The sequence below is a fragment of the Xenopus tropicalis genome, chromosome 3 (genome assembly GCF_000004195.4).
Source record: "Xenopus tropicalis strain Nigerian chromosome 3, UCB_Xtro_10.0, whole genome shotgun sequence".
NCBI lineage: Eukaryota > Metazoa > Chordata > Amphibia > Anura > Pipidae > Xenopus > Xenopus tropicalis.
This window is the reverse complement of record NC_030679.2, coordinates 92106812-92178900: the sequence shown is the minus strand read 5'-3', so window position 1 is coordinate 92178900 and position 72089 is coordinate 92106812. Positions and strand designations below refer to the sequence as shown.

General features: G+C 39.2%; 2 protein-coding genes across 7 annotated transcripts in view; both read right to left on the bottom strand.

Annotated features, from left to right (window-relative positions):
• The window catches only part of arih1 (ariadne RBR E3 ubiquitin protein ligase 1), a 37253-nt gene extending 16158 nt beyond the window's left edge, over positions 1–21095 (bottom strand). The window contains exons 1-6 of one of the 3 annotated variants that reach the window (XM_012966037.2): positions 20854–21095; positions 19454–20141; positions 6208–6275; positions 4558–4702; positions 3289–3381; positions 304–359 (exon numbers count right to left, since the gene is read on the bottom strand). In XM_012966037.2, coding sequence (XP_012821491.1) covers positions 304–359; positions 3289–3381; positions 4558–4702; positions 6208–6275; positions 19454–19744 — 653 coding nt within the window. In that variant the 5' untranslated portion in view covers positions 19745–20141; positions 20854–21095. The remainder of the gene's footprint in view (positions 1–303; positions 360–3288; positions 3382–4557; positions 4703–6207; positions 6276–19453; positions 20142–20853) is intronic. The other 2 variants (XM_012966038.2, NM_001123480.1) reach the window with 2 other exon arrangements.
• A 13885-nt stretch (positions 21096–34980) lies between these two features.
• parp6 (poly(ADP-ribose) polymerase family member 6) lies at positions 34981–71571 on the bottom strand. Of its 4 annotated transcripts, none has more exons than XM_012965846.3 (23): positions 71400–71570; positions 63684–63817; positions 62996–63073; positions 62102–62196; positions 58498–58558; positions 57489–57579; positions 53830–53896; positions 53265–53414; positions 50714–50894; positions 49550–49603; positions 48662–48757; positions 47088–47180; positions 46854–46979; positions 45726–45791; positions 45584–45651; positions 44450–44498; positions 43338–43447; positions 42553–42625; positions 41097–41166; positions 37962–38041; positions 36183–36246; positions 35831–35915; positions 34981–35511 (listed from the first exon to the last, which is right to left on the bottom strand). In XM_012965846.3, exons 2-23 carry the CDS (start codon positions 63684–63686, stop codon positions 35409–35411), a joined length of 1863 nt encoding a protein of 620 aa, XP_012821300.1. In that variant the 5' UTR covers positions 63687–63817; positions 71400–71570; the 3' UTR covers positions 34981–35408.
• Between the last annotated feature and the right edge of the window lie 518 nt (positions 71572–72089).

Genomic DNA, 72089 nt, shown 5'->3' with positions numbered 1-72089 from the left:
TACTGTAAACTTTTACTGTTTTTTCTTAAGAAAAGGGAATTGCCTATTACTTTGCTTATAGGCAGTGTAAAAACATATCTTCACAAATAACACCACCTATTCAAAACCATTAAAAAATGTTTGAGCTTATATTTTTGTGGAAGAGAGTATTAAATTAAAGTGGGTTGGTTTCAGTGGCTATTTGTTGTCATTTTGAGTGAGGTGTGCCACAAGTTATTGGTATAAATTGGTATAAAGGCATTTACACAGACAAAAAGCTTCCTTTCTATCTTGCTTAAAAACAACAGTTACAACAGCACTTACATTACTGTGTTGTCATCAACTAAGATGTCACAACCATGAGCAGGGCATGAGATTGTCTGGAAAAAAGTATAGTAAAAAGAAAAATTGAATGGAAATGTAGAAATAAAAATTGACAACTATAACATGAGAGAGTGGAGACAATAGTATGTATGTATGTATTAATTTATTGATAAAGAACTTATAGGTTACAGGGTTACTAGGTACAATTTTACAATATAGACAAGTAGACAGGGGGAAGACAACATAATAAATAAACTAGTATACAATACAGCAGTTAAAGAAGAACTAAACCCTAAAACTGAATATGGCTAAAAATGGCATATTTTATATATTGAACTTACTGCACCAGCCTAAATGTTCAGCATCTCTATAGCCACAATGATTCAGGCCTTCAAAGTTGTCCCAGGATCTCCCCATCTTGGATTTTGTAAGAAGTGTCAGTAACACTCACATACTCAAGAGTGTTCTGAGCAGCTGTTGGGAAGCTAAGCTTTGGGGTTGTTGCAAATCATGAAGCAGAATACAAGGTTTGCCTGTAATATAAGCTGATGCTACAGGGCTGATTATTAAATTCTGATGCTAGTTGCACTGGTTTCAGAGCTGCCATGTAGTAATTATCTATACTAGTTACTAACCAGCCATATATTATGACATTTATATTCTATATATGCAATACATTGTGAGACAGTCCCTATGATCAGTAACTGAAAGCAGCACAGAGCATGCGCAGTGAATCAGCAAGACAGAAGACCCCCTCTTCTATTTTCTACTGGGGGCATATTTAGAACCACTTGATCTTCACTCCTAAAGGGCAGTGGTTGCCTTGGGCTGGTACAAAAGCCCAAAACATAATGTACAGCATTTGTACCTAACTTTTTTTTTTTTTTTAAAGGTAAATTTTTTATTGGTTTTACAACATCACAAACAAAAATACAAAACGGTGTATAATATATTGACATTAAGATTGAAATGGTGTCGAGTCAGGTTTAGGCCAATACAGTCAAGGGTGCTATTACTAGGCGTTGTAGTTATCACAGTGTAGGTGAGTGTGTTCAGTTCTGTCGGATCAGTCACATTTAGTGTGAAGGGGTAGGTTATGTGTCCAGATTGTCTTGATTATACCAATTTTCCCAGATCTTGTCAAACTTGTCATAAGCACCCCTTGTTTCATAGGTTAATTTGATAAGGGGGAGAGCTCCATCCACCAGCCTTCTCCAGAATGTTTGGGAGGGGAGGGTGTCTCCCATCCAGTGCATAATTATTGTTTTTTTGGCGTAGAACATGAGCGTACGCAGTCTGACCACGTTAGTGCATATTATTCCATCTATGACTCCTAATAGGCAAGTTATTGGGTCTACTATCTGCGGTGTACCCAGTTCACTTGCTAGTGTTTCCATTATTTTGGACCAGAATTCGTGTATGGGGGGACAGGACCAAATCATGTGGAAGAAATTGGCCCCGGGGGATTTACATCTTGGGCAGAGGTCATCCTGTCTTCTCCCAAATCTCATCAGTTTGAGGGGTGTTATGTAAGTTTGGTGCAGAAATTTGTACTGTATGAGCCTATCCTTTATTGGGATTAGGAAATCATAGGCATTTTCTGTGGCTTCCTCCCATTGGTCTTGTGCTAGTTCTGGGATGTCTTGCGTCCAAAGACGGTAGGCTCGATCAAAGGGTGGCTTAATTGTTGTCATAATCTCTTTGTATAGCCTAGATAGTAGTTTGGCTGGAGATGGAGAGAGCAGGATGTCCTCTAGGGTTACTGTGGTTATTGTGGGAGGAAGGGTGTAGAATTGTGCGTGAAAGGCGTGCCTAAGTTGGAGGTATCTATAAAATTGTATCTGCTTTCCCAGAGCTCTGTCTTGTAGGTCTTGGTATGTGGGAAACTGAGGACCAAGTGTTAGGTCTCCAAGTTTCTTAAAACCCAGTCGTGGCCAATAGGTGTAGTCCTGTAGTTCCTGTAGGTCGGGTAGGAGCGAGTTGGCCCAGAGTGGAGGTTGGGGTGAGAGGAGTGGCCAAGGATGGTGCATAGTTTTCAAGGCTGTGGTCCATGCTTTATGTGGAGTCAGTAGCGTATGTGGTAGGTTGGTCATATCTGTGTGGTGTCTATAAGGATAGGTGCTTAGGCCTTCTATTGAGTGGAGGATGGACGCTTGAAGTTGTGTATTGGGATTATATGGATTGGGAGCAAGGCACCAGTGTATGTAGTAGATTTGGGAGGCTAAGTAGTAGAAGTAGAAGTGTGGCAAGGCTAAGCCTCCATTTTCGACAGTTGCTGTTAGCCTCTCCCAGGAAATACGGGGGGTACCCTTGGCCCAAATAAATGAAGTTATAGTTCTGTTTAGTTTTTTGAAAAAGGATCGAGGGATTGTAAATGGGGTGTTGTGGAATATATACAGGAATTTAGGCAAATATATCATCTTGATGATATTCACTCTTCCCCAAAGTGTAAGTGGTAGTTTGGCCCAGGTCTTAAGAACTTGTGACAGGGAGTCCATTATAGGGTCTAGCTTGAGTTGTAGAAAGAGTTGGGGGTCTGGGTTTATCCATATCCCCAGGTATTTAAAGGATGTGACCCATTTCAATTGTGTCTGCTGGGGAGGAGGGATATGGGGGGTAGGGTCGTACCTAACGTTTTTAGTAATGCTTTAGTTCTCCTTTAAACGTCACGTCATAAAGGCCACATTCTCTGTACCCCAGAACTTTCACTTTAAGTAGCGTATTTATTTACACTGGAGAAAAACATCACTGGTGATGTTGCCCATAGCAACCAATTACATTTGGACAGTCACATATGAGTTAGAAAACAAAAGCAAAGATCTGATTGATTGGTTGCTATGGGCAGTGTTAATAAATACACCCATAAGTGTAAGAAAGATAGCATAAACCAAAACATTTATGGAAACCTTAAAAGTGAGAGAGCAAACCCAGTTAGCCATAATAAACTATGTAATCATTAAGTAAACCGATCTGAACAGTGCTTACCTGCCCCATTCCTTCCTCTATGATTTTAGTGGTCAAATACTCGCTCCAGCACTGCATGCAGAACTTGTGACCACATTCAAGGCCTGTGAAATACTGTAAAAATAATGTAAACAAATTAGACATCCAAATATATAAACAGCATGGTCTAATAGAAGCCAAGACTCAACTTAAGTATGGTGGTATATTTAAAACTAATTTGTGAAGAATTATAAGAGAAAAGGACAAACAAATGCTACTTTTCAAAATAACTTTAAAACCACTAAACATTTTTAACTATTCAATATTGCAAATGAGTGAATCTTCCCATGTATGGTCAAGAATTATGTATGTATGGCTACTATCAGCAGCTACTTTTTCACAGCTACTAAACTCCAGAAAATACCCTGCCATAGACAATACTGAGAATTGCCTTTGATAAAACACACGTAGAAACAGTTAGTGTGTCTTCGCCTGGTGACAGATGGGGAGATTAGTCACTCTGCAACAAATCTTCGTTGCCGCGGGCACCTAATCTCCCAGCAACGCCATCCCACCGGCAAGAATGTAAATCACTGGTGGGATGGCATATGTGTCGCTGCGATTTCCAGAAGTCGCCCCAATTTTCCTCTCAAGTCAACTTCAGGCGACTTCCCACCAGCGATTTACATCCTTGCCGGATGGCATAGCGGGGAGACTAGTCGCCCGCAGCAACAAAGATTTATTGCGGGGTGACTAATCTCCCCATCTGCCACTGCCCTAAGGGAGGTGACAGACAGGGAGATTAGTCGCACCGCGACAAATCTTTGTTGCCACGGGCGACTAATCTCCCCGCAATGCCATACCACCGGCAAGAATGTAAATCCCGGTGGGATGGACTACGATTTGCCGAAGTTGCCCAAAATTGACTTGAGAGGCAACGAAGATTTATCGCAGGGCAACTAATCTTCCCATCTGCCTCTGCCCTTAGATGCAGTATAGGCATGGGAGTAGCCACTCAAAAGAGGTTTACACAGCAGATAACAGATAAGTTCTGTAAAATACAATGGATATAGTTCCCTGAATAAAAAGGGGTCAAATCAGGGCTGTATCTTCATCTGCTCTATGCCCCGGAAGTCTCCCCCCTCACTGGAAGTTGTTCAGTAAAGTTTCTGCCTGAAGACGAGACACTCCTTCTAGTTCTGCCAATCTGTCCTAATCCTAAGACTGCAAAATGGTGGGGATTCAGGCAAAATACTAAATTTAGTACATCACTAGGAAATATATCCAAATTTTAGAGCCATGGTTACTTACTGAATTAGGATAATTCAAATAGCAGATCTGGCAGGGCATGTCCTGTGCAGATGACCGTGTGTTCATCTGGCGTGTCCGCGACTTCTTACTGGGGTTAATGACATGACATTCTGAGAAGAGCTTTTCAAGGTTCCCATCAAAATACCTATGAAAGAAGGTACAGCAATAGCAATATCAATATCCATGTATCACCATTAATTAAAAAACTTGCATTCACAAAGATGAGGAAAATAAAGCATTTTTGTTGCGGAAATGCATTGCTTTTTATGCCTTACCTTAAATTCAAGAGAGAAACATGCAACTGAAAAAAGCACATTAGTACAACGAATGTTCTAATTTGCTAGTATCTGTAAATAGTAGATTTTGAATTATAACATTTTCCCTTTAAGAATAAATTTTAACAATACGCTTAAATGTCTAGAATGTGATAAGGGATGGGGAGAATAATTAGTGGATAAAGCCTTTGCATGCCAAAGGCTAGTGGCACTAAAAGGAGAATGAAAGCCTTGTGAAAACCACAGCACTGGGGGCCTCTCTCCTGTACCCCTTTTAAAGGCAGCAAGATTCCCTTTCTTCTTTGTGATCACTGGCCTGGACCATGCACAGTTGAAAGGATTCTGTCATGATTTTATGGTGTACATTTTATTTTTAAATTACACTGTATAAATAACTCACTCTACCATTTAAAATGTTATTCTTGAACCAGCAAATGTATTTTTTTTTTTTTTTTAGTTTTAATATTGGTATGTTGGCAGCCATCTTAGTGCATTGTGCCTGGCTCTGAGATTTCACAAGGAGCCAGCACTACACATTAGAAGTACTTTCAGGTAACCTATTGTTTCTCCTACTCGGTGTAACTGGAGGAGTCCCAAGCCAGACAGCAAATGTGTAGACCAGTGATCCCCAACCAGTGGCTCGTGAGTAACATGTTGCTCACCAACTCCTTGGATGTTGCTTCCAGTGGCCTCCAAGCAGGTGCTTATTTTTTTTATTCCTGGCTTGAAAGCACATGTTTGTTGCATAAAAACCAGTTACACAGACAAACCAAACTTCCTCTTGGCTGCCAGTTCACACAGAGGCAACCAAATAGCCAATCACAGTCCTTATATGGCACCCTTGGGAACTTTGTTCATGCTTGTGTTGCTCCCCAGCTCTTTTTACATTTGATAGTGGCTCATGGGTAAAAATGCTTGGTCAAGACAATAGTATTCATGATTATATCATCATGTTAATGCTCCATGAAGTTTCTTTACTGAGCAATCAGTCATTCTGTTCCATGTAGCATCATCCTTAGTCTGTTACATAATCAAATATGGGAATGGCAATTACAGATGAACTTTCTACAGTCCAAACATCTCAACAAAAAACAGTTGGATAAAGAAACAAATATAAACTGTACTGAACAAAAGTGTTTCGATCAGTACATTTCTAATACAGAACTGGCCAAACCCTGGTCTGTTACAACCACAGAGATCTGGAGATGAAAAGCACTGTTATAATAGTTATGCTTTACAGAAGGTGTGTTTTTGACTGTATGTACTATGAAATGTTTTACAGTATCAAGCAAAGATCACCCTTAAGGCCATTAAAACACTATACAAAGTTGCCATAATACACAGAAGGGAGTGGGCTGACATCTGCAGTACAAACCTCTCCATCAGCTTCTCTTTGTCCCAGTTGAAATGACTCAGAAGTATTCTAGTTATAGTAGCAGGATTCTGTGAATACAGGAATGACGCAGTATTAATACATTCTTAGCACTTTAATGGCAATTACATCAACATTTATAATTTTCAGGGTTTTTTGTTTTTTTTTTTTTAAATAAAAAAAAAAGCCAATTGTTTTAACCTGACGACTCAGTCAGAGAAGTTTATCTAACAGATTATAAAGATGTACTACAGGTTTGTTGGGATGTGCCACTTTTCTAGTTACATGTACAGCTGTCTGATTACTACTTAAATTCCTAATTGCAAAGGTTTTTTTGTCTAAAACTACCATTTCTATTACTGGTAATGATTTATGTGGACAAGCAGAGATTCAAGCAATATTATATTTAAAAAAAACTGGCAGATTCTTTAAAAACTTTTAGGGCAATGGCACATGGGAAGATTTGCTGTCTGCAGTAAAAATACTGCTACCACAAATCTCCCAAAAATGCCATCCTCTTTGGTAACATCTGAACTGTTGCAAGTAAATTATGATACTGGAGGCAATTTGGCTTAAAGGAGAAGGAAAGGCTAATAAAGAGTTAATCTCAAGCTGCAGGGGATACCTTCAGTTGTGTCAATACTGCCCTTAAGTCTACCCAAATTTCACCTGTTCAGATGATCAGAAGCCAAATAGGAAGAAAAAACGCTGAGCTGTGTAAAGAAAGTTCCCATAATGCCTCACTCCTGCATAGACACCCAGACCAAGTGAACATGCTCAGTTAGTAAGACTATGAGTCAGCTTCCTGCTGATTGGTTCAGATCCACATTCCTAAGGGGGGTGAGCTCTTAGCATTCTTGAGGGAGGGGGGAACAGGAGAGGGGAGAAAGAGAAAACTGCAGTGTCTCTGGCACATGAATTACATACACAAGAAATCTTTTCACAGAGAAGTCAGTGCAGCATTTCTGTGAGTGCTTATGGTTGTATTTACATAGACCTTTCTGATAAAGCTTACTTAGTTTTTACCTTTCCTTCTCTTTTAATGCCTTCTTGTACATTTTGCCACAATGAAGCTTTACCAAGGGTAGTGCTGGGCGGTATACCGGTTTAACCGGTATACCAGTTTTTAAAAAAAAACCGGTATGAGTTTTAAACATACCGCTATACCAGTATGCGCGCCTCCTGCTGTTTTTCTCCAATCACATCCGGGTTGTGCCCGTGCGTACGTGACGTCGGCGCGCATGTGACGTCAGCGCGCACGCGACGTCGCTAGGACGCATCGCTGGAGCTGGAGGAACCACAAGTTGGGTAAGTTCTGCTGGGGGGTTGTGGCTGGGGTTGTGGCTGGGGTTGGGGGGGTTGTGGTTGGGGGGGCTGGGGGGGTTGTGGTTGGGGGGGCTGGCTGTGCTGGCTGGGGGGTTGTGGGGGTTGTGGCTGGGGTTGGGGGGGCTGGGGTTGGTGTTGGGGTTGTTGGGGGGGGGGTGGGGGCCACCAATATTTATTATTTATTTTTTATTTATATACCGTCAAATACCGTGATACCGATATAATTTTGAAAAATACCGTGATATAAATTTTTGGTCATACCGCCCAGCTCTAACCAAGGGTGACAAATCTCCCCTTGTGCCATTGCTCTTTTACTTGCAGAGAAAAGTCTAATGCAATGGTTAAATCACTTTACTTTCTTTTATACAATATATGGATATATTTGACAAAATTAAACTAGTTAGTACTAATAAGAACTGCACAATTCTTTATAGAAATTAGATAGGACAGAATTACTTCAACCAAAAAAAGTTAACCCACACCCTATACGGTATGAGGAAATAAAAAAACAAAAGTAAAAACAGCTTGCAGACAAAAGATTGCAGCTGTTCTGCAAGTGCAGTGAAGAGAACAGACCATCTTTATTGTTTATTTGTAAGTGACAATGGACTTAGACCTGTTTGTAAGTTTATTTAGTCTCAGCCAAATATAACATGTAATGACATAAACAAATGATAAAAAATATAAGCGAGAAGTACAGGGCAGGATGTAGGGTGTATGTGTCGAGCTTCTGCAGATAAAGCCCACAGTGCATTTGCAGAAGTACACTATCCTACTCAAGCAGATATTAGGGTAAATCACAGGGGCCTAACCGAATATACTGGGCAGAATGCACATGTAAAACAGAGGCTACCTCTGAAAACTAGTAAACCAAAAACTGTGCATTGGTAATCTAATTATGGACCTCGCAAGAACCAAATATGGGGTGTCAATTCAATTTCCCTTTTTGTCCAATTTGCCTTAAGAAATGACAAAAACCATACATTCTTTCATTATTAAACCAGACAAACTAGCATTAAGTATGTCCAGAATAAATCCTAACCATTGAACTTATGCTGAAAAAAAGATATTCTGCCCCTTTAACTAGGGATACTAGGAAAACTGATGTCATAAAAATAAAAAGCCTCAATAAAAATGTCACCAGAACAAGAAGCTTGGACTATTTTGAAGAATTCATTTAAAAGAAAATCAAAAATAAAATAAGCTGGTCTAGCTGGCTTGCAGAGATGAAAGAACAATGCATCAGATGAAAAGCTGTTAGAATTCTTGAAATAAAAAAAAAGGATTTTCTGCAATTTCCCATAAAAAATTGGAAAACAAGAAAAAAAATTATTAAGTTTTGACTTTACTTTATGTACGATTGGAAAACACGTGAGAATAAAAATCTGTTAAAGGGGTGGTTCACCTTTAAGTAAACTTTTAGTATGCTATAGAATGGCCAATTCAAAGTCAAAATCACTTGGTCTTCATTATTTATTTTTTTATAGTGTTTGAATTATTTGTCTTCCTCTTCTAACTCTTGCATCTTTCAAATGGGGTCGCAGACCCCAGCAGCCAAAAAACTATTGCTCTGTGAGGCTACAGTTTTATTGTTATTGTTGCTTTTCATTACTTCTTTTTCTGTTCAGACCCTCTCCTATCCATATACCAGCCTCTCATTCAAACCACTCCTGGTTGCTAAGGTAATTTGGACCCTAACAACCAAATAGCTACTGAAATTCCAAACTAAAGAGCTGCTGAACAAAAAGTGGGATGAAAAAATACAAATAAAATATGAAGACAAATTGCAAATTGTATAAGACTATTAAGGTGGCCACACACGTGGCTTTTTTTGATCTTTCGTGTGACCATCGGTCGCAAAAAATATCGTTCCCACCCTCCACAGATGTTCAGGGCTGAATTGTCAGATATGGAGGTATAAACAATAGGATTTCTACCTCCTTCTGCTGATTCAGCCCTGAAGGTAGATTTTGCTCAGGCGCCTTCGATGGCGCCCTATAAGCTAGTCGACCGATATTCGCAGTATTCTGAGATATTGGTTGCCTCGCCGACTTGCCATACACGGACCGAATATTGTACGAAATGAGGTTTCATACGATATCCTTGGTGCGTGTATGGCCAGCTTTACAATCTCTACATCATCCAAACTTTCTTACTCGTGAGCCACAGTCAAATATAAAAAGACTTGTAGAGCAAAACAAGCATCATAAAAGTTCATGGAGGTGCCAAATAAGGGCTAAGATTGGCTATTAGGCAGCCTCTATGCACAATATCAGCTTACAGGAGGCTGTATTTGGTAGTAAATCTTGTTTTTATTAAACCAAAACTTGCCACTAAGTCAGGAATTAAAAAAATAACTACCTGGTTTGGGGGCAACATCCAAGGGGTTGGTGAGCAAAATGTTGCTCACGAGCCACTGGTTGGGGATCACTGTTCTACATCAAAGGTGAACAACCCCCTTTATAGTTTTGACTTCACGTCACTTTTTAAATTGAGTATACCAATAAACAATGTCTTAAAGGAGAAGAAAGTCATTTTGGCATTTTAAAGGAGAAGGAAAGGCAAAGTCACTTGGGGGTGCCAAAATGTTAGGTACCCCCAAGTGACTTTAATCGCTTACCTTTTACCCCGGGCTGGTGCCCCTGTAAGGAGAGAACAGCACCAGCCCGGGGTACCTGCAGCGCTTCCTCCTTCCTGCTTTGCGAGCGTGCGCATGCGCAGTAGAGTGAAAAGCCGAACTTTAACAGAGAAGTCGGCTTTTCACTGTACTGTGCATGCGCCTATGTGTTAGTCTTAGCGAAACGCAGGCGGAAGGAGGAAGCGCTGCTCTACAGGTACCCCGGGCTGGTGCTGTTTTCTCCTAACAGGGGCACCAGCCCGGGGTACGAGGTAAGCGATTAAAGTCACTTGGGGGTGCTTAACATTTTAGCACCCCAAAATGACTTAGCCTTTCCTTCTCCTTTTATGTCAATAGATTTGCCACATTAATGCCACCTAGAACACAGCAGAAAGTTTTACTTTACCTGAGTGAAGAGCCCTAGAAACCCCTTCTGATAGCAGCTACCATTTTAGCTTTGGTCTTGGTAGCTTCCTGCTGCAGCTATAGCAGTTGGAAGCTCAGATCGCACATTCCTAAGGGTGGGGGAAGTGAGTTCTTATGCATTCTTATGGGAGGGGGAGCAGGAGAAGGGTGGGGGTGAAGGAGAGAGGAAAGAACTGAGCAGACTGAAGCCCCAAACCTAAAGGAGCCCTAAAAGAGAGGAAGTCTGATACAGAAGAACATGAATACAAAAAAGGAGACAATAAATCCTGTGTTTCTTTTGATAGAGAACTCAGTGCAACGCTTCTGTGAGTGCTTATGGCTGTATTTACATAGACCTTTCTGATAAAGCTTACTTAGTTTTTACCTTTCCTTCTCCTTTAAACTGTTCTCTGTAATTAAGCAGTATAAGAAAGTTGTAGTTCAGGCAGCTCCTCAAACAGTAGTAGGGTTTCACACTCCCAATGTATTAGTACTATGTTGTAAACAGTCCACTGGAAAGCCTTTCAGTCAAACAAATCTGTTTATTGGTGCATAGCACATGTTTCGGACCAACCTGGTCCTTTCTCAGTTGTAACATACAGTGTGACAAAGTTACAGACCTTTTGAAAGAACAGTTCAGTGTAATAATGAAACTGGGTAAAATGGACAGGCTGTGCAAAATAAAAAATATTTGCAGTATAGTTAGACAAAAATTTAATCTATCAAAAGTTAGTTTGTGAGCACACAGGTGAGATTCACATGCAATTTTGTCCTTGTAGATTGTAAGCTCTTTCGGGCAGGGCTCTCTTCACCTCTTGTATCAGTTATTGATTGCTTTATATGCTACTCTGTATGTCCAATGTATGAAACCCACTTATTATACAGCGCTGTGGAATATGTTTGCATTTCATAAATAAATGTTAATAATAAAATGTTAATAAAAACTAACTGAACAGTTATGTCCCATATGCCCCCCCTCTCAAGTTATTGACTGCTAACAGCTTAGAGAGCTCTAAAGGAGGAAGTAGTGTTCTGGCTATTACGTTAACTATTTTATCCAGTTTCATTTTACACTGAACTGCACCTTTAAAGCCTCCACCCCCGTCACAATCATCATGTGATCAGGATACAAGCTAATTTACATAGGCCAGGTAACACAAAGTTAACTGTATCTAGAACAGCAATATTGGGATACTACTAATATAGTCTATACAATTTTAGGACCTTTAAGTAAACCAGCAATAAGATAGAGTGTTCATTAAATAAGTGGCTGACCAAATACAGAAATTCAACGGGAGCTTGAACAAAAAAGTTCAAAAGTTACTGCTCTAAGGCTAATGCCAGACGAGGCGTTTTTACACTGCGTATTTTCTAATTCTCTCGGCAGCTGAAAAAAGCACGATATCATCATCCGTAGAAATAACAAACAGTCTTGATTGAAAACACACTATGCGGAAATACGCTAGAAAACGCGTTACCACGGAGTTTTCATGCATTTGCCGAAATACGCCTTTATTTGCACAGCAACCAATTCCTATGTATACACAAGGCAGCTGCCAGACCTTGCGGAAATACACGGCATTTTTACTATTAGCACCATGGGAAAACGGGATTCGCTGCATCACCAGTACTAGGCAAAAGGCCTGGCTGAAAAACGCCATAGTCAGGGACTGTGTGGTTTGTGCGGCGTTTTTAGGCGGAGAAAATACGCAGCGTAAAAACACCACGTCTGGCATTAGCCTAATAGGGTCATTAAAATAAAATTGTGAGCTGATGGCCCTGTTCAGTACATAAATTGGATCATTACCAACAGCTGTTATCTTTTCACTACTTCAGTTATTCATATCACAGCTTGTTTGTCCACAAAGAGACCTGATTTGCCAATGCCTCCCTATTTATGTATGCATCAGCAAATCAGTGACAGACACCCTTGTTTTCACTAGCATTAAGCCACTTGTTGAATAAGCATTCATGTTAAAGGGGTTGTTCCTTTAGGCTAATGCCACACGTAGCGTAAAAAGCGTATTCTCTGCAAGCGTTTTTCAGCTTGCCGAGAATACGCCCGTTACGCTTGAAAATTCTCCTACCTGTGCCTGCACCCAAAAGCACTGAATACGCTTGTGTGCAGTCACATGTAGCTAATATCGCGGAAAATGCAAAGTCTCGCGTTTTTTTGGCGGATATCAGCTACATGTGCCTGCACACAAGCGTATTGAATGCTATCGGGTGCAGGCACAGATAGGAGGATTTTCAAGCGCAGGGGCGAATTCTTGGCAAGCATTTCTCAGCTTGCCAAGAATACGCTACGTGTGGCATTAGCCTTGCATTAACTTTTTAGTATGAGAGAGCGATTTGCAGATGAGCCAATTTGCAGCTGGTCTTTATTAGTTATTATATGTGTTATTATGTAGCTTTAAGTCAAGCAGTTCTGCAGTTTGAAATTTCAGCAGCTATCTGGACCAGGCAGTGGCTTGAATGAGATATTGGAATATGAATAGGAGAGGGTCTAAAGCTTTATGTCAAGCAGCTCTGCAGTTTGGAATTTTAGCAGCTGGTTTCTATGGTTCAAATGACCATAGTTTTCTGGTTTCTATGGTTCAAATGACCCTAGCAACCAGGCAGTGATATTAATGAGATACTGGAAAATGAATAGGAAAGGCCACACATGGCCTGAAACGCTGCTGTAATGCCCTACGATGTGTGCAATAAAGCCATTTTAAATAAGAATACAAGTGGTGCTGTTCTAGACTGTTCTTGTATAAATAGGAAAGGGTCTGAATAGAAAGAGAAGTAATAGAAGTAACAGTACCCAACAAAATTGTAGCCTCACAGAACAATACATTTTTGGCTGCGGGGGTCAGTGACAACTATTTGCAAGTTGAAATCAGGCAGAAAAGCAAGGCAATTAATTTGAAAACTGTAAAAAATAACATGTAAAGACCAATTGAAAACATACGGAGATATGGCTTTTCTAAATTTCTAATTACCCCTTTAATAACAATATCAGAAAATATTCACCCATTCTGGCCCGTAGGGCAAACATTCAGCTGAACACAAGATTAGGCATTGATGTGTTAACTGTCTCATAACCGACAAACATTTTGAAAAAGAAAAGCAAACTAAGTTCACTTGTGTATCTCAGTTGACATTTTTACTCAAAACCTTGACACTACCCAAAAAACTGACGTAGCTAAACTGTTTATCTTATAAAAGTATAACAAAAGTGCAACCAATTGCAACTGATGGCATTAGCAGTCACTACCACCATGTAAATATTCACCCAGTAATTTTACCATAAAGAATGATGGCTACAGTTTGCTGACCTTCTATCCCCAACAAAGTTATGTGCGTGTGCATATAAAACAAGTTAAGCAAGTTTACATAATATGATCTTTGAACAGAAAGAAAGAATGGGGTTATTGTTTTTGTTTTATAAAAATCTTTTTAAGTTACTTTAAGAAATGTAATTTATATATTTCTTGGACACTAAATTGTCCAAATAACTGTCTTGAAACATCTATTCAAAACAGAATTAAATATATCTTTTATAAATATCCACTGACTGTCTTGGAAGGACAACTAGGGGCGCATTTACTAACCCACGAACGGGCCGAATGCGTCCGATTGCGTTTTTTTCGTAATGATCGGTATTTTGCGATTTTTCTGAAAATTGTCGCGACTTTTTCGTTGCCATTCCGAATGTTGCGCAAAATCTGTCGATTTTTTCGTAGCGTTAAAACTTGCGCGAAAAGTCGCGCCTTTTTCGTAGCCATTCCGAAAGTTGCGCAAAATGTTGCGATTTTTTCGTAGCGTTCGCGCCGAGTACGAAACATTCGGATTCATTCAAGCTTGAGTATGGTGACTTTTCTTGGGCCAGGTTGGAGCTGCAGGGTGCCATTGAGTCCTATGGGAGGCTTCCGAAATCATGCTAAGTCTGAAAGTTTCGCCCGCCGCTTACGAGCGCTCAATACGAAAAAGTCACGAAAAGATACGAGCGCATCGTAATGGCTACGAAAAACTCGCGTTTTTTCGCGCAAATCGTATTGGTAACGAAAAAGTCGCGACAATTTCCGAAAAGTCGTAAAGGCGCCGAAAAAATCGCAAAAAATTAGAAAAAGTCGCAAAATGTTCGTTTTCCAATCGGAATTTTTCCAATTCGGTTGGGATTCGTGGGTTAGTAAATGTGCCCCCTTGAGTGAAAGTTTTTTTTGGGGGGGTCCATATTTTTATTTTCAGTTGGCGGGTGTGACTTTGTGACATTGTAACAATGCCAGAGCAATTAAATGATGCCAAAATATAATGAACTGCCGCTCAATTAAGAAAGCATATAAACAATGTGAGCCTAGTTCTTGCTCGCGGATATGGCTAACTATACCTTCTCAAACATAACTAACATATTACATGAACTACAAAAAAGTCTAAATGCAACATGAGTTAAATGACACCAGATTTTTATGCATTTTTTTCCAGTTAATTAACACATTTACACAATTCAATGTCCATTAATTTCTCACTTCAGCCACATCCTCTATGTTGAAGAAAAAAGATTGCTCTCACCGAGCCCAATAAGCAGTTTCACTGTTTAAGAGCAGGCTAGTCTGGAAATACAGCAACTTTTTTGTTAGACAGTGAAGCCAATAATCCGACCAGATGAGTTAAAACACATACCAATTAGGGAAAAGATCTGTTTGCTGCAGCCTATCCTGTTTCAAGGGCACATGTTAGACACTTGACACTGTCATAAGCAGGGAACACTTCCCCCTCATCAGGTACAATAAAATAGCCAGCTTGAATACATCATATCTTCTTTCAAATTTATTGTGACCATACTGAGACAATAATAAAGCTCACTTTGTTTCTGTGAAAATGCTTATGGCACACTGGGGCACTCAAAAGTTCTAAAAATTCCTTCTGTACTAGTAATGTGCGGGCTGGCCCGATACCCGACCTCGGCACATCACTTGAGGGACCTAACAATGCCGGCTGCCTCTTCTGGCTTCTGTATTTATAGGCATGACCCCGCCACTCCCTGGCCCTTTTGTGATGTCATTGTGGGGCGGGGTGGGCACAGGTCTATAAAAACAGGGAGAAGCCAGGTTGGGAAGGGTTCGGGTTGGGAGCAGGCGGGTTAGGGTCGGGTGCAGGTCGAGTACTATTATGTACTGCATTTTGTACTGCATTTACAACTGAGTGCAGCTGTAGCATTTAGCATGAATATATGCTATTTATTATAGGTGCTTGTGCATAGTTGTGGATGGCTGCCTAGTCAATCCTATCCCATCTTGTAAATCACTTGCAGTGCACTAACTGATGCAAGGGAACATACGGTGGTGGTCACTCCAGGATTCCCAAACATGGACCAACAGAATCAAGTGTAGATGTCATTTTAATACCATGTGCCAGAAATGACATTTGATCATCGACGATTTTTAGCACAATTGCTGCTAATTTGTGTCAAAGCACACATGTGAGTTGTAATGCATAGGCAACAAATGCATCAGGTACATTACCACCTTGTAGCCACAATTACGCTAAAATTATGGGGAAGACACTGCATTCTGGTTAAAAATCATGGCAACTTGCATCAAAATTTTTCTATGCACACTGGCTTTAAAAATCCTGCAACAGAACTATTGTGTTACTGAAACTGGTCATACATGTTCAGATTTTAGTTTTCTTCAGACAAACATTCAGATATCAACCATGTATATAAATGCAACATTATAAAATTAACATTTAGATTGAAAATGTAGGATAACGTACTTTAAATAACAAATCAGAGAATGTTCTGAACATAAAATAATAAACATACAAAAAAGATGTCCCAGAAAGGCATTGTAGGTCACACAAGGCTATTGTAATATACACAATACATGCACAGATTTTATCATTATCTGAAAGACACTTTCTTAACCTGTCCAATCGCCATTGCAATCACCACGGTATGAAAAATATCGGGACGATAATTGTGAGCCCACACATGGTCCGAAAAGATTATATCAGTGCATGGTATAGCCAGCTTGAGTCTTAATTCTAGATGACTGTAAGTACTGATTAAGTAACTCAGTGTCCAGCAACTAAAGTGCAATAAATAAGATTATTTTTTTAAAAAGTCCCTTTTTCCTACATTGCTAAAAACAGAGAGTTAACCAAAATTATTATTGTCACACTAAAAGGTAAAACTCTGTGCTATGCAATGTCTTTCTGCTTGGACAAATTGGCCAACAATACCTGCCCATGTGTGCCCATAGTGAAATCCAGACAGCAAAATATCGGCGAGGGGGAAAATAGACAGTTGCTTCCATCAGTAGCACATGCAATAATTGTATTAAACCAAGATACTGCATATGTTTTAGGCAAATGCTCATAAACCTTTGCCTCCAAGCATGAATTTTTACTTGTTAGAAAGATACAACCACTGCAAATTTCCTAAACTAGCACCAAGTTGGGTGTGATTCAAACAGGAGAATTCCACTCCTTCCATGAACCTGCCAGGGACACCAAACAGAGGGGAATGTCAGAAAGGCTCTAACTTGCACTTCTCAGACATTTGCATTATTACCATGATATGTCTAAGCAAACAGAGCTTGGAGTGTCACACCATGGTGACATAAAATCAATTACCCTGTTATTTCAAAATTATTATCATTGCCATTGCTACATCTTTCATTATTTCACCACTGCATGTTTTAACTAACAAACAATTTTTTAAACTCCATAATGTTACCATGCTCTTGTAAAACGCAAAAAGCATGATCCTGCACTCACTAAATATATCCCTCCTTCTGCAGAAGATATGTAGCAGTAGGAGAATCATTACTTTATAAACCTTCTGGGATCACTTTAAAATCTGTTACAAAGTGGACACTTGACCACAAGAGAAAAAACTAGGAAGGAGAGTGTGTAGACTTCTTTGCACAAAAATAAAAAAAACAATTCAGTGAGATCACATTAGATTAGTAATGCCTAAAAATTAGTCAGAAAGACTGCAACCCACACCTGGCCCAAACCCATCTGAGCCCAAATTAAACAGCCCTACCTGTGGCCTGTTCCAGCCCACATGCAACACTGACACACAGGGCCACTGAGTTTTGCTTCCACCAGCATCTCACTAAACTGGATGAATTAAAGACACCTGTCTAAACTCAGTACTGTAAAGAAAGAAAGAGGCAGATCACCTTCACAAGAGGTTTTCTTTTCAAAAGCTACACCACCTATATTTAATCTGAGCAGTTTGAGTAGGGGTTGAAGCTGCTGTTGAGAAATTTTTTCCCACCAGAGGTGTGGGCTATTAAAGCCCACACTCCAGTTGGAGGAAAGAATAGTATATTGGCCAAAAAAATTGCTTTTAGTGAGCAATATTCTGCCCACCACCCCGAAAGGCAGAAATTATAAGGCACAATTCTAAATGATATATCCTTAAATGGTGACTGGTTGTATCTTAAAAGAAGATTGTGTGTGAAAATGACACATCAATATTTGTATCTAGTTAAATGTATTTCAAATTAAAATACATTTCAACTTAATCTTTGTGCATAAGAGATACTGAAACCAAAAATCAAACTTTTTTACATGTATCATAACAATGTCTTTGCATGCTATTTATAATTTTGCCAAAACTATTTGTCCAATGCTTTTACATTACAAATCTGATCCCCCATGTTCCTCTATGAGGGGGCTGCCATATTTGTGCAGCGAGTCCGTTAGCATTAGAACCTATAACTGACAGGCTGAGAAGGGACAGTCAGGTTGGCAAAACAGTCAGGTTTAGGGACTTCAAGTAGGTGGTTTTTCACGGTGAGGGCAGTGAGGCTGTGGAATGCCCTTCCTAGTGATGTGGTAATGGCAGACTCTGTTAATGCCTTTAAGAGGGGCCTGGATGAGTTTTTGAACAAGCAGAATATCCAAGGCTATTGTGATACTAATATCTACAGTTAGTATTACTGGTTGTATATATATAGTTTATGTATGTGAGTGTATAGATTGGTTAGTATAGGTTGTGTGCTGGGTTTACTCGGATGGGTTGAACTTGATGGACAATGGTCTTTTTTCAACCCTATGTAACTATGTAACAATTACTTACAAAAGTAGCCCTATCAGCAAACAATTAAACATGAACTATAGGTAACTTTTTATGTAGATTCATATTTTAAAATGTAGTTTTTTCATGTCAGTATTACTTTAAGGCATGTTCCTAACATTCGAGTTCCTCTGTGACAGAAAGTAGGTTACATTACAGGCAAGGTACATGGTCAGGAATTCACGGCACTGTGTAAGTGCTTGGTGACACCTGAACAATTCAACATACAGCCAAGCAGTATAGGTCAACTCTGCAGCTTCCCTTCTGGAGAGCAACTGATTAACCCTATAAGTGCCTGTAAACAAAGAATTAATCTACAAGAATTGATTAATCTGCAGTTACAGGTTTAAGTCAGTTTTAAAGGGAGAAAGTTAGTAGTGATAGCTGACATACACACCAGTTACTTTTGAAACTTTTGGATACTCTCGGGTTTCATGGAGCATCCCATAAGTAATAAACATTGATTTTTCAAAAGTAAAACTCAAAACACACTAGGCAAATATTCATGCGGTCATTTTTTTCATACACAATAAGCACAATAGATTACCTTCAAATAAAACAACCCCCTTTATATCACAGACTAACACATGTTCAGAAAGACATTAGCACTATAAAATGATTACACTGGATTTTATTTTTTGTAATAAGTGTTAGTTCAAAGACACAATAACCCACATAAAGACATTCAAATATTAAGAAAAATACTGAACCCAAGGGCTCTTACATATTTCTAAATGAGGCATATTTTTTTCAATTCAACAATATGATTTTCAAATCTGATGTATTCTGGTATGCATTAATTTTAATAAATCCTTTATTACCTGTATGACTTCATTGACTTCACGAATACACTCCACCATGTGCTGGAGGATTTGCTCAGCAGTGAGAACTTCGTATCGATAGTCCTCCTCCTCCTCGCCACCTGGACCTGGTCCAAGGGCACTTCCACCACCTTCTCCACATATACCAGCTCTCTCTGATCCACTAAGCCCAGCTTCCACCAGCTCCACTTCTCCAAGCTCCAGATCATCTTCATGTTCATCAGCTCCACTGTCCTCACTGCACTCCTCTTCATCATCAAATTCATAGTTGTATCCTTCGTCTGAGTCCATGTTGAGCTGGCAAAGAAAGGCCACTAAGAGGTTCCTGATTTAGAAGGGGAAGGTTTCCCCAAATCACAGTTTAAGAAAAATTGTATAAATACAGGAAATGTTGAAGCAGAATTCTTAGAAGAAAACGATGTCATCCAAAACTCTGAAGAATGGAGATGACTTTCTCACTCAATAAGCTGCTGCTAGGATTTGCTGGTAGCAAAGGCTTGTCCTCTGTTCTCATGAGGGTTTCTTTACTCTCACACTTTGTAACTTGGACTGGAATTCAGTAATACTATATGAAATCACCTGCACAATGTATAAAGGTTTATAGACTTCTGGCAATGTAACACCTCCTTCCAAATTCTAAGACTTTAGCCAGTCGGTTTTGTATGACTGTGTTTGAGTCTGAGTTCATCTGTATAAGCAAAAGAAAAATGCCTTATGAAAGAATCTGATATGATAATTATACATGAGATTCCAACCACACTGTCAACCACTCTTTACATTAAATGGTACCCTTAAAGAATTTTTGTGTGCCTAGGCTTTTGCCTACTTCATGCACAAACCTATGTTTCCGAATAATCTTATGTGTTCACTTTTCTCCCTTTATCAATATTTATATAAGAAGATGATGCAAGAATGAGGGACTACCATCTCAACTGCTCACTACAATGACTGAATGAAAACTGTCTATCTATAACTATACTGGAAGGGGGAGGCTTATTTTTATCTTTTAAATAAAGACATAGAACCTTTCTAGATGAAAAAAGGTTAAAACCTCTGCCACTATAAATTGTAGAGTGCACAACAGAAGCACTTTCCCTGTATGCACACGCCTGTTTACTGAGACCTTTCCTATGATTGCTTATATAGGGATCTGCTTTTGAGGCAAGATTACAAATAAAACCCAGACCTTCAGGCCTCGTAAATAGTCTATCGTATGTACTCACTCGACATACCCTATGTAAGGGAAATATTATCGTTCTATACAAACAAGGGGGGCACTATATGCATGTAAATTGTGTCTAGGTCACTACTATTGTACCGTAAACCTTTATCTCCAGTAATGTGAGTGTGTGTGTGCCTCAGTTCTTCAAAACATAAGTACGGAAACCCACTACCAACACCTTTTCCAATAAATAGGACCCTCCGTTTCTAAGGGACAGACAGGCCTCTGGGTACTAAGTCACCGCCCCTCCCCTATGCGCGCTCACGCTCCGGTAAATGCGCGCCCCCGTGGGTCAAGTGACCGCTCCTCCTCCTCACGCACACGCTGCACTGTTCCAAGTGTTCTTGGTGTTCAGCTCCCGGACGACCCCCCCTCCCCCGGTTCCGGTACTGGGGAGAAACAGCGCAGCGCCCGTCACTGAGCCAACAAAGGGGCGGCAGCGTCACGCACTGGCACGTTACCGCATCACCACCTGAGCGACGGCGCCCGGCTTCCGGCGCGTTAGCTCCTCCATCTTGGCTGTGGAGTTTGAGGAAGGCGTCACTAGAATCTTGTGGGAGAAGCCGAGAATACCATCTTGGGAGTGGCAGACTTTGTAGCTGAAATGAAGTGCAATTCAACATGCAATCCGTAAAAAGAATTGCAAGATGAAATAGTCTTTTATTTTGGCAATATGTAGTTGAGACTCGGACTGGCGTAGTAACCATATTGAATGTGGCACAGTACTTCCTTATCGATATAAAGTTCAAAGTGCCTTGGCTCCTGCATGTGACTCTCAGGTACGAATGCTACAAATGACCGTGTTTCTTTATAGAAAGGTGACGTAATCTGAAAGGTGTCTAAATCCGTGGGGAAGTTAACCTTTATTCGCTACGAATACTAACCTTTTAAGACAAATACTCGAGAGGAATGGTTTCATAGCATATCATTTCTTTATACAGTCAAAGAGTGTGTTTTATTTCCCCTGTGATGGAGAATTCAAATGTTTTTGATAATGGAGCAGGAATATGAAACGTATAGGGCATCACACCAATTTTATGGCACCTTCCATACACAAGGTTAGAAAGCATGCTGGACTGCTTTTTCCTGTCTCTAGGTGCCTGAATGAATTATCTACAAATATCTGGTGATATTTGTAGATAACAAGTTGTCTAATTCCAGGCAGTGTCATTCTGTGGCTACTAAAGCAAATAAAGTTATGTATTGTATGAAAAAAAGGGCATTGACTCAAGGGACGAAATTTTTTTTTTCTCTTTATAGGTCCCTGGTAAGGCCTCACCCTGAGTATGCGGTGCAGTTTTGGGCGCCAGTCCTTAAGAAGGATATTAATGAGCTGGAGAGAGTGCAGAGACGTGCAACTAAACTGGTAAAGGGGATGGAAGATTTAAACTATGAGGTTAGACTGTCGAGGTTGGGGTTATTTTCTCTGGAAAAGAGGCGCTTGCGAGGGGACATAATTACTCTGTACAAGTACATTAGAGGGGATTATAAGCAGCAGGGCTTTTTGCTCCCATAGAAAAGATCCGTGAACCAGAGACCACCCCTCTTCATTAGAGGAACATTTAAAGCAGTGTAGGTGGTTCTTAACAATGAAGGCACAGAGTGTGTTGAATGCCCTACTGGGTGATGTTGTGATGGCAGATTTTATTAATGCCTTTATGAGTGGATGATTGCTTCTGTAGGGACCCATAGGGTTAAATGGTCCCTATGGCTTTAAATCCCTACAGGTTTAGTTGCTGGGCAGAAGGGAATGTATCTAAGTGAGTTCATTAACATGTGTGCTATTGGTTAGAAGGTATAGTGACCACATCCTGCCTGATTTTGGTATAGTGTGGGGAGAGGAGTGGCACCTTCCTGTTGTTTGCTTCCACCTTAGGGACAAGGTGGATGTGTGCTGAGAGCCCAGGGCGTGGGCCCCAGGCCCAGTGAAGTCGGGGAACAGGGCCCCGTGAATGAGGCATTAGCTAGTGGCAGGTGTAGCTCCCGTTATAGTACACTCTAGGAGTGTAAGGCAGTTAGGGTTGAGCTAGAATGAGCAGCATTGAGCTCCTGCATAGGATTTGCAGTTTTTCTGGAGATATTTCTCCCAGGCCACATTGCCTGTAGTGTAGGGATCCAAGTGAATAGGGAATCAGGATAGAGAATTCCCTGAGGGATCCACTACAGGGTGTGTCACAGAGGTGAAGGGAGATTCCTGCCAGTCTGCCCGCAGGGGAGTGTTAGTCTGAATATACACTCGGTATGTGTTGCATGTACCAATGGCCTCTGAAGCTGTATTGTGAGTAAACCCTGTGGATGTTCAAAAAACACTTATTACTTTGTTATTTGCAAGAACCTCTGGCGCCCTCTGTTTTCATTTTTCTGCATAGCAGCAAGAGAGGTGTAGTTGCAAAACACCCTCGCCTTCCTCTTCCACTTAGCGAAGGCCCATTCTGGGTAAGAGAGTACAGTGTAACCCATGTTCTACTGGTACTAGTCAGGGAAGGCAGCTATTGAGCTGAAATAGAGGTTACACTTCATTAAGCATAATATCCATTAAATAGTATAGGTATTGTAGGTATATATTGTTTTTATATGTAAGTGTATAGCTAGGTCATTATGAGTGTGTGTATATGTGCACTGGCTAGGTTAAGCACCTTTATAAGAAATGCAAGAAAGTAAGTTTTGATTTGATTCTATCTATACACATACATACAGTGAATGGTGGGTAAGTTATAACTGGAAAGGAAATGTGTGAGGAGGTGTTATTAGCTTGATGCACCTGTGTCAAGCTAAAAACAGATATTCACTTAGGATGCCCAATCATTGATTTGGAATCTGTTCATACATGAATAGTGGTCCTCAGGCCTTGCTCCTAACAAGGAGATTTATATATGTGCATATACAGGAAGGTAGGCACTCTACGTGTAAGGAGAATACTTTGCCTGGGTGCAGTCAGGAAATGTTCATTATCACTGAGGAAGAGTTTCTCTCAATAAAAATTGTTTGGATATTAAAAGTCCTGTGAATGACAAAGTTAGAGGAGGGGGGGGAAGTCCTCAAGAACGATTTAAAAAAAACTAGGTGATAAGTTGAGGGCGAGAACTTCCAAGGTAATTTTCCCAGAGATACTACCTGTGCCACGAGGAACGTTAAGAAGGCAGCAGGATCTTAGAGAGATTAATGCGTGGCTGAGAGATTGGTGCAGAGAGGAGGGCTTTGGGTTTCTGGAGAACTGGGTTGATTTTTTAATCAGCTACAGGTTCTTTGCCAGGGATGGGCTGCACCTCAATGATGATGAGGCAGCTGCTTTGGTAGAGAAGATAGCTAAAAGGGTTGGAGGAGATTTTAAGCTAGAAGTGGGGGTAGGTGCAGCGAGTAATTCTGTGGTAGACAGAATAGATTGAGGTAGTGGGCATAGTAAGGGAAAATGGGGAAGGAGACTTGCTTCGGGATACTGATAATGGCAGGGAGGACCGAAAGTTGTTTATGCGACATTCTCATGCTGGTACTAGTGTTAAATGTATGTTTACTAATGCAAGGAGTCTAACTGGTAAAATGGGGGAGCTGGAGGTACTGGCGTTGGAGTGGAAATAGGATGTGATTGGCATTGGTGAAACTTGGTTGAATGAGTCGCATGACTGGGCAGTTAATATTAGAGGTTATACATTGTTTCGGAGGGCAATAGAAAAGGAGGAGGAGTGTCTGTTCGTTAAGCAGGAATTAAAAGTAAATATTAAGGAGGAAGTAATGATGGTAACAAAGGGAGCTGAAGCCTTATGGATTGAGCTTCTCACAGATAGTAAAGAATCCACCAAATTAATGGCAGGAGTATGTATGTATATATATATAACTTAATTTATAAAGCGCCACAAGGGTATGCAGCACTGTACAATCTTACAAAATTACACAAAGGGAGGACAAGTGATATAATAAATATATATAAATGCAAAGTGAGCAAGTGCCATGTGGTATGAGACACAGTAGGAAGGAGGTCCCTGCCGCCGAAGAGCTTACAATCTAAGTGGTTGGGTAACATACAGGCACAAATTGGAAGGTAAGAGTGCACCAGGTATGGGCAATTACCCTTAAGTGCAGGACTAGGCAAAATAATGTTTTAGTGCTCCAGAAGGTAACAGCTGAGCTTTTTCTTAGAGAGTTAGTGAGTGTTCCCTACAGAGGGATTGTGTTCCAGAGGTAAGGAGCAGCAAGATAGAAAGGTTTAAGACAAGAAAGCGCAGTGGGTGTGGATGGTGTAAAAAGACGGAGGCTCTGAGAGGAGCGGAGGAGACGACCAGGAACGTGCAGGGAGACCAATGAAGAAATGTAGTAAGGAGCAGAGGAGTGAAGGGCTTTGAATGTTAGCAGAAGGATTTTGTAAGCTATCCTTTGCTTTACAGGTAGCCATGCTAGAGAGCTTAAGTGAGGCTGAACAGGTTCCCTCTTAGGAGAGAGCAGGAGGATCCTGGCAGCAGAGTTTAAGATTGATTGCAGAGGAGAGAGGTGGTAGTCTGGGAGGCCGGTTAGTAGGAGATTGCAGTAATATAAGCAGGAAAGTATAAGGGTATGGATTAGTGTTTTACCTTTTACTTGTGAAAGAAATGGCGTATAGTATGCTATAGACCCCCTAATGTAAGTGAAGAGGAAGGAGGCTTAGTTCCTGTTGCAAATATAAAAGGCTGCTAGTTTGGGGCAAGTGATAATGGGGGATTTTAATTATCTTGATATTGACTGGCTCAATAGTACTGCCAGGACAGTAAATGGGAACACGCTTATAAACTTGTTGCATGACAACTTTGTCACAGGTTGTTGAGGAGCCAACCAGAAACTATGCTATATTGGATCTAGTGATCTTTAATGACCCGAAAGGTATAGCAAATGTGCAAGTGGTTGAACCCCTGGGTAATAGTAACCATAATGTTATTTCATTTGATGTTTGGTGCAGGAAACAAATATATACGCTGGGGCAACAAAGACCCTGAATTTTAGAAAAGTACATTTTATCTCCTAAAGGCCAGTGCTTCAGAGCATAAATTAGGGCATTATGCTTTCTGCTAAAAACACGGAGCAGAAATGGTTGTCATTTAAAATGATATTAAATGTAGAAGTGGATTAATTCTGAGGTAAAGAAGTTAATAGGGAAAAAAGGAAAGCTTTTAAGAAATAAGTCAGAGGGGACAGAAGGTGCATTTAATGAATATAAACACTATATCAAGTGTTGTAAAACAGCAATTCTGAAGGCAAAGATAGAAAATGAGGAGCGCATTGCCACAGAGGCCAAAACTATCCCCCCAATTTTTTTTCAAGTATATTAATAGTAAAAATATGCAGGGTGAGAGATTGGCCCCATTGATTTATAGTAACAATATGGTTACAGCGGATACAGAAAAGGCAGTTCTTTTCTTCTGTGTATATAGTAGAGGAGCAAGAGTGCCAAGTCCCACCCAATAGTTGCACTGTTGCCTCAGCTCAAACTAGTCAGTGGTTGACACAGGATATGGTACATAAAGGTTTACACAAGATTAATGTGAACAAGGCACCTGGGCCAGATGGAATACACCCTCGGGTACTGAGAGAGAGCTAGGGTCAGTTTTACAGTGGCCTCGGTTTCAGATATTCTCAGACTCGCTTTCATCAGGTATGGTACCTAGGGATTAGAAGAAGGCGAATATCATTCCTATATTTAAAAAGGGAGTAAGATTTCAGCCTGGCAATTATAGGCCTGTAAGTTTGACATCCGTGGTGGGCAATTTATTTGAAGGCTTGTTAAGGGATCACATACAAAATTATGTACTGGAGAATGGCGTTATGAGCAGTAATCAGCATGGCTTTATGAAGGACAGGTCTTGTCAAACCAATTTAATTGCTTTTTATGATGAGGTAAGTAAGAAGCTGGACAGTGGGGATGCAGTAGATGTAATCAATCTATTTGGATTTTTCCAAAGCATTTGATACCATTCTCCACAAAGGACTGATTTTTTAACTAAGGTCTAATGTCTTAGTGAAGTTGTTTGCACATGGATAGAAAACTGGCTACAGGATCAGGTACAGAGGGTGGTTGTTAAAGTGATACTGACACGAAAAAACTACTTTTTAAATTATGAATCTAAATAAAAAGTTACCTATAGGTCATGTTGATTGTTTTTCACTGATAGGGCTGCTTTTGTAAGTAATTGTTACTTGAGGTTCTTAAACCTGACTGTTTTGCCAACCTGACTGTCTCTTCTCAGCCTGGCAGTTACAGCTTCTAATGCTAACAGCCTACTGCTGCAAAAATATGGCAGCCCCCTCATAGAGGAACATGGGGGATCAGATAAGGAATGTAAAAGTATTGGACAAATAGTTTTGGCAAAATTAGAAATAGCATGCAAAGACATTGTTATGATACATGTCAGGAAGTACTTTTATGGCAAAATTATAAAGCTCATGCAAAGACAATGTTATGATAGATGTTAAAATGGTTTCATTTCTGGTGTCAGTATCTCTTTAATGTACATTCTCTACTTGGAGTAAGGTTCTCAGTGGGGTCCCTCAGGGTTCTGTACTGGGTCCACTTTTGATTAACTTGTTCATAAATGGCTTAGGGGAGGGTATTATAAGTAATTTATCAGTGATTGAAGATGACACAAAACTCTGCAGACCAGTCAATTTTATGCAGGATGTGGCATCCTTGCAGCAGGATCTTGACCAACTGGCAATCTGGGCGGCTAAGTGGCAGATGAGATATAATTTACACTGGAGAAGAGGAGCTTAAGAGGTGACAAGATAACTATGTATAAATACATAACGGGATCATATAATAATCTCATTAAAGCTTTATTTACCAGTAGGTCCTTCCAACTGACACAAGGGCATCCATTCCGATTAGAAGAAGGGAGGTTTCGTTTAAATATTCGGAAAGGATTTTAAGAACTGTGAAGTTGTGGAATTCCCTCCCTGAACCAGTCGTGCTGGCTGATACATAATACAGCTTTAAGAAGGGGCTGGATGGCTTTTTAGCAAGTGAGGGAATACAGGGTTATAGGAGATAGCTCTTAGTACAAGTTGATCCAGGGACTGGTCCGATTGCCATCTTGGAGTCAGGAAGGATTTTTTTCCCCTCTGCGGCAAATTAGAGAGGCTTCAGATGGGGTTTTTTGCCTTCCTCTGGATCAACTAGCAGTTAGGAAAGATAGGTCTTGACAAAGGCCCAAGATGGGGGCCGAAACGTTGACCTATTTCTCCTGTGTCTTTTTTTCAGCCTAACTTACTATGTTACTATATGAAGTGCGGAATTCTTACATCGGTGTATATATATCCCTGAGGAAGAGCACTGGTCATCTCGAAACGTTGGAATTTTTTCAATAAAAACATTTTTTCTTTTGCATCAAGCCCCTGTGTGTGCAGCACTCTTTCTATTATATTTTTGTTTTTGACCTGCACCAAGGGCATTTGGACTTTTATATGGTGTGCTCCTCTCTCTGTAATATAAATATATATATATATATAACTGGTTTTTACAAAGTTCTAAAAATATAGTTGGACCCATAGTAATATTTAGGGACAGTAAATTTAATTTACAATTAAATTGATACACATTAATATGAAAATCGCTAGGAACGTCAGTATTACTAAAAAGAATATTTTTTCCCTGCAGAAAAGTCCCCCCACCCCCATGTCAATGTAATAATGGGCATAGCATTGGTACAGGTACAGTAATCCATAGCAACCAGTGCATGGCTTTCTTTTAAACAGGTGATCAGTAAATATTACCTGCTGATAGGTTGCTTATGGGTAACTAGAGCTGTAGTATGCTTTCCACAGTACATTGGTGTGGGTTTTTTGGGGGGTTTTTTTTGTATCTTGGTAGAAATCTATTCCAGAGATTTGTAGCATTAGATAGTGTGACAACCAAAGATTGCTATTAGCTAAGGGGGTTTTAACTGGATATAAACTTATCGATGGGGAAGAGGTTTTGACAAATAGGCTGTGATGTCTAGAATTACCTTTGCAAATTTAATAAAGTTTTTACTGGCATCTTCGCAGTGTGTCTGTTTGCAATTCTTCTGGTATGGTTCTTTGTTTTAAGGACACTGTCAGATGGGGACTATTTCTATTCCCTCATAAGGTGAGTACAGAGATCCAACTAAACACAGGTATATATTCCTTTTCCTCTGTAATAGTAAAACAGTACCTTGCACTTGAGGTGACTAAGCTGCATGAACCCACATTGGTGGCAAAACTTTCTTACTGGGTTTATTTAATGTGTAACTGATTTGTAGCAGACAAATCACAAAAAGTTCCCTTATCTGGAAAACCAGGGCTGTGGAGTCAGAAGCAATTTTGGGTAAGACTAAGGGCTCTGGCACACGGGGGAGATTAGTCGCCCGCGACAAAACTCCCTGTTCACGGGCGACTAATCTCCCTGAGTTGCCTACTCCTGCCATCCCACCGGCGAACATGTAAGTCGCCGGCGGGATGGCAGACGCGGCGGCGCGATTTCGCGCAAATCGCCGAAAAAGACTTGCGAGTCTTTTTCGACGATTTCCTGAAATCACCCCGCCGCGTGTGCCATCCCGCCGGCGAATTACATGTTCGCTGGCGGGTCATGGCAACTCGGGGAGATTAGTCGCACGTGAACAGGGAGTTTAGTCTGACAAAACTCCCTGTTCACGGGCGACTAATCTCCCTGAGTTGCCTACCCCTGCCATCCCACCGGCGAACATGTAAGTCGCCGGCGGGATGGCAGACGCGGCGGCGCGATTTCGCGCAAATCGCCGAAAAAGACTTGCGAGTCTTTTTCGACGATTTCCTGAAATCGCCCCGCCGCGTGTGCCATCCCGCCGGCGAATTACATGTTCGCTGGCGGGTCATGGCAACTCGGGGAGATTAGTCGCACGTGAACAGGGAGTTTAGTCTGACAAAACTCCCTGTTCGCGGGAGATTAATCTCCTCGCGAGGCTTTTTCGGCGATTTGCGCTAAATCGTGCCGCCGCGTGCGACTTACATTTTCGCTGGTGGGATGGCTGGGGAAGGCAACTCGGGGAGATTAGTCGCCCGCGAACAGGGAGTTTTGTCGCGGGCGACTAATCTCCCCGTGTGCCAGAGCCCTAAAGCCCAGTGTTTAGTTGTTTAATTATTGTGAAGTCCAGCTAAGCTATTATTACCTTATTTTTTCCTTTTTGTCTTTTGTTTAAACTTAAGGTTTAAGGAATGTTTGTGTTCCTTTAATAAATAAAATAAAAAGCCACAATGACTTTAGGAGGCTATACACCTTACAATTACAATCTTTCTGATAAGGGAATATTAATTACTTTTATATTCGGAGAAGTTGGAGGTACCATAAACTGAGGAGTCAGTTGGAGTCAAAAGATTTATGTACTGACTTTACAGCCCTGTTAAAGCATTCCAGGTACTTAAAATAAGACTTTCATGAGGAAAAAGCTTTACTTCAGAATAAACGTAGAAGGTTTTTGAGAATATGAAGTAAAGTATTATGACTATACTATACTATGACTATAAAGTCAATTATATACATAAATAATGGGTATATTTATCAATGATTGATTTTTTTCTTAGATCTCAACTTAAAAAAAAAAAAAAACCTTACTGCCATAGGTTGTAATTTTTTAATATTTAGCACATTTTTTACGTGAGTTTGCACCAGGAACATTTGGCTCTAGAAAACTTGGAACCTCACAACTCTAGAAAAGTGTTCTTGGGCATCTTGACATGAGGGAGTGTGAGAACACTAATAAAAAAATCACAGGATACAAAAGTATGGTTTCCCACTGTTGCGTCTCAATTTTTGGTAAATTGTTAAAGAGCTTACCGTATATACTCGAGTATAAGCCGATCCGAATATAAGCCGAGGTACCTAATTTTACCTAAGAAAACTGGAAAAACTTATTGACTCGAGTATAAGCCTAGGGTGGGAAATGCAGCGGCTACTGCTAAGTTTCAATAATCAAATTATTTCATAAAAGGACACTCACAAGTGCTTACATGACTACCATATTAATAAACACAAGGTATGGGCAGGAAAATGAGGCGCATCCAACATAAGATAACCATATGCAAGGTTGTACAGGTTAATATCGCATTTAATTTTACATAAATATTGAAATTGTGATGTGTAAATGTGTTATTTAATTCTTATATAGTTCTGTATAGTGTTTGGGGTGAGTGATGTAGAATTACAAGTTTAAGAAAGATAAGATCATGTGTACTAGGAAACAGTAATTTCTGACTCTTATTTCTAATCCAATCCTTTCCAAATATAAAATTAAATTATAATTAAACCGGTCACTTCTGTTTAATAAAATAGTTAATTACAGGGATACAGTAATCACATACAATAACCCTTCCTCATAATCCCACGATATTTTTTTTTTTGGTAAAACCTTATTTTAGTATTATTAGATGTTTAGATCTTACAATTATATGAAGAAATGCTTGTTACACACACACACAATGTAGTGCAGCTCAAACCCCGCCCCCCTTCTGGCGCATCCGTGTCCTACAAGTTTGAGTTTGTAATCTCTGCATTTCTGAACTTCTTCACGCATAATTATTAGTGACACAAAACTCACCCTAGCAGTTCCATGGGACAGTCCTACCGGCTCATGCCCATCCCATGTCGCGACCCGCGCCTCCCCCGTGCGCCGCTCCAGCACACGCACACGTTGCACTGACGCATGCGCAACGTGTGTGTGCGTGCTGGAGCGGCGCACGGGGGAGGCGCGGGTCGCGACATGGGATGGGCATGGGCCGGTAGGACAAGGATGCACCGGGAGGGGGGGGGTTTGAGCTGCGCTACAGTGTGTGTGTGTGTGTGTGTGTGTGTGTGTGTAGCAAGCATTTCTTTATATAATTGTAAGATCTAAACATCTAAGAATGCTAAAATAGGGTTTTAACAAAAAAAAAATATATGTCATGGGATTATGAAGAAGGGGTATGTGATTACTGTATCCCTGTGTGTGTGTGCTGGGGCGGTGCACGGGTGGTGTGCGAGTCACGACAGGACACAAGTATCACTCGAGTATAAGCCGAGGATTCCTTTTTTAGCACATTTTGACTGCTGGAAAACTCGGCTTATACTCGAGTATATACGGTACTTTGTTTCTTTTCTTCCTTTTAAAACAGTAATTCAGTTGCATTGGTCATGTGTCAATAAAGGGATGGACAGAGCTCTAATTCAAGGTCACTTTCATGTTAGTCAAAGCCAGAGCATTTGCCCTTTCTTATTTATTTTTTGATAATGCAACACCCTTCTAGCTTAAATTCTATTTGTTAGGAGTTAGCATTTATCTCATCTTAATTTGTCTACTTTATTTACATATAGTGTAAACATATTGTGTACAATATTATTTTAGATTATTCAAGATTCAAGTAAACGTATGAGATTTCCTTCTGTTAAAGGAATTCTGTCATGATTTTTATGGTATGCTTATTTCTAAATTACACTGTTTACATAGCAAACAATTCATTCCACCATTTAAAATGTTCTTAAACCAACAAATATATTTTTTAGCTGTAATATTGGTGTGTAGGCAGCCATCTCAGTGCATTGTGCCTGATTCTGAAGCCTGTGAACCATCACAGACATAAGATCAAGACCAAAGCGTGTTATACACCAGTGGGACAACACTTCTGCAATCAGGACCACAGGCTTCAGGACATGAAGGTGCTAATTCTAAAGCTGGCCATACACGTGGCGATCTCACGATGTTTCGTACGACCGTCGGTCGCACGAAACATCGTCAGATCCACCACACACCATTCAGGGCTGAATCGGCAGGTAAGGAGGTAGAAACAATAGGATTTCTACCTCCTTCTGCCGATTCAGCTCTGAAGGGAGAATTTTGGTCAGGCGCCTTCTATGGCGCCCGATCAAAATTTTCTAACTTGGCCGATCGGCGAGCCGACCGATTTCAGCAGCTTCCTGCGATATCGGTCGGCTCGCTGACATGCCATACACGCACCGATTATCGTACGAAACGAGGTTTCGTACGATAATATCGGTGCGTGTATGGCCACCTTAAAAGGGAACTTTGGATCTGAACGAGAAAGGAAGATCTATGAATTCAAATGTATGGAGTTATTCAACACATTAAGACAGGGCCTTAATTTGGGGTCAGGTTTCATGTCACACTATCTGATCTGACTGAATCCAGACTCCTGGACTATTTACAACCCACCCTAATAAACCTTAGTTACTTTTACTATCATCACAAGTTATCTCTGTCTATCTGTAACTTCCTAATTTATTGCTTGTGAACACTTCTCTCTGATCTATCAGTATAAATGTTGTGCCATTTCAGTTCTCATATAGCTGCCAATCGGTCCAAGGGACCGATATCGGCAGCTATAGTCGGCCCGTGTATGGGGACCTTTAGAGCTCCGAAAGCTTGCAATGTATTCTTATTGTTAGCCAATATAGGTATCATTTCTACAATACTCTTGTATTTGTGTTTTGTTGTTTTTTTATTATTATTTTAAACCCCATGTACAAAGCCTAACGCGTTTCATGCTTGTCCAGCACTTAATCATAGTCAGTAGCCTGAGGTGTGAACACTGCAGGGGGACAGTTAATCCCAGTACTGATACCATTGGACAACACTGTTCTAGAGCTCTTTACTCCAATGCTTTCTGCAGAATAAATATATTGTTCTAGGTGGCACTAATGTGGCGAATCTATTGGCAGTAAAATGCCAAAATGACTTTCCTTCTCCTTTAAGGATTATAGCCTGCTTTACAAATATTTAGCCCTAAAAAAAGATTTCAACATTTTCCATTCAATCTGAGTTTTTTAAGGTTAAACAATGATCATCTTTCAAGCGTGTAACCTGAAAGTTGGCTAATTTTATGACTAATTAAACTGGAGCTACTGAAAGACAGGAAATCAGGTTGGTTGTTAACCACCTGCAAATATAAGGGTCAGCGGGAAACCAAAACAGTTAACTCATAACTAGTCATTAGTTTAACAAAAGCATTGTTATTTGTTGGTTTGCCACTTGATTGGTATTTACCTGGCTGGTAAAAATAATGTTTAAAGCCATTGTTATTTATAGGGAAAATAAATATAGTAATATAGGAAGGTCAGAATTTTCTTCTAGAAAAGCTGGCAACCTTAGTTATTTCACAAATTGATTTGTCAGTAGCCTTGAGCACCTCATGCAGGTTGTTTGTAATATGTAGGAAAATAATTCTCTGTATTTGTATCATTATTAATGGTACATTCCCATACTCAAAGACAATAGTGTTTTGTTTTGTTTTTTCTTTTAACCCTTTCCACAGCTGCAATTTGTGTAGAATGTTTAAAAGCTTGTTGAAAGTTATGCATTTCAAGATGCTATATACAGGTATGGCACCCATTATCCAGAATTCTTGGGACCTGGGGTCTTTCCGTAATCCGAATCTCCTACCTTAAGTCTGCTAAAAAAAAATATTTAAACAGTAATTAAACCCAATAGGATTGTTTTGGCTCCAATAAGGATTAATTATATATTAGTTGAGATCAAGTACAAGGTACAGTTTTATTATTACAGAGAAAAAGGAAACCATTTTTAAAAATGTGAATTATTTGATTAAAATGGAGTCTATGGGAGATGGCCTTTCTGTAATTTGGAACTTTCTGGATAAGGGGTCCAATGCATGTACTTATTTTACATAACTTATTGATATAGTGTTTTGCCACAACAAATTCTGTCTGCTGTAGCCAGAATATAACACACATATACAGCTGTTTTTGAGTTCTTCAGACAGTTCCAACCTGTTTCCTACAGGGGGCAGTAGATTTTCATTTTTAAAATTTCCCCCTGTGCAGGTGAAATTAAAAATAAGATATGTATGTTTATTTTCCCGTTGTTTTTTTTACACCTAGCTTCTATGAAGGCATTTCTGCTCATAAATTGCAGTTTTAACCTTGTCTAACCTGCTACTGTCTATCAGGCAGGCTGGTGGCAAACTTCATTGTAATCTCCAATAGTCCTTCTATTGTGTGATAACTAGAGCCAGGCCAAGTAGCACTGGCCCATGGCAATGATACTTACCCCTGTACTGCCAGGGCATCGGAACTGTGCACCTGCACCCAGTTGTGCCCCAGGTAAGTGCCTATGTTGCCACCCCTTTTTCATGACCCTGGTGATAACCCATGAGTAAGTTGTCTGAAATACATATTGCCTAGAGACCAAGAGGGTCATTGTCTTACATCTGTGGGGGCATAGTCAGATGAATATGATTGCAAATTGAATTTGTCCTTTCTAGGTTGTCTCATATTCACTACACAGTGCCTAAAACTAGGTCAGCATAGATAATCTTGTCAGTAAATCAGTAAGAAAATCATAAAGTAAATGGCCCTTTAATAAAATAATAAAAGTATCACATCAACTCAAATAAAATCATCAAATTTATTATTTTTTTTCCTTTTTCTTTCCTTTTTTGTTAACAAAGAATTTTCAATGAGAAATGTTTAGGGCAAAGAGAATGTATGGAGCTTGGAGTGAGCAGGCACAGACAAAGATTCAACTTAATTCATGTAAATGTTCCAGGACTACACCGTTCCACATAAAACAATATCTTACTGACGCCGTGAGAACGTGTCCATAGCAGAGCTCCTTATTCCATGTGAGATTGGGCCTCTTGTGCCACAAACAACACCCTTGTTATTTTGCACAGGAAGGGTGTAGCAGATCCACTGTCCCAATTCTCTTTATCCTAGTGGGGGCAGAAGTCTTCCCGCTAATCTAAATGTGATCCTTAAGTTTCCATCTCTCAACCGCTGTATACTTGGGTCCCTATGACACGCATGATCTCCTTCTGGATTTTGGGGTCCTGAGTGTTAATGTTGGCATCCCCCACCTGTCCATCTTCATACCTATTTTCAAAGAGGAGGTATTATAACAGTAGCATAGAAAAATGTTGTAGTAATGAAAAAATAACAATAAATAAAGCATAAGGAAAAATTTCAGCAATGCAGGAACTAATCTTTAGGTGAGTCATTAATCTTTAGGTTGTGGCTCTGCAGCTACTATACCATTTAAGCTGATGTGGTGTGCTAGGAGTTGTATTTCCATAAAAGCTAGAAAGGCGCAGGCAGAAGATTCATTAAATGTGGAGGAGTCGGGCCAATGAAAGTCAATAAACATGGTGCAATAGTGAGGCCATATCTGCACTTAGTCATTTAAGTTACTCACACAAAAAAGAATCTCGTGCAGACGTGGTCAGACACAGGACAGACCCAGATATTTCCATGCTTCTGCAAATCCTTTGAAGTGATCACTAGCATTAAAGGTAAGTGATATGTTAGCTGTATAATATTGGAGACAGTAAAACAGTGCTGTCATAATGAAGGTGTTTTAAAAGTAATACAGTCAAACTCCAATTTTGTTTTCCAGGGGACCAGGAAACAAAAAAAAAAAAAAACAGAAAAACTTAAATTGGGAGTACATATGCAATAGTTCTATTGTGATGTCTATTCTAACAGTTAATCTATTACATTTGTGTATGTGGTGATTTTAAACAGATCAAGTCATTAAGGCATATTACCTTCACACAGTGCAATGCAGTTCAGATTCCTGCTCTGCAGGAAACGAGATTGGAGACATCGAGTCTATTAAGAAAAAAAAATACTGGTTATTAGAGATTGATAAATAAACTCTATGGGGCTGATTTACTAACCCACGAATCCGACCCGAATTGGAAAAGTTCCGACTTGAAAACGAACATTTTGCGTCTTTTTTGTATTTTTTGCGATTTTTTCGGCGTCTTTACGAATTTTTCGTTACCAATACGATTTTTGCGTAAAAACGCGAGTTTTTCGTAGCCATTACGAAAGTTGCGTAAAATCTGGCGATTTTTCGTAGCTTTAAAACTTGCGCAAAAAGTTGCGCTTTTTTCGTAGCGTTAAAACTTACGTGAAACTTCGCACCTTTTAAGTTTTAACGCTACGAAAAAGGCGGAACTTTTCGCGTAAGTTTTAACGCTACGGAAAAATTGGGCGATTTTACGCAACTTTCGTAACGGCTACGAAAAACTCGCGTTTTTACGCAAAAATCGTATTGGTAACGAAAAATTCGTAAAGACGCCGAAAAAATCGCAAAATACCGATCATTACGAAAAAAAAACGCAATCGGACTCATTTCGACCCGTTCGTGGGTTAGTAAATGTGCCCCTATGGTTGGCAGGGTAAATTGTTTACTGGCATTTTTCAGCTGCTCATAAATGGTCACACAACATGAAAGGATAGGTATCTTTCTGCGATTAGCGATAACTATTTTTATTTTGGCCTTTGGGCCAAATGATTGGATTAGCCATATATCGCCACCTTAGGTGGGCATATCGGGAGAAAGAGCCACTCATGATATATGGCTACCTTAACAGAAATGGCACCTTGTGCCTCATACCCTCTTCTTTTAGATTGGGCCCACTCTACCTCTGTATCTGTGATCAGTTATATTTTTGTATGTAATGTGTATGTTAGATGCATACACTTGTTTATTGTGCAGTGCTGTGGAATATATTGGCACTTTATAAATGTGTGTTATAATAAAAAATTATAAAGGAGGAGAGATAACAACAGAAAGAAAACACATCTTGAGTGGGGTTCTGTGCTTTGCTATACCAAATATTTTCCTTAAACCTAGGCAAGCAGTTTTGGGTGGTAAAGGTTTGCACTGCTTTGCAGAAATATAAGTTTATATTTGTGGAATGTGTGTCTGCATTTTCCAAATAAATTGGCGCTGGATAAAATTATTGTGCTATTATTGTGCATGCCAACATTTTAATTCCCACTGGCACCTTTATCAATAATATATATTTATTTATCATGATATACTCTTTGACTGTGTCATTTGTTAGAATGCTGGTTACAAATTAAAATCATCTGCTAGTTTTCTTTTCCCCTTTTTTTCTTCTCTCTAAACCAGTTTTCTGGAAAAAATTAATATTGTATGGCCCTAAATTAGGGTCAGTGAGCAATAAAAAAAACAAGAATCATTGAAACAAACTGAAGGGAGAAATAAGGGAATTATTTATCAATATTCAAAATTTTTCAATCATGAATATAAATAATGTTTAAAAAACACAAATGTTCATATTTATCGAGCACGTGAATGTAAAAAGCGCGCAAGGTCATGTAGAAGTCAGTGGGCTCTGTCCTAGATAATATTTTATTAGCTTTGCAGGTTGCAAAACAGATGTAAAAAATATGTATTCTTTAAATTCAAGGTTATTCAAACCAAGAAAAAAAAAAAAAAATTAGACAAATTTTTGATAAATAAGCCTCTTTGGGTTATGAAGTATACCCAGTCTACCCTTCACTGATACCTGTGGGATGGTATTCATTCGGTTGTATCTCTGTACCAACTCATCCTTGGATGGCATCCGGTGTTGCCCCTTTCCCATTCCTAGGGGCAGACACATTAGAGAGCAGTTAGGTCACACAAATAAAAAGTAATTTGTATGTCTATTTTGTGGCAAAAATTTGAGAAGGGCCCTTTCCTGAGCCATTACCAAATGGTAATGTCTCTGGTACACAAAGTAAGCTCTGAACAGAATGGGTTTGCTGAAATAGGAAAGAACTTCAACGGCCTGCACAGAACGCTGACCTCAAATTTGACACCTAGGATATAAGGGGGGAACATTATCTATGAGGCGGGCCTGATGCCCCACATCCCTGTTAATGGAAGTAACACTGAAGACAGAGGACCAACTTCATATCAATTCCTTTTGGTTTTAGAGTACAGATGTCGGACAGGTTGTCCAAATTTTATAAATATAATTAGAATGTTCAGTTGAATTGTATAATTTCAAATGTGAGACCTAAGTAGAAAACTTATGGCTATAATAAATGTAACCCAGAACACAATATCTAGCTTAGGTAGCTAGCTAAGGTAGAACATTGTTTACACTGGACCCCTTTTCTCAGCTTGGGCCTCATTAAGTAGAGGATCAAGGGAGAGGGTGTTGTGCAACAACATCTTACAGCTACTTCAAATGAGGTAGAAAGGATGTCTGTGGTTCCTAAACAGGTAACAAGGGTTATACTCACAGATATTTCAAGGTAGACATAAGATATATTTAAGGCAAACCTTAACCCTCGCACCACTGTGGAGATGGCCCTATGGCCAAATGATTGAATTACAGGTGTCAAGCTGTCGATGCAGTCCCTGATACAATGGAAAAATCAAACCTGCCTGATCAACACCTGGTCAATGACCTGACCAATTTTCAGCCAGATATTGGTCAGAGAAGCCCATCAGGGGCCCCATACACAGACAGATAAGCTGCCAAATTGGTCTGAAGGACTGGAATCGGCAGCTTAAATCTGCCCGTGTATGGCCACCTTAAGCCTGATTCCCTTTCAGTACTGTGGTCCCTTCACTTCAGGCCAATATTGCCTAAGGGACATTTAGCTATCAAGCCACTCCTAGAACATACTGTGACAAAGCTTATCCAATATCTACCTAACTCCCCACCTTCTCTAAAAGGATTGTCAGACAGAACTATTTTCTGGGCCTTGTTGACACCAGGCTACCCAGCACACATCCATTTGGGTCAGAAGATAGAGACCACAAAGGAAGAACTGATGCTTGCCAATCACTATATTAAAGTCAAACAGAAAGTGGTCACTGACTCAATAAACAAAAGATATTCCAATAAGGTATATATGATATACCAGGACTTTGCTACTAGGACATTTTTTATCTTACAGAGCAGTGCTGTCCAACTGGCTGCCTGCCCCCCCCCCCCCTCTCTGTGTGGCCCCCCACCTGTCTGGCTGCATTGATGGTTTACCTTTGTGTAAGCTTCAAATGGTATCAGTATTGAGATTAACTGGCCCCCTGCATTGCTCACACCTCAGATTCAGGCTGTAATCCCCCTGTATTGTTTAAACATTTAATCCCCTGTACTGTTCACACCTTTTATTTTCTGCATTGTTCACCCCCTGCAGTGTTCACACCTCAGGCTCAAATCACCCATATTGTTTACCTGTTCACACCTCAGACTGTAGGAGCAGTGCCAGCATTGTGTCACTGTATGTATTACCTGTCCTATACTGGCTGTGTGTATGGCACACACAGGCAGGGTAGGACAGGCAGAGTATGGCCCACACAGGCAGCATAGGGCAGGTAGATTATGGCACACACAGGCAGGGTAGGGCAGGCAGAGTATGGCACACACAGGCAGCATAGGGCAGGTAGATTATGGCACACACAGGTAGGGCAGGCAGAGTATGGCACATAGGCAGCATAGGGCAGGCAGAGTATGGCACACACAGGCAGGGTAGGGCAGGCAGAGTATGGCACACACAGGCAGCATAGGTCAGGCAGAGTATGGCACACACAGGCAGCATAGGGCAGGTAGATTATGGCACACACAGGCAGGGTAGGGCAGGCAGAGTATGGCACACACAGGCAGCATAGGGCAGGCAGAGTACTGCCTGTGTGTGCCATACTCTTCCTGCCCTATGCTACCAGCCATTTGGGTTTTTGCTGCGCTACCACCATTAATGTGGGCATGGTCTTAAAAGCTCTTGTGATAACATGGGTGTGGTTTAAAGGGGGAGTAGTCAAAACCGGCTTTCATTAGCGGCCCTCCACTATGTATACTAGAGAAATTCCGGCCCTCGGCACCACAGAAGTTGGACAGCACTGTTATAGAGGATTCCAGCCATAAGGATGCCCCCAAACGATATCAAAATCAATATCTTAGAAAAGTATATTTTATACACCTACAATGAAATTACACCTCAGTCATGACCAGACCACCACTCACAATAACACTTTCAGCCACTTGGATGAAAAATCTTCTGCTGATACCTTTTCCTTAACTAACAATGGGATTGCCACATGTAAAAACTTTGCATGCCGCGATACAGCATTATTGTGGGAAAATGCCTTCTGCATTTTTCCACAATTACACCAGATCATGACAGTAAAGTGTTTTATTTGCAACAATCTCCATGCTACAGAAAGAGATTTGTTTCCCATGAGTAGCGCAGATTTCCCCGGGTGTCAAACCTACTACTTGTCTGTCATTGCACTTATAAACAAAAATATTAACAAACCTGCCAAACCTCTAAATGAATCTGATAATGACTTAAAGCATGTGGCTAGTTACCATGAGAACTTATGTAGTTTAACAGTGTCATCCTACTTTCTACACATAGAAAGTACTACTAAACCATAATAAGCCAATGTTAAATTGGAAAGATAAACTGCACTTCCAGTAAAAGCTTCCCTAATCTGTTCTTTAGTAACAACGTAAACACTTAGCATAAATGATGAAATAAACTGACACCAAGCAACCATTGGAAACATGACTGTATCTGCAAGCTTGTGTGTGTAGATATGTATATATGTGTGTGTGAATATGTAAATTCATATAAATCTACATAATGTATTTAGATGTGTTTGAATAAAAGAATATGGGAGATAAATGAAAGCTATATACACTAACCTGAGTATCCAAAAGATATACTGGAGATGGGGCTCAGGTAGATACCCTTTCCATATGCAGCTCCATGCAGCTGAAGAGACAGAGAAATTCATGCAGGTAGTACAATTTCAATGCTCCATATTGAATATTTATGGTCTGTCCTGCACATAAACACTCTATAAGTGCTCCTTACAAAACAGACAACAAATATTACACTACACACAGTAATAGTGGTTGCTACATAGACAAACTAATTGGTGCATGACTTCTTTACCCACTCAACTAATAAGTTCTGTTGTTTTGTAATATACTGAAAGCTCAATTGAAAACCAGTGCTCACAGACAGAGTGGATGTGGCGTATACAACAGATCAAATGCAAACAAAATTACTGTACAGTAGAAACCATTTCCACTAAAACTGAACAAATAAATGAATTTATTCTTTTTGTGATTGTTAGACATTAAATTGACAAAGTTTCAGAGTTTGCAGTAAGCTAGACAATGTAAAGTAAGCAACTGGGCAGGTGGCTATACTTACTTTACATTGTCTAGCTTACTGCAAACTCTGAAACTTTGTCAATTTAATGGTCTAACAATGGATATGTCCTGATCCTTTCTGCCATGCTGCAAAATGACAATTCATGTTGAACTTGGATAGACAGAAGCGCAGTAAATTCAGTGATGTATAAACCACTACTAATTTATAGGTCAGTGACATAACTACGTGTCTATGAAGATTCTCATTCATCCAGTTCATGATATACAGAATCTAGTAGAATTAAGCTTAAAATTAAACTTTCTGAATTTTCTTGAAAACATTTCACCACTCATCCGAGTGCCTTCTTCGGTTCATCTGAGTGGTCTAGATGTTTTAGACTTAATTCTACTAGATACTGACATAAATACAAATTACTGAATCAAGCAGAAAAATATTTTTAGCCTTTACTCCATCCACAGAACCTTCACACAGAGAACCTATTTTGCAGACATGCTAAAACTCAGTAACAATATGGATCCCCACCAAGTACTTATAGTTCTAGTATCTAGAAGCAACTGGGTCTGCAGTCTTTCCTTTCTCTCTATAACATCTATAAGAAATTTGCACAAAGACCTGTAAGCCAACAAACAACATCAAGGGGCATTTTTTACCAAAGAGTGAAACAGGGCTTGCCACAATCTACCCCTCTCTATACATTTCTATGGTGTTTTAAAAGCATATTTATTAAAGGGTGAACTTACTTTCTCCTATTGATAAATGTGCCCCTAAAAATTCTATAGATATTAAGGAAGAGTTGTAAAATTTCTCTCTGATAGACTGTGGCAAGATTTGTTTCACTCTCTGATTAATATGACCAGTGATATTGATACTTTGAGGGTCACTCAGACTGACACACACACACACTTTTTAGATCGCTATGCAACAATATTTTAATGCAGAAATATATACAATCATTTAGAATTCAGCTAAATGATTTACCTGCAGTTTGGTGTAGGATGCATTCACCAAACCATTCCGAAGGATGGAGTGCCAGTTCTCAATATGAGAGCCGCTGGAAAGATAAAGAATTATCTTCTTGATAAGTTAAAAGGTCTGAGATATTATGATGTATAACTTGCCTCTTTACATCACTTCTTCAATCATATGCCATTATAAACACTGTCCCTTCACTTCCACCCAACACCTTAATGGGAACTTGATCTAAAATAACTTCCAGTGTGCCCAAGACTACTGCATTACAAGTATATTTTAACTGGTCTTTGTAGGGTTTGGCATATATTATATGATGGATACAACTTGCAGGGGGAAATAAAAACATAAAATAGGAAATTACAAAACCATAAAATTTGTAAATCTTACATCACTTTCAAACCTTGCTTTGGTTTTGTGGGTCAGAAATCTAAAGCACACTATAAATCATTCACATCAATTAGCAAGGTTAGATACAGCACTATATCCTACAAGTGCAGTTTTAAGTGAACATCCTTCTTCTTTAGAATATTGTCATGCATCTGTAGCATATACCTGGAACATTTGCCAAGTGCCCATGGCAAAAAACTCACTAATATTATAATTCACATTTACTGGCATTTTTATTCCATACATTCTGTATATTGCATTCTGCTCTGCTTTCTGTGGATTATTGCTCTTATACTTTACAAAACTCCTTTCATTGCATAAAATCATCATTTGCAACCCAAATCCATTTCATCTAATGTTTTGTGCCCTGCCACCCCCCCCCCAACCAGTTTCCTCCCTCTCACTGAAAGGCGAATGTGCTTCCGTAGAGTTTCTTGGCAGTTCGAAATCGGGCCTCCTTGGCAGGGGGGCTACTGAGCAGCAAAAACTGGTGGGACGTGTGCATGAACTTCAGCTGCTACCAGCGGAGGTATAAGAGAGAGGGGGTACAAGGGAGAGGTAAACGGAGGAGAGGGTAGGTGGGGAGAAAGAGGGTAAATGAAAAAAAAGTGGTATTTAAGAGAATGTAAAAAAAATGTGGCAGTGGTACAAATAGAGAAAGTGCAGAGCAAAAATTAAAGAAGCCAGTGTTATAGAAACACGAGTATAAGAGTAAAGATCAGATTGTGTGTGTGGTGAGTGATATACGAATTTGGTGTAATAAGGGAAAGGATTTTCAGAGGGAAAAAAAAGAGAAATGGGAGAGAAAGGAAACATTTATGTAGCACATCCAGTAGAAATACACTGCATAATTATACAAGTAGCACATATTTCTGCTTAGAACAACCCTTTCTCTAATACTCATTCACAGACCTTATAGGTAATGGAAATCCTATTATACAGTATTTCTAATATCTTATAACAGCTGTGTCTATTTCTCAGTATAGACTTTTAACAGCTTTGTATATACAACATGCTCTTAAATCCTTTTAAAAGCTACCTAACGCTAACTTTTACGTGCTGTAATTCTATAATAAACGTACATTTCATCATTTGGGGGACGTACTATGGATAGATTTATATATTAGACTCCATCAAGTTCTGAGGAATTAATTTATGTGTGTTATCTGGATATAGATATTAGAAGACTGAGTTGATCTTTGAACTATTAGTTTGGTTAACATGATCTTTTTCTCTGGTTTAGGTTAGATACTGTGCCCATGGACATTAATGCGTCAGTGAAATATATAACTCTTATTTTTTACTCTGAGACATCACCAAGAGACAACAAAATATATATCAATGTATATTAAGTTCTTATGAATGATGTTCTTGTGTTCGTTGATTTATGCTGTTTTATATGTATCCAATTAGACAACTGCCTTTGCTGCATATTCTCATTTTCAGTTAATCAGTTTATAAACCTGTTATTTAATAGGTCTTAATCATCACCAACCAAGAGAATTCAAATACTTACCCTACTGAGGGGTAGCTTAACAATGTGGGATCTGTTACTGGAAATTATCCTATATTGAACGGTAAAAGAAAAGTTAGGACGATGATGTGCACAATAAAAATATTCTGGCTACAAGAAATGAACTATTAGAAGAAAGCTAGTGTAAGTTGTGTTACTAGAAAGAACCAATACAGCAACCTGCCTGTAGGGTTAATTTACTAAAGTGGTATGTCAAGGTCCCACACTGAAACTCAGCAAGTACAAACCAAGAAACTAGGCCACTTACTTTCAGTGTTTCAATTCCTTATCTGGCCACACAGGGTAGCAATATAATCAGCCAGGGCTCTCAAATTCCTTTGATAGAGTGGACCATTTTCTATTACAAAATATTTTGTCAATGAGTATAATGTGTTTTGTCATTTACATGAAACCATACCTTGTATTTATTCCAAATGTTTACATTTGTTAATGCTACCTGACTTAAACTATTGCTATATTATAGAGTAAATCACTATAGATAATCTTTAGCTTCAATCTGTTGTTGCAAGTTGATGCAATTAGAAGTAGGACATCTACACCACCATAGCAAATATAGAAGGTAAACTCCAGCCCTTGGTTGAAATCCCCCAGGAGGTACACATTCTGCCCACTGAGTGATTGTTTTGTATTGGTCCCACTGTAAATTCTGTATTCCTGGGAAAAACAAACCTACCTTAATATGTCTAACTTCTCTGAATAGAAACCCTCTGAGCTCCCACCTTTTCCACAAAATTTAAAACACATACCTGCATTTGATTTATCAACATTACTGGAATATTGTACATGCACAGTTACTATTTCAATTATCTGATGACTGTGCAAAAAAAAAAAAAAGGTTGAGGTAATCATATGATAAGTAGATGGAACTGTAGTATTGCAGCAAGTACAGATAAAATAAATGAGACTTTAGACTAGACTTTAGAAGAAATAAATCACTGATAGAAGGGAAAAGGTATCGCCCTCCTGTACTTTAGATTCAACTAGTAAGCAGAAGACATTTAATAGTGGAATTTTGAGACTGATTTTTTCTGTTAAACACATAACATATTAAAGAAAGACTGGATTACACCATTGCCTCTGTAGTAGATGTACACTATAATATAGAATACATTGTACCATTGCAGCAGAGGATGGGCCAGTGGGTCAAGTCTATCCATCTGCTTCTTGATTTCCAGATAGGAGCCCTAAAGAAAAAAAAAGTCAGATTGTTATTAAAGTGCATTATGCTTTACCGCTTCTAGTTCCAGTTTCATTTTACCTGGGTCATTTCTCGGATGGACATAACACTGTCTAGTGCTTTCTGTAGGCGCTCATAATTCTTTTTCTGTATTGAAGGAAAGACAAATGTCAAATGTAACAGTGGCTAAAAGGTGGTCATTATCATGGCCAGAACTCTCTATACATGAACTAATATGTGATTTCAAACTATACAAATGAACTAAATGATAGGATATGTATTTCCTTATATAATCATGAACCTAGCACACTAAAAACTGCCTCTCTATACACTTTAGTGTGAAGCACTTAGACCCTGCCTGTGCACCCAATAGCCAACTGATAGTTGGTTTCTCAAGTGAGAATCATTTAGCCTGTGGGTAACCCCCCCATGAAGCGGCAATTTTGCTGCTGGAAATCACGCCAGCTACTGTATACATAATATATGGATCACCCCTGCAATGCAAACTGGGAAATTTGGGGATGATTATATATCCATTTATGTTATATTCTGCATTATTACATTTTAATTCTAGTTACACTTCAAGCTTGGTTGTTTTGCTGTTCTCTTTAACACAAGGTCGGATTGACCAACCAGAGGATCTTCCATTGGTCCTTACCATAGGTCAGTTCCAATCAGCTTATCCTGGAACCTCATATATATAAAGTATCTAGTAGAATTAAGTCTAAAACAACTGGACTTTTCTGAGTTTTTCTTGAAAACGTTTCACCACTCATATATATAAAGTTTTATTGTTGGTTTACTACACCTGTGAAACCTGTAAGTGCCTGTTGTTGGGTTGAAGAATACCCAGTCCGATGCTGCTTACATACATTTAACTCTGCTAATGGATGCCATTTTGAACATATCATGTGCCAGTGGTACCCTATCACACCTGAGATCCTGCTATTAACTAGCACAATTTGGCCTCCATACTTTCAAAACATCTCAGCAGTGCTGCCATGAACAGCATGAAGTTTAAAATGGTTAAACTGTAAGATCTTTGAAATAGTGATCTCTTAATGTAATATGTTAAGACATATTAATGATGTCTTATACAGCATGTAATTATTATTTCTGTACTGTATTCTTGTAACACCGTTAAGCCCTGTGGAACAGTATAAACATTTGATTAACATTTTACTGTATAAGGAAGACATGCATAGTTACCTTAGGGTTGAAAGCTAGCGTTTTAGGGTCATTAGGATCCACCACAGATGGATAGGGCTCAAATATAATACTTTTTCTTGGTGACTCAAGTGCAGCTCGACACATTGCAACCAACAAGCCAACTACCTAAAGTATAGAAGAAACACCATTTGTTTGTTTATGCTTATAATGCATAACACTGCAGTGAACATTTAAAATCATATATAAAGGGGGGCCTCAAAATAAACTTTCTACCTCTGCTCCTGTTGCAACTTCTTCAGCCGCCCCAGACATCACTCCCAGAGTGTAGAACGAGAAGACACAGAGCTCCCGGGTACACACTGCTGGCTGAGGGACAAAGGAAATAAGGAACATTACGACATATAAAAAGAGGAGGGTAAGCAGAAACAGCAGACAGAAATGGCACTGAGAATGCAAGTGGAGGAGGAAAAAGATAACAGGATTTTAAAAAGGCATAGTATAGAGAAGAAAGAAATCAGGCATGAGCATGGTATACAAATATGTGAGCCAGCTTATATTACAAGCCAAATATTATACAGTAACACTGGATTCATAAACATCTAATATGCAACCTAATAGGCAATAAATATCCAGAAATATGGGTGGAATTCACCATGGTGTATAGTAACATAACCAAATGTTTCTCATCCTTCACAATGCATAGCAACCAATCACCTTTTAGTGTTCTAGTGCAGTAATGGTTCAATGGTGCAATAATGAAGTAAACATGGTTACCAAACAGAAACAAACTTTGTCCATATTACTAAATTACTCCTAGGGGCTGATTTACTTACCCACGAACGGGTCGAAATGAGTCCGATTGCGTTTTTTTCGTAATGATCGGTATTTTGCGATTTTTTTGTATGTTTTGCGATTTTTTCGGATTCTTTACGAATTTTTCGTTACCAATACGATTTTTGCGTAAAAACGCGAGTTTTTCGTATCCATTACGAAAGTTGCGTAAAAAGTTGCGCATTTTTCGTAGCGTTAAAACTTACGCGAAAAGTTGCGCATTTTTCGTAGCGTTAAAACTTACGCGAAAAATGCGCAACTTTTCGCGTAAGTTTTAACGCTACGAAAAATGCGCAACTTTTTACGCAACTTTCGTAATGGATACGAAAAACTCGGGTTTTTACGCAAAAATCGTATTGGTAACGAAAAATTCGTAAAGAATCCGAAAAAATCGCAAAACATACGAAAAAGTCGCAAAATGTTCATTTTCAAGTCGGAACTTTTCCAATTCGGGTCGGATTCGTGGGTTAGTAAATCAGCCCCCTAGTCTCATACAGAATTCTGTTTCATACAAATTAGAGTTGATGATGTTACTTGAGATGTATAAACTGCTGCTTAATGCCATGTATTTGCAAACCTTTAACACTTTATACACATGACCTAGAACTGCTTCATACATAGCGATATTGCTGATTAACTAGCCCTGTAAAATTTTTAATCTTGAAAAGTCTAATGCTCTGATTGGCTAGTGGTTAGATTATCGATATAAAGCTATGACTGAATATTATCGGGGCATACAGGACAGAAGGGTGATTCGGCTCACAAGAGCTGATCTCATTCATGTAAATAACCATTTGTGTATATATATATATATATACAAACCACAAGGTCTTGACAAAGGCCCAAGATGGGGGCCGAAACATTGACCTATTTCTCCATGTATTAAGTTTTATATATTTCAATAAAAGCTAATTTTTAAAGGATTCCCAGTGTGCACCGCTATACCTGTGGACTTTATATATATATATATATATATATATATATATATAACTGTATGTATAACTGCATATACTTACCTTCAGCATGGATGCATTCTGGAAGACATGCTGCTCATCACATACTACACAATACTCATTTAGAGTAGGGAGACGCTGCTCTGCATATTTCATTATCTGCAGAAAGAAGAAATAGTAAAAGACAGATCTGGGAAAAAATCAAATGGATTGTGTACGAGGCTGTTAGTTGAATGGCTGGGAATTTACAATGTATAAGACCAACATGATCTAAAAGCTTGGACAGTATTCCAGCATTTATCTCCTTCCAGTGATATTTTTAAAGATCTATAGGATATATTAGCAATATCTGGATGACTGAAGCTTGTTCATCCTTAGGCTTGGTACCCCATGACATTCATACCAGAATACCAAGCTTGAATACAGTTTAATAGATCTGCTTCACAGTTTTTCAGAGCACACAAGTAGGCATAAAAATAGCTTCTAGCTATAGGTAGTATCTTCCAGCATATACTGTATTGTTTAAGTAAGCTTCGAGATTTAAGGCCCTACAGCAGGGATCCCCAACCTTTCTTACTTTTGAGCCACAGTCAAATGTAAAAAGACTTGGGCAGCAACACAAGCACCATAAAAGTTCATGGAGATGCCAAATAAGGGCTAAGATTGGCTATTAGGGGCCTCTATGCACACTATCAGCTTACAAGGGGCTTTATTTGGTAGTAACTCTTGTTTTTATTCAACCAAAACTTGCCCCCAAGTCAGGAATTCAAAAATAACTACATGGTTTAGGGGCACTGAGAGCAACATCCAAGGGGTTGGGGGGCAACATGTTTCCCCTGAGCCACTGGTTGGGGATCACTGCCCTACAGCATCCAATCAACAATTATTTCTGTCAGTCCACTACCAGAAAGGAATTCTTGAAAATTAGCCTGAAGTGACCCAAAACCTTACCTGCACCAGAAAACCATACTCCAAAGTGGGGACTGTTTTACAGTGTCCGCTGACCTGTATGGAGGACAAAAGCTATAAATATTTTACATATATGTCAGCACACAAATTTGAACCAGCCTCTCTGACCTCTCTGAGAGGTAGGCAAAATGTTTTACTTTTAAAGTACATGTAAACCCTATCTTTTCCTACCATGTATATAAGTTGTGCACATCTCCCCCACCCAAACCACACCACTTGTATTACATATATCCCCTCCATTTGCCAGCACCATCACATTTCCCTAAAACACATAGCAGCTTTCACCAGGCGGCCATTTTCCCTCTCACCCATCATCAGAGACATTTACATCTGCAAAAAGCGCATGTTCTCGGCATCTTCATGCAATGAAGAATGCAGCCTTACACAGGCAGAGTTTAATTTGATAAAAGGTCCTGCTTGGATTGTGCCCTGTAATGGTTAAACTGAGCTCAGGGCAGGAGGTTAGGAGAAAAAAACATGTTTCTCCGGCAGAGTGCACAACTAAAGCAAAGGTTTCTAAAGTAAAGGTTTCTATCCATCTCTTCATTGGCTGCTAGACTGGAGGGTATGTTTCGTAACTTGAGTTGAGAATAACTGAGCATGCCCAGTAAGCCATGAGCCAAAGTCAGTTCCTAAGGGAGGGGGGTGAGTGGGTTAGAGGAGGAGAAGGAATCCTAAGTGATTAAGGGGATGCTGCAGCCTAACTAATAGCCTTTGAACAACCAGAGTGGCAGGTAATAAAACAGTTTAAAGAGACTGTTCACTGATTACATATTTTTGTGGGGATGTTCTTTAAGGTCAGAAAAAAATAGTTGCAGGGGATGCAGCACAATTATTTAGTTTGCAGGACAGGGACATACCGAAAACTTTACACCAGCGATGGGGATGAAAACTGCTGTGAGTTGCTATACCCAGGCAGACAAAGAAGAAGAAGATATGCTACTGTTTTTCTCTTATGTGCCATAAAAGTTAGATTGTGAATTTGCAGCCTCAAAATTCAACATGTATATAGCCGCTTTTGTATCTTAATCAGTTATACAACCTATTTGTACTGTTGCGATGTTACTTGGACATATGACTGCTAGCTTTTGTACATTTTTACCTTGCCTGTCTCACATATTGACATTCTTGTGTTTTACATTTTACCTGGGTTGTAGGGTTGTGACTTCCATATAGCTCAGACTTGGGGTTTCTTAGAGTGCATGATACTGATCTGTTCATAAGACGAGGACCACGGAGATCTGAACCAGTAAGACCACTCCTAAGGTCTGACCCTGTAAGACCACTTCGAATCACAGAGTCTTGAATTCCTGGAAAACTAGGAGATCTACAAAACAAGAAACACACATACAAATGGCAACAAACAGACTGTGCAGTGAATTGAATGAACTGGGAATAGAAATACAGGAAAAGAGACATTTGTGAAAAAGAGATGCATAACACAATAAAATATGGACTTACAAAACATGACATGTTTTAATAACTTTAATTTGGGTGTATTTATGCTACTTATTTCATCTAATTTTGTGTTCTGAGAAACAAGTCTGTTAAACACTGCTTTGGGAAGCAAGTTATTACAAGCCTTCCTCTATTTACTGAAATAGTTATGCAACAGCCTAATCATGTTTCATGGCTAAAATAGGAATTCAGTCTCCTGTAATCACTCTTATTTTGCCTGTGCCCACCTCATTGATATTTACACACCATAGAGAGGCTCTCACTTCTGTAAAGTTTGTCATTCCCCCTCTGTTTGATGACCAGCTAGAATAAAACTTTACAGTTCCCTATGCTTATTTTATTGTTATTTAATGGTATTACTGTCTGGAAATGTGTTTAACCAAATGCAAGCAAACAGTGAAGCATTTAGATGATTCAAGGTGCTTAGCCTTTATATTATGTTAATCCTCTTATCAGATACCAGTAGAACCCTTTGAGAGGAAGAACTATAAGATAGATCATGTGCTGCTAATATTACAAGGGAAAGTACAACTAAAGCTGGCCATACATGTACAGATTTTAAGGTCCCCATACACGGGCCGATTATAGCTGCCGATACCGGTCCCTTGGACCGATTCGGCATCTTATCGGCCCGTGTAGGGGCAGAACCGAGGGGCCTGGCCGACCGATATCTGGCCTGAAATTGGCCAGATATCGATCGGCCAGGTTAGAAAATCCAGTCGGATTGGGGACCGCATCGGCTCGTTGATGCGGTCCCTGAACCGACTGCCCCATTGCCGCGTGCAGAATTCGATCGTTTGGCCCCAGGGCCAAACGATCGAATTCGCCTACATGCCTCCCCGATATCGCCACCCGTAGGTGGGGATATCGGGTGAAGATCCGCTTGCTTGGCGACGTCACCAAGCGAGCGGATCTGCCCGTGTATGGCCAGCTTTAGTCTTTAGATAAGCATTCGGATATCAATCATTTCTTTAAATGCAATGATCTAAAACTAACAAATTTATTGTAGGATAAAGTACTTAAAATAACAGATCGGATGATGTTCTAAACATAAAACAATTGGCAGACAACAATCGTACAAAAGTGATGTCCCAGCAATGTATTGCAGGTCACCCAAGGCTATGGTCAGATACACAATACATGAATAGATTTTATAGTAATCTGACCAAAATTTTCTAACCTGTCCAATCGACTAAATGACCGATTGCCATGGTATGAAAATTAACGGGATGATAATTCAGATCCCACATACGGTCTTAAAATCACATGATTATATCGGTGCATGTAAAGCCAGCTTAAGAAAAGCTAACATGGTTATAGATGTCCTCTATTATCTACAAGTACTTATTTCAAGTTATCCAGTCTGCTGATAAGGTGTATGTCAAACAGGTATTGTTGTTATCTAGAAGGGAAGTCATTATGCTACCTTTGAGAACAATAAAAAATAACTGCTAGCCAGTTACAAGTAGCAGCTCCTTTTCTCCTTATATGGCATAAGAGAATCAGCAAAAATGTAGGGCTTAACATATTTATGTTCAGAAGTGTAACCATTTTTCCTACTGTTATGTAAAAGGATATGTGTATGCTATATGGGAGCCCTAAACATTTTTCAAACTCATTAAGGTAAGTAATGCTTTTTATGGTGTTTCTATGCTGCATTATCTTCAATCATTAAATATACTCATATTGCATTACTTTCTGCAATCCTGAGCTAGATAAAATCTGGAGCAAGGGAGTGTTTCTTGACCTACATAGGTAACCAAAATATTTTGTTAACAGTAACATTTAAAGAGGGATATTTTTCAAATTTATAGTAAGAAGCAATATAAAATGGAATAGTTAAATGGCCAATATTAATTTAATACTGTTTGCCATTTCAAAAATCCCTTTCCATATCTATCCATCTGACTAGATTGCAGATTAAAAGAACAATGTTAAAGTTTAGAAAATTCTAAAATAATAATTTTTAGATGTCAGAAACAGGACATGGATGTACTTTAGGCCCTGTACATGTCCCAAGCAGAAAATGCTAAAACTGCATAAGTTTCAGACAGTACAGTATGTACTTCAATGTAAAAGCTAAATCCTGCAGTGCATGATAGTTACACTTCATCTGAAACAAACTGCTCACAAGGAAATGGAGATCCAGAAGAGTGATGTCATAAAATGTAATGGATTAGAAAGAGAATGCACACTGAGATGGCAGGAGAGAGTGTTCTGTGACAGATGAGACCCTCACTTGGGCACCGGTGAGAAGATGCTCAGCCCAGCTCGGAATCTTTTGATGCTTCCACTGACTCTGAGCCATCGAAGACGCCTTTCTTGCTGTGAGCGAAGAACTTCATTGCTCAGATACCGCCACTGATGGGAGGAAAATAGGGACAAAATCCTGTAGGAAAAAATGGGTCAAGAAAGCAAGGAGGTTGAAATATTATAAACACAAGACAAAGATATTGGTATTAAAAAAAGGTTTCAAGAGAATGATGGGAATAAAAAAATGAGGGAGACTGATGCAGAATACTGATACGACAAGGAACTAAAAAGGAACAAAGGGAAGCAAAGAAATTTGAAGGTGAGAGGAGCTGATAGATGGGATACGGTGAAACAGATTGAGAAAAGTGATTATTTACAGGTGGTTGCTGGTTATAATTTTAATAGGGACCAGAATGGAAGAGAAGAAGACATTAAGACATTGGATTGAAATTCTGAGCCGTTATACAGTTCTATCTAGTTAACTTTACACTTCAATTTTCTATCTAACCTCACTCCTCTGCTTTGTTGGCTGCAACCCACTTCAAACTCACTTCTTTAACTGAATTCCAAGTCCAAAATCATCCCTGTTTGATGGCTGAAATACATCAATTGTAGGTTCTGTAGAGAGAAAACCAATATGAGAAGCACAAATGACAATAAATCAATAAAATACAAAAATAAAACCATAATATATATTACAATATGAATTGCCACATATGAGGCTCTTATTTTAAAACAATACACTCAGTCACTTATACAACTGTTTTCATTTATCTCCAACTATCATGCACACTTGGATAAACAGAGAAAAAGACTTTTTTTAAAAGCACACCTGTCACCCACACATAAAAAGCTGTATAATAAAAGTTCTTTTTAAATTAAACATGAAACACAAATTCTTTTTTTTTATTAAACCATCCATACCTGTTATAAAGGCATTTAAAAATCTTCGCTGTCAATAATTAATAGTCTGCCCTGTCTCTATGCCTGAAGCATAGAGGTGGGTCAGTCAATTACTTTCTATTCAGCACTTCCTAGATTTCACTGCCCTCCTCCACCCTTTATTGCATTTATTATTCACTTGCTAAATGATATGTGCATTTATGCATTTTTTTTTGTTTACCTTTGTTCTATGTCTGCCTCAGGCCACACTAATTTTCCATCTCACTTATTTTTAATCATGTTCTTTTCTTAATGATATCTGTTTATATGTATGTAAAAAGTGACACTGGCACATTCCTGTTGAAGGGATCCTGACATGATTTTTATGGTGCATTTTTTTCTAAATGACACTGTTTACATGGCAAATAATTCACTCTACCATTTAAAATGTTATTCTTGAACCAACAAATGTATTTTTTAGTTATAATATTGGTGTGTAGGCAGCCATCTCTGTGCATTGTGTCTGAGTCTGAGCTTTCAGCACTACACATTAGAACTGCTTTCAGATAACCTATTGTTTCTCATACTCCCATGTAACTGGAGGAGTCCCAAGCCAGACTTGGATTTCTTACTATTGAGTGCTATTTTTTTATCTTCCACTTTTAGCAATACAGGTGTCAGGGAGCTGCTATCTTGCTCCCTTCCCATTGTTTTGCTGATCGACTACTGGGAGGGGGTGACATCAATCAAACTTGCAGCTCAGCAGTAAAGTGTGACTGAAGTTTATCAGAGGACAAGTCACATGGCTGTGGCACCCTGGGAAATGAAGAATATGGCTAGCACCTTGTGAAATTTCAAAATGAAATATAAAATAATCTGTTTATGTTCTTGAAAAATGGATTTCAATGCAGGATTCTGCTGGAGAAGTTCTATTAAATGATGTGTTTTGAAAAAAAACATGTTTTTTCATGACAGTATTCCTTTAATTATATAAATAATGTCACTAACACTTTCAAAGGAGACCAAAATGCCCTCCAGCATTATTGGATGACTCCAATACTTTAACATGCCTTACTTCATTAAATCACAGTGAGCCCATAATGATGGCATCTTGTAGAAAGGGAGGTTGTAGATTAGTATGTATATTTCTATTTATATATCATTACTTGTGGACCCAGCACTGTACTTTAAACCAATACAATAATAGAACAGATAGAAATCAGTATAATAACAGAACATAAACAAATACAAAAATATATTTACTATTAAAATGAAGTGCTAAGTGATAAAAGAAAGGAGAACCCTGCCTTACAGACAGGCATGTAACAGTAGAGAAAGCAGACCCTGCTGCACAACAATTTCCCTCCCCAGCCACTTTAATATTGGAAAACTAGCACATCTGCCACAGCCAGCAGGCAGGCACACACACATAAGAGGGCAGGGGGGGGCGGGTTGTGGATTGTGCCAGGCCCCTCCAAAGTATTTTTTGCAGGGGGGCCCCGCAACTACTTGATATGCCACTGTGCACAGTTGTTACAATGTAATAAGACACTATTCCTGTCATTCATAAAATATCAACTTTATGGCAAGGTCGCCATTAGAAATCTTGGGACCAATTACGACTTAATGTCAATCCCCCTCACCAGTTATTGCCTTGCCTGCCCAGACATGGAAGATCCCAAACATTACTGCTTAAAAAAGAACATTTGGTGGACCCACAATGCAGGGATAGATGGTGAAATAATTGACTTGGGAGACTACTAATAGAAGGCTTTTTATTGGAGGTCTTATAACTTTATACTTATATAAGGTAGTTGATGTATTTTTGGAAAGGCTAAGTCCTCCTAAATCTTCATCCTCCACCTATGCCCCTACAGCAATCAATAACATTTTTATTGGGAGAATCAATTATTATTACGTGAACAGTGTAATATAGTAATAAAAACTATACCATAAAAATCATGGCAGAATCTCTTTAAAAGTCTGTATAAAAAAATATTTCTACCAGTGGAGGTACAAGGCTAACATAGCCTGCTAACACTGCATGCATGAGACGCAGAATCGTTTGATGTTTCCTCCAGTTGTATGTCACACACATTCACATAATCAGCAAATGTAGGCATTTGTTTCTTTTGCTTATGCATGTGCCCTAACGTGGCCATCTCCACCTGGAACTACTTCCCAGTGGGGGAAGCATTTCTAATGCTATAGATGGCCTATGTATAGAACACTATGTATATATTATATGGGACAATGTGTTTCAGAGGGATTTTAAGCTATGCACTTGTTTTACCAAAATTTGCGTGTAGGCGGCTTGCTGAATTAAATATCATTGTTTCTTTAGCATGAAACTCTATCAACACTTAATTTTTTATAGCTAGCACTTGGGCTACAGCTGTGCGGTAATGGATAGGAGGATCTTATATTGCACTATTGTAGTTATACACAACAATGTGTATGTAACTTGGTAAGGGAAGAATATTTGTTACATTATAAAAGTGTTTCTGGTTACGGTTCTATAGGTATATCACGTCACCTTTTACCCCTACAAGGCTACTGAAGACTGGAGACACTGGGGTTCATGAGGAGACTCCCAGCCTCTCCCTGTTCTCTTGTCATAACAGGTCTGTTGTAAACAAGTAACAACACTGCCAAATAACACACAAGGACTCATTTACAAAAAATGGGGAGTAAGGCAAAGTGATAGAAACATGCAGGTGATTTGTTATTCCACAGACAAGATATCCATACTTTTTCCATGTCCTGGATATATGCTTTAGTTAGGAACAGGAGGAATGATATGCTTTTAAGTGGTCCAGGTGGTGGAAAGTTACTGTACATACCAGCCCAAGCCTTAGCTGGCGATTATTACAGAGAAAAAGGAAATCATTTTTAAAAATTAGAATTATTTGCTTAGAATGGAGTCTATGGGAGATGGCCTTTCCATAATTTGGAAATTTCTGGATAACGGGTTTCCGGATAAGCGTTCCCATACCTGTACTGCAGGAGATGTGCTCTCCATCTCTATTCTGCCATCAGTAAAGAATCTGTGAAGGTCAGAGGACCTCAGTCACAAAGCTCACTATTGTTAATAGCCATTCAGCTAATTTCTCCACTATTTTACCCTAAAGTGTGCTATAAAATAGCAATATGCAATACAGGAGTCATATATTCAAACCTCCCTCCAGCAACAGATTTTAAAACATTTGTAGTTACTTTTTGCCTTTGTTATGTATCGATTGTTGAAGAAAGCATGCAAGAATCAAGAACGGAATAATTATTATTGATAAGTTATATAATTAGACTGGGAGGGGAAAAGGCCACTCACCAGGACCGTCCAAGTACTGTGAAAGAGAGAAGCGCAGGCGTAGTACAATTGGCTCTGTTCGAATTACTTTCCAGGCTGTAGCTACCTCTTCCTGAAAAAGAATACACATGTGCAGGATTAATGGTGTATAAAAAAGTGTATAAAAAGAGGTAAAAGAGATAAAGAACTATAGAAACTGGAGAAAGAGCAGTGGAATAACAAAAAATAAAAAATATATGGGACAAGTACAATGAGCAGAAAGAATGAAAATAAGGGTGGAAAGGTGGAAGGGGTGGCGGCTTGGAGCCAGTACTTCTCCAATGTTTAGGTTTTTTAATTTGACAGTTAAGATGTTAAAACAGTTAATGGCTGTTCCAGTCAACAACACTGGTGCCCTACAGGATTTCAGGCATGTTACATCTCTGTGGGAGGAGTGGCCTAGAATAGGGTCAATTTATGTGCCTTGGTGGTAGGTTTTGTGGCATTTGTCTAAGGGCATTTTGTCAAAGGGCATTACAATGAAAAATGACAACAAGAGAGGCTAGTGAGAAATAAAAAAAATCAATAATCAATTAGTCAGTCAATCAAAGTCTTTACTTCTTTGTGCTGCAACCTATTTATTCTGCACTTGATGCCCATTGCACTGATATTCATTTAATGATCAAAAGGCTTTTGATGTCTAGTATGAGACAAGGTTAAACATGCCATAATTTCCATAATGCTGAGCAATGTAGTTTGTGAATTGCTGTACTCCAGGGTTTTTTTTTAACTCCCAAACCTTTCAACAATTAAACAGAGATCCTTAAATTATCATTTTAATATAATATTGACCAAGACATATTTCATATTTAGCCAACTAGGTCATAAATGGATAACACATAATCTAAAGCAAACAAAGAAAGTAAACAGTGAAAAGATGTTGAAGACGGGTAAAGGGAAAGCAAAGAAAAATAAAATGGAACAAAAGTAAGCAGATAGCAGGAAATGCAGACGGAAAGAGAGAATAGAGTTAGAAAATTAAAATACGTACATCTAGGAATCCAATGTTAATATGTAGATCAATGTCAACATCATCAATGGTCCCATATTCTCTGCAATAGAGTTCAGAGACCTAGTTAAAATGAGTGCAGTAATATTATATATGCAGTCTATTACACTGACTAGCTTATACTTTGTTAAACTAAAATAAACAAAATTTGAATGGATTTAAATTGATGCTGAATAAATAAATGAAATCTGCCCACCTTAACTTTGTGCAATTACATGCAATGTGCATAGTATGCTGCACTCCGGTTAAAAAAAAATGCTTGTGTCAACATTTAACACTTACCCTAGCACAATGGTAAGCACTGCTGCTTTGCAATTTGTGCCACCATTTTGCCATTTGCACCTAGTTCAATGTATATCATATATCCAAGACAGTAGCACAGAATTGTAGCCAGGGCAAGGAGTTTTTATGTTCTTCCCATTGCATGGATTTTCTCTAGGTACTCTGGGTTCCTCCCACACTACAAAATATATAGGCACGGTAGTGTCATCTTGATAACATTTACCATAGTGTAAATGAATGTGATAGGGAACTTACTGTACCCTCCACTGGGGCAGGGACTTATCTGAATGATGATGTATAATGCCTGTTTAATATGGGGCTAAATAAAGAAAAATAATACACTGAATAAGAGCTCAAATTAAATTGGTGCTGGTGTACATTACCAAATACTACATACTAGATTACCAAAAACTGACTGCAACCTGTGTATTAAGATACTCCAAAAAAGTAAACCCAAAAACACTTAAATGTAGACATTCTTATTCTTAGGGGCTGATTTACTTACCCACGAACGGGTCGAAATGAGTCCGGTTGCGTTTTTTTCGTAATGATCGGTATTTTGCGATTTTTTCGTATGTTTTGCGATTTTTTCGGATTCTTTACGAATTTTTCGTTACCAATACGATTTTTGCGTAAAAACGCGAGTTTTTCGTATCCATTACGAAAGTTGCGTAAAAAGTTGCGCATTTTTCGTAGCGTTAAAACTTACGCGAAAAGTTGCGCATTTTTCGTAGCGTTAAGTTTTAAAGAATCCGAAAAAATCGCAAAACATACGAAAAAGTCGCAAAATGTTCGTTTTCAAGTCGGAACTTTTCCAATTCGGGTCGGATTCGTGGGTTAGTAAATCAGCCCCCTGGTCTTCATTATTTTTTGTGTTTTTTTTCAGTTTTTTTTTTGTTCAGCAGCTCTCCAGTTTCGTACTTCTGCAGCCATTTGGTTGCTAGGGGCTTTTTGTCCTAGCAACCAGGAAGCATTTTTAACGAGATACTGCAAAATGAATAGACGAGTGACTGCATTGCAAAATACATTTAAAAAATTAACATTGTAGGCTAAGACAGTAATAGGCAAAAGAGAAAGGCAAATAATTAAATATATATATATATATATATAAAAAATACCAATTGCAAAGTTTATAGGAATAGGGCATTCTCTAAAATAACACTAGTAAACTTAAAGGTGCACTATCTCTTTAAATAAAAAAGGGCAAAAAATCCAAATCAATATGATAAATCAATCAGGTTTGGCAATAATGCTCTTTTCTTGTTTTTTGGAAAAAGTGTGCATAGATTTATAGCCAGGACCTTAGCTGCAGCTAGCACTGAAGTTAGAACTAGTGGAGTATATACATGGAGTGCAGGGGCAAACACACAACTTTTTCTGTTAATAACATTTACGATTGCTCTAAACAGCTGTCTGCTTAAAATGACACACAATGAAATTAAAAACATTTGCCATGAATCCTATTATCCCAGACTCAGCTTCTGAAGAGAGTCCAAGCAGTGAAGCTATTGCCAGTTCTCAAATTGAGCCTTTTGTATGACTGTGTTTTATGCTAAAATCTGCAGGAGAAAAATCACAAGTCTAGCTGGGGTAAGGTAATAATCGTCAAGCTATATCTACTGTTGAGATCTATATCACACTATCAAACTGATGACCTTCCAGAAATCCATCAAGCCAAGGCAGGTTTGCAATCAAACCTCTTCCTGCTTCAGTCTTCTTGCATGTGCAAAGCGGACTTTAACAAAAAAGCCAGCTTTGTCATTCAACTGCACATGCGTAGGCCCTGGCAGTCTAAAGAAACTTGACAGAAGGAAGAGGATCGCTCACTCACATATACCCTGGGCCTGCGCAGTTTTATCCAAACAGGAACACCAGCCAGGGGTATCATGTAAGTGATTACAATCACTGAGGGCTGCCTTACATATGGCACCCCCCAGTGATTTAGCCTTTCCTTCTCCTTTAACCCTGGGATGCAAGTAGGTGAGCACAAAGGGGCGCCCTGGGGACTCCTGCTCTCTGCAAGAGATCAAAACTTTGGTGCTCAGTGCAGTGAGCAGAATCAGAATGTACAGTACAGCAGCCCTGTTCTTACTGCTGCCCTAAGGCATACAATAAGGATAGGCATCAAGGACAGAGCCCCTGACATTCCCTAACTTGTACATCTGAATGACATACAAGCAGTGCCAGAACTAGAGGTAGGCAGAAAAGTGCCCCTGGTTTTTACTCTTACAAGTTGAGAGTTCTTAAAAATAAATACAAATTCTGTCTTTGCACCTCTATAACTGCTTTACCTGACAAATCTAAATATTCAGGGACTCCAGAAACACTAGTCAGAGGTGCACCCTTTCCTCAATTTATTTGCTTTGACCATAAAAACTAAAAGACAGGATTTAAATCATTGTCCCATGAATGATAAAAAAACAGTTTTAATGACATCTCCTTAATGGCAACATTGGACAGCACTGTTTCAGGCATTTGAAGCACCTTATAGCCTCTTAAACAGCCCCCCACACACTAACATTGAAATTGTCTGACTTTTGGATCATGAATCTGTTTCATGTTGACATGAGCTATAAGATAGAGGTTATATTAGTCCACTCTAGCTTTTGTCACATACACTGTTGGTAAGATTATTACATAAAAAATATATATTTATTGTTATTATATACACAAATATAGGTAAGAGATGTCCGAAATGCTTAATTAACGGGTTAATGGCATCCCTTGGTTCAGCAAGTCCACTGATTCTCTTGTTAACAATATGTCCTCTATTCATAAATTTCAAGGCACAATTACAAGTTATGAGTGGTGACTGAACACAAAAGTTGGACATATGCAAAAAGAGAGTAGGGACTGAATAAAATTTGGAACAGATGTCTTGATTAGGACCTGGAGAATCAATTTACTTTTTCTATAGTACCAATTATACAATTAATTAATGTGGTCTATTATAAAACATATACATAGCTTAGGCTAATGCCACGTGAAGTGTATGGAGCGTATTCTCGGCAAGTGTTTATCGGCTTGCTGAAAATATGCGCCATATGCTATGTGTGGCATTAGCCTTACCTGCCGAGAGTTGATTTGACCATTACAAGCACATGTGCCAATGTGCAAGCACATGTTACTGTAAATACCTTTAGCTAAGAAGTTAGCTTATTTATAAGGAAAAGAAGTTATGTTTAACTTTTTGCTTATTTAAATGAAAGGGCTTATAAACTCAAACATTGTATACAACTCTCCAGAATCACTAAGAGCTCTTTCCTTGCTAAGTACACAGAATACATGCCATTTTGCCTCATACCTGACAGATACTGCATTCTCACTGTATATCTCCTTCACAGCTTCAATATCTGCATCAAGCTGGGGATGCCTGTACAGATCAGCACAGCATGTACCCTAAAGGGAAATTTGAATGAAAGGCCAAAGTTAACAGCACCAGTTGAGGCAAATACAGAAGGAAGCATGCAGAGTGGAGGTTAATCTGGGTGGCAGAGCTGGGAAAGTGATGAAATAAAATGTGGACAGGACACTGGGTGGGTGATTTATCAAATGCAGCACTGAAACAGGCACTAATTGCGTGCTTTAGAGCTACATTACCTGTTACCATTGTATGCACTGGTTGTGCTTGGGCAGTGCTACATCTTGTCTGGGCTAGGATCTGTGCAAATTGTACCACATACTCCATTCAGCTAGAACTGTCTGTGAGTAGATCAGGAACAGTTTTTCATAAAATAAAGTATTTTAATATTACTGTGCCTTGGGTTGATCTGTTGTGTTTTAAGGGGAACTCTATGAGAATAAACACTTTAATAGTAGGATATTTACTTGAAAGCTGAAATATAATTAGAAGTCTACAATAGTAAACACAATAGCAATACAAATGTAAGTACTGAGCAGCAAACTAAATTATTTGAGTTATAATTAGATATTATTTATATAGGTCTGTAAACAAAGCTGGAGTTAGACAGTCCATCTGTTACTGAGCACCTCTAAAAACCTTTTTACAAGCTTCACCTGTCAGACAACTCTGTGGGTTCCCTCTTAACATCTTTACTATCCTTCACATAGCTATGTACGTGGGTCTAGGCGTGTACACCTACTTACTACATATTTGTGTCACAACCTTTTCTTGCACAAGTAATCCCCTTTCCGAGACATGATAAATCCATATTATACACATTTAGCTAAATATCACCTGCACTCCATACAGGAATTCCCCGCATTCATTGTCCCCATCTGAGTCTTCCTCGGGCCAGTTGTGTCCTTTAATGTCCTGAAAAAGATCACAGATATTCCTTCCGCAGATCAGAATAAAAATTAACAAAAATGCATAAATGCATGCATGTGTCTATGTAGCAGAATACAATGTGTTTGGTGTAGTCCTGTATTTATTACTGGTTATAATAATTGCTAAGAGCTTGTGTATCCATAAGTTATGGTTACTGCTGGCACATGGCTGGTGCCACTCACTCTTGTGCCTCCCATCACACATAACACCATATTATGAGGACAGTTTATGTGCACAGTCCTCCAGCCTCATATTTGGCGAATCTGCAGGTCAGTGCTACTCTGCTGTATTTCTATATTCAGATGAAATAAAGCTAAGGGAATAAACCCTTAGCTTTAGTCAGCCCAAAACTGTCCAAGTTGGAGACTATTGTGACTAAACTGTAGGCTTGTACAATACAGAGTGTTCTTTCATTCTCCATACAAAGCCGAAAGTACAAAATGTCCCTCTTCTTATCAAAACTGCAAAATAGTTACAATCCTTAGATTGCAAAGTGTTTTCAGATTTAATATGCCCAATGGATAAATATAAAATCCAAATGTTATTCCAGCATGTAAACCTTAACACTTTTCCACCAAATTTGCTTTCTACTCACCATTTGTGTTTGTGTGTAAGGTCCCCTGAAACTTGTTTTATGGCTGGGGGTCTGATGCCCCCCTCATCAGCAGAGCTGCCATTGTCATGCACACAAAGGCATGCTTGGTCACCCAAACATAGGACTTAATACCCCTGCAGGAATAAAGCATAAGAGGTGTTAGGCAACTAAAACAAACTGGGGGAAATAAGACTGAATTATTAAAAATGTTGTAAAATGAAAGACAAATGAGGAGGTATGCATTGGCTGTTTCCATCTTTTGTTAAATTGGGCCTGTGTGTCAAGTTCTTTGGTGTGGGGGGCTCTAGGAGACCCAGTTCAACAATGGATGATATAAAAAATGTGTGAAGACATAGACTTACTTTTACAAATTCCTTATTTCTGTTTCATAGATAGTTTGGGAAGAGACTCATTACAAATGCAAACTCAAGGGCAAAGCATTTTGAGTTTTTGCATCTATGGCTGTAAAATACTTGCACCAATTGAGTCAGACACTAATGTTGTTTTATATCAGTAATGCCATACCAAATTTCCAACTGTGCACTGAAACTTGCTTGTGTCGCCCTGAAAGCTGCACTAAATAGAGTCTCTATTTGCCCATATCTTGCACGTTTTAGCAGACTATACTTAGCAGGTGCCTACAATGGCAGCATGGGCAGATTTTCATTAAGGCTACGGGTGTCTAAGCCTCCCCAAACCTGTCTGGCACACAAATAAAAAAAAAAATATTTACTGATTAGCTTGTACTTTAAACAGCTCAATGGTGGAAAGCTCTTTTTATTTCTGTGGGATCCAATGCTGTTGTAACCAGTTGCACCCTGATTGGATCTTTCTGCTTGCAGCTTCTCCAATCATAGTGCTGCTCTTTTTACAAGCAGTACATTCTACCAATCAATTGCAAGTTGGGGCTGGAGAGATTTCAGGAACTAAAGGCACTTACTTGGAAGAGAAGATTTGCATTAAAGATATGTATGGTTTAACCTGAACTGCTCACTAACTGAAGCCTTATCGCAGATTTTATCCCCTCTCTCACAGGTACTGTAAAGGTTCTGGAGGCTGAGTAAATTGTTCTTTCATTTTGCACTTGGAGTTTTGTTGTTTTTTTTAATTGTTTTGTTTTGAGCATGCATGTATGGCAAACATATTTGGTGGGATGGGTTAACACAGGGCCAAAGGAGACTTAAATAATTTGGAAAGCAGGATAATAGAGTGAGAGTAAAAGGTGATGTGTGGGTGAAAGGGCAGTGTGCAGAATAGGAGCAAAAAAATATGTGAACAAGTGCAGAAAAATTGGTGAGTAGGGGATAGTGGGGGGCAATAAACAATAAATGTGTTCTAAGTTTGAAAAACAAAACAAAAATATGTACTGTATATTTAAAAAACCTATGTTGTATTTCTGTGCCAATGTTACTGAGTGGGGGTCTGCACACTGTCTGCTGTGTTAGTATCACTGCTTTTCACTGTATATAAAGTTCTTGCTTTGTAAATATGCTCTGCATCTCACGGCATAAAATATGCATGGGGGGGGGGGTGTCAGTGTCCTCTGCCTTTAAGGTGGCCATACACGCACCGATATTATCGTACGAAACCTCGTTTCGTACGATAATCGGTGCGTGTATGGCATGTCAGCGAGCCGACCGATATCGCAGGAAGCTGCTGATATCGGTCGACTCGCCGATCGGCCAGGTTAGAAAATTTTGATCGGGCGCCATAGAAGGCGCCTGACCAAAATTCTCCCTTCAGAGCTGAATCGGCAGAAGGAGGTAGAAATCCTATTGTTTCTACCTCCTTACCTGCCGATTCAGCCCTGAATGGTGTGTGGCGGATCTGACGATGTTTCGTGCGACCGACGGTCGTACGAAACATCGTGAGATCGCCACGTGTATGGCCAGCTTTACTGTATAAAAGTAACTAAATCTCATTTAAGCAACCTACCTAGAACACCATGATTCAGTGTTCCAACAAAACCCATACAAATAAATCAACCAATGAAACATATTCAGAGTAGAAAGCACCTTTCTTTTTAAAATATGACACCCCACAAAAATATTGCTCCTTCTTTATTGATAAGGAGAATTAACTGTAAACATGCAGAGAAGACTCTAATGGATGGACTTTAGATATAACCACACTGATTATTTTTAACCCTGAACATTTTTAGGTTGGAAAAGAACTCCCACCTACACTTCTGCACAGATCCCGCTGAAGTCAATGCAAGGCACAGGAGGTAGTTGGGGGGGTAATTTTTATACCAGCATTGAATCCACTACATCAACATAAGCTTTAAGTCTGTCAGTGTATGGCCAGCTTTAGCCTTCCCAAACAAAGAATTCACCCTCCGCCTATGAATGGCAGTGGAATTCAGGGAAGAAAAGCATCACTGTAAGTAAAAAACATGGAGATGTGCGTTTTGCCATTGCAGTGCTTCGTAAATGAGCAAGTACAATGTATTTTTTCTTAAACACTTCATAATTTTTCACATATATCATGCAGAACCTTTTAACCAATATATACCAGGCAGAATCTTTTTGCATCCCTGTTAGTGCACCTGTAATTTATAGCATTTGTTTTGGTACTGCTACAGTTATCTGAGTATGTACAAAGCCCACTTACAGGACAAGATGTAGAAAAGCTTTTTCAACTTCTTTTTTGGTGACTTGTACTGTTGGTCTCCTGCTGCCAATAGATCTCAAGATTATATCAGAAAATTTTCACACACTCTTTCTTGATGATTACAGCTTTTACCAAATACAGACAATCTTTGGCATGACCAGAAATGCAGATGGACTACTGTACATAGGGATCATGTATGCCTGCATTGTATTAATTCAACATCTATTCTGTTAGAACCATCCATCAAATACTTCACTTGTTGCCAAAAATACCCTACTGAGCCATACATGCTTCAAACCTGCTCTCCTGAGCCCCTGATAATATAAACTGCGCTGAAGAGTCCTGCAGCAGGTATCCACAGGTGCTCAAAAAAAGGAGCTGGTTTTGAGCTGATAATGGGTAGGTAAATGTGCCGGTAAGGGTGCAGGTTGACAGGTCAGTGGGTCTCAGAAAAGGTTTCTTCTCCTTTCTTGCCATGCTCCTCCCCCTGTATGACTTCATTTCTGGTTTTATGATAATGTGGTTTCTTGTGTTATTGTTATAGACATATATCAAAACCAAATATACCCTTGTTTCCCAATTCTTTGATATACATGACTGTTCTATATGGTTAAAATGTAATTATTGCCCACATTCTCAGTTACAAACATAATGGGGGTCAAGTTGTATAAAATCACATGTCAAGGAATAAGGGCTACCTTTTACATATCTTAAAGCTTGCTCCAGAGGTTGACCACTTGGTATAAAAAGCACACTTATTTACCATTCCTTTATGCAACCAAATGTTTGGTTGCATATATGAATTCAAACTTTAGTTTTCATTTTATGATTGTACTGGCAAAGTACTGGAATTGTATCACACACTCAGTTCTATTCACCTTAAAAAATACAATAAACAGCATGCCATTGCATAATTATGTTTTGTATTTTAACTCAACCATATGTGGCTAGACACCATTACTTTTCAAAGGACAATTGATTTAATGTTAGAAACAGTGCTGCAACTGAAACATAGTAGAGGGTTGCTTTTCTAAATGGGGGAAGATACAAAGCACAAAGGGGCAAAACCTGAGTCTTAACTATTGTCCTCCTATGATCATGAGTGCCAGTGAGTCCAAGGTGAATAAGAGTGCTCTACTGTACACCTTGCATTGGATGAGCTAACAAAGGCAAACTGATCATGCTGCAGACTATTCTTTCAATGCATTGAGACTTGGTGCATGGCATGCCACATTTTTGACCCCATTAGGGCACATAGCACACCCTGGACTTGGTAGATGAGCGCTCATGTCTAGTACATTCTCTTTAGAGTCATTATGAATAATTGAAAATAGTGAATAACTGTCCAATACAGCTTTTAGGCCATAAAGCATTTAAAGAGAAGTTAATCTTTTTACTTAAGCAACTTTTTAGTTGTTCTTCAATACATATGTTGTATAATTTTCCTATTTTTGCTATTTTCAGCCTGCTCTCTGGTTGTCAGGGTGAATTAACCCAGCAATAAATAACTAAAGGCTTAGTTTTGTTGCTATTGTTATTTTGTGAAAAAGGGATAGTTGGGCTCACCACTATATTTTAGTGGTGGGGGTGCTATGAGGCTGTGACCACAGAATATATACAGACAAGACAAGATCTTTGCACTCTATGCACATTATCAAAATATATAGAACATAATACATTTTGGGGCCGATTCACTAAAGGTCGATAAAACGAACGCTATTTACAGCATGCATTAAAAATGTTATCGCTTCTTATTTTTTGTGACTTAACGCTCGATTCACTAAAAGGACACATGTCATAATTAAGACGCAGTGTTCTTTGCGTTAACTCGTGATGACCAATTTTATGCAATATTTTAACGCATGCGTGATAATTTCCACTGTGTGCGAAAAATCACACGCCATATTAGCCATACACGCCATATTAGCGCAAGCTATTACGCAGAAAAAAGTTACTTTCTGAAAATTACCATTTCCATGAAAACTGGAGGCTGCATCACTCTAGGGCCAACACATACTTGAAAAAATCCCACTGCAAAGTCCATTTTGTGTTGCCAAAAGCTCACAAACCACAATTTTCTTAAAGTACTGCCTACCCCAAGTAGGTGTTAATATTCGCACATTCGACTAATGCGATATTTAGCGTGTTTAACGCTTCATATGTGTTTGTGAATCATGCGTTAGTACTATTTTTATTTGCTAATTAACGCAATGTGTTTTTTTCAATAAAAACAGTTGTGGAGCAATATACACATGAAAAAAGTTCTTGGGGGTGCCAAATAAGGACTGCAATTGGTTATTTGGTAGCCCCTATGTTGACTGGAGGCTCTGTTTGGCAGTACATGTGGTTTTTATGCAACCAAAACTTGCCTCCAAGCCAGGAATTCAAAAATATGCATCTGATATGAGGTCACTGCAAGCACCATCTATGGAGTCGATGAGCAATCTGTTGCTCACAAGCAACTGGTTAGGTATCACTGTACTAAAAATTCCCTCCCCTTTGAAACAAACCAGGGATTGTTTGTCCATATATTGTAGTATATTCAAGCAAGTCAACTATGTCAAAATCATCCCCAGTCAGGCCAGCCCTACACTCACTTTACTGCTTTATTGTAAATCTTACCGGCAGCTTACTTGCTTTTGATGTTAAAACTCCGTAATAGTTGCCCTTAACTGGCTACCACTGGGATCACGTGACTGTAGCTAGGAATGACTGGAGCTATACCACTGCTTCTGTGTAAACTATAGCAAAAAAGGAAAGTTGTGCTCACCACTATATTTTAAACCATTAGGCGTGGGTGCAATGAGGCTGTGACCTCAACATTTCTACATATTTTAACTGCATATCTTTCTTCTCAGACCCTCTCCTATTCATCTCCTATGGTAACTTCCAAACTGTTGGCTCTTTGCTAGGTTAATAAAGCTTTACCAACCAAATTGCAGTAAAAATTCAAAGCCTGCGAGTTGCAGCACCCCTAAAGTTCTTTGTGAAGCCAGAACAATTCTGGAGAGGCAAAAGTGGACTCTTTCCTCAACATAAATTTGAACAGCCATATGTTCAGTGCCCCTAACACCTTCTTAATATTTTACACTAACATAATGATTTCAGTGTGTTTTCTTTGTTAAAAAAGTAACAGTCTGCAGTCTACAATAAGCATGCAAGGCACTGGTGAAAAACAGTTGAGACCTAATGCTCTTAATTATATTAAGCAAGGATAAAGTAGCTTACAATCTTTTTGATCCTCGAACTAGCAGTGGTATTTAGGGTTGTATTTACCATATAGGCATACAAGGGCTTGTGCCTAGTGCTTACAGAAAAATTTCCCAGTCCACTGCTTGACACCTGGCTCTAAATCCACCTATGGAGCTGAGGGAGGAAGGTATGTGAAAAGCTTAGGGTGAAGACACATTGCGCTTCTAGTAGCAGCTACTTGTTGTGACTACTAAAATAGACAATTCTGATCATTTACTGATAATTGTCTTTTTGTGTGTTTTAGCAGAGGCAATTCCCAGTGTTGTCTATGGCAGGTTATTGTTTGGTGTTTAGTAGCTGTGAAAAAGTAGCTGTGAAAAAGTAGCTGCTACTAGTAGTTCATTGTGTCTTCACCCTTATACTGCACATGTACTGATTGGGAAGGAAAGTGGGTAGCTGGGTGATGATGCAAGTTTCTAATACTGCTGTGGTTTTCAGACCTTTTTTGGTTCATGCCCCTCTTTAAGGTTCAATGTTTTGGCAAGGTCTACTTGCTTTATAAATAGCTTCCAGATAAATTAAAATATTGAGGCCAAAAAGATTGAGGCCACAAGATTCAGCCATCATTTGAAGAATATCTAGGACAGCCAATAAATGTTAATTCAAAACATTACCCTAAATAACCTTCAAGCTGGGTTTACAGTAGTATGTTCCAAACCTCACCTTAACTGACTTTTAGTTTGGGCTCCCCAAGGAGGCCAGCCCCACAGTTTGGAAACCACTGAAGTGAAGACTTAAAGGCCACCTGGGAGGTAATAGCATGTACTAGGTACAGGGCTTCCTTGAGCCAAAGCATACTGTACCTTGCTCTTCATGCACCAATGAAGGCGCAACCAGGAAATTTATGCACAGGGCTAGTATAGATGCTCATAGGCAGGCACAATTGCATTGTGTATGGCATTTTTATTATGGCATCCATTTTAAAGCAGAGCAATTATAAATAAGCTGTTATATGTTTCTGATGCTATTCATTAAATATCTCTTCTTTCATTTTTCTGCCATTTAAAATCTGGTAAGACATGAAGACATGTACTTGCCTAACCCAGCCATATACTTTATCCTACAGCAGAAATTCTGTACATGCATCAACTTTAGGCATAGCTGACTGAAAACCAGAAAAGGGCCTGGTAGTTCAGGTTTGTGCTACCATGAACAGCTGGGTGTGTAATAATACATAAACACCCACATACAGAGGCACAGAAATGTATGTTTGTGATTGTGTGTATCTAACTATGTGTTTGGTTATTTCTTTATATGTGAATGAATGAGTTGACATAGATATATATATATATATATATATATATATATTTATCTGTGTGTTGGTGTAAATATGTATGTCTGTAAAAGTATATGTAGGATGAATATTACCTTATTTACACATAATATGGACTTTATTGACAGACAAAAGAAGCAGGGCTAAGCATGTGTGGAAGGGGGAGGGGGTATATAAAATGATTGGGGGAAGCAGAAATGAAAGAGGGGAAGGAGAAATCAGGGTGGGAGGGAGAACAAATAACAGGGAGGGGGAGAGAGAGAGAGATTGAAGGTGTCAGGCCGTGCTGCCACTGTGTGTGGGAGAAATGGACCTAGGCAGAAACAGAAAAGCATAAGATGTAGAATTGAGCTAGCTCTCTATCTGAGATGAGGGATGTCTTGTGACTGAAATGAAGGACATCTCGTATAGCAGGCAAGTATGCCTTGCTGCATGTAGATTGTAAAACACAAATGATATCAGAATGCGTTGCCAGGTTTAGCAAAAGGATACCTCCCAAACAGTTGTCTATGCCTGTCTTTCATAGCAGAAAGCTTCCTTTCTCTATCATAACACTGCTGTCTTTGGATGTCTCTTACTGTTAGCTGATGGATGTCTCCAGCAGTCTTCCTGAGTAGAACACCGTATGTCATAGGATGGCTGTTCCTGGATGTCTCTCTCTGTCTCTTTCAGCTGATGGATGTTACTGGCTGTCACGGGCACAGCTGCTCCTGCCTTTGTTATTCCTGGGCTGATGACAGCTGAGAGCTCTGTGCGCATGTTCAGCTCATCCTCTGCAAGTCACATGACCTTGCCTGTACAACCGAGACTGGTACCCAGTAAATACAGAGATCATCCCACAAATGAGAATGTGTGTTTCACATTTATATTACATTTCCTATTTCCATATGTGTATGTTGAATCAAAAATAGGTGTTTCTTTATTTTTCGTTTGAGTGCTATTATTATTTTTATTTGATTATTGGTTTATTTTAAAATTTGTTTTCTTGTATGTTTAATGTATACACCCATTTATTATGCAATGCTGTGAAAAATGTTGGCATTTTATAAATACATATTAATAATAGTAATAATACTATAATTAAGTATGTTATTAACAACTTACAGACATACCTGGCAGGGACAAAACTAGGGACAGGCAGATGGGGAACCTACGTTGGGCACAATGATGGTCAGGGTGCTAGGCATATAATTCTTCTGTTTTCTACTTCAAGTCTGAGCCCTTGTCCCCCCACCACTTGTCAGTTGTAGTTAAAAAGGCTGCAAGCT

What these genes read in the sequence shown, in the direction of transcription:
- parp6 (XM_031897507.1), bottom strand. An exon ending in TTAACATTGGATTCCTAGAT is followed by an intron (nt 57,580 to 58,497) that starts GTACGTATTTTA and finishes ATTCTTTTTCAG; the next exon opens with GAAGAGGTAGCTACAGCCTG. An exon ending in CTTGGAATTCAGTTAAAGAA is followed by an intron (nt 53,415 to 53,829) that starts GTGAGTTTGAAG and finishes TTTTTCCTACAG; the next exon opens with GATTTTGTCCCTATTTTCCT.